The sequence below is a fragment of the Bos taurus genome, chromosome 19, assembly GCF_002263795.3.
Source record: "Bos taurus isolate L1 Dominette 01449 registration number 42190680 breed Hereford chromosome 19, ARS-UCD2.0, whole genome shotgun sequence".
NCBI lineage: Eukaryota > Metazoa > Chordata > Mammalia > Artiodactyla > Bovidae > Bos > Bos taurus.
The window spans coordinates 64372-136460 of NC_037346.1; the positions used below are offsets into that span (position 1 = coordinate 64372).

Below are 72089 nucleotides of genomic sequence, written 5' to 3' on the forward strand. Positions count from 1 at the left end.
GGGTTTCTTATTTCCTCTTCTGTCATTTGTTCCAATTCCAGACTTCTCCAATTCTGTCTTTGGTCCTTGAAGATGAAATTTAGTTCAATTAAGATAAGTCAGAATTGCCACCACATCCACCCTGCTGTGACCACAGAACAAAGATCAGGGCACACTTAGTCCCTGCAGCTGGAAGTGCTTGGGCACACAGATATATCTCTCTGCCTGTACAAAGCAGGAGCATCTTCAATGCTTTTAAACACTTCACAGTTCAGATTGGAAAATTATCCAGAGTTGGCTTCAAGAATCCACAGTTAATGTGGGTGATAAGTAATCAAATTTGAAAGATTTTATTGAAAATGTATTTCAGTATCAAATTCAAAACTTCACTATTATGTTCAACTAACCCGCTTAATTGAACAAACATTTGATAATACTTTTAGTCAATAATGTGATGACCCAGAGGGATGGTACAGGGAGGGAGGTGGGAGGGGGGTTCAGGATGGCGAAAACGTGTACGTCTGTGGTGTATTCATGTTGATGTATGGCAAAACTAATACAATATTGTAAAGTAATTAACCTCCAATCAAAATAAATAATTTTTCTATTGATTTTTAAAATTTATTTATTTTAATTAGAGACTAATTACTTTACAATATTGTATCGGTTTTGCCATACATCAACATGAATCCACCATGGGTGTACACGTGCTCCCAATCCTGAACCCCCCTCCCAGCTCCCTCCTCATACCATCCCTCTGGGTCATCCCAGTTCACCAGCCACAAGCATCCTGTATCATGCATCAAACCTGGACTGGCAACTCATTTCATATATGATATTATACATGTTTCAATGCCATTCTCCCAAATCATCCCCCCTCCCTCTCCCACAGAGTCCAAAAGACTGTTCTATACATCTGTGTCTCTTTTGCTGTCTCACATACAGGTTATCGTTACCATCTTTCTAAATTCTATATATATGTGTTAGTATACTGTATTGGTGTTTTTCTTTCTGGTTTACTTCACTCTGTATAATCGGCTCCAGGTTCAACCACCTCATTAGAATTTATTCAAATGCATTCTTTTTAATGACTGAGTAATACTCCATTGTGTATATGTACCACAGCTTTCTTATCCATTCATCTGCTGATGGACATCTATGTTGCTTCCATGTCCTGGCTATTATAAAGAGTGCTGTGATGACCATTGGGGTATACGTGTCTCTTTCAATTCTGGTTTCCTCAGTGTGTATGCCCAGCAATGGGATTTCTGGGTCATAGGGCATTTCTATTTCCAGTTTTTTAAATTAAAAAAAAAAATAATGTGAAGAGCTGGATAATTAAAGAAATGGGCTTGATTTTGGATTTTTCTAAATCATTTGCATGACTATTTCAATATGGTTCATATCTACTAACGTAATGGCTTATATTTTACATCTTGGCAGTAACATTAATACCCAAGGAGAAGTCTTCACCCAGATAAAGGAAGATATGAGTGGGCATTTAACACTTCACTGAGCTGTTAAAATACTTAGTCCCCAAGCTGCTGGTTCAAGATAAAATTCACCTAGGAATCATGCTCCAGAGAATTGAGAGATCCTTCCAGTGTGTGGTATATTTTCAGAGGCTTCCCCTGGCTAATCACCTTAGGAGAGTCATTCTAGTAACAAATAGTAACTTATTAATAGCAAATATATACATTTATGCAAACAACCATTTATTTTCGACTAATCAGTATATATTTGCAATTCTCAAATGCAGGATGGCACTAGAGTGAAGTTAAAAAGATTGTCTTGTGTATAGCAGACATATGTAATGAGATTATTGCTAATTTCATTTAATTTAGATAACATTTGCATACAATATTCAGATTTAGAACAAATCTATAAATTAGTTTCCATTTAACTTAGATAACATCTGTATACAAAATTCAAACTCAGAACTTTTGTCTAAAGGAATCTTTCTTAAAAAGAAATAGAGAAACAGGTACTTAGGACTTTTAATTTGAAAGTGACTATTATAAAGTAACATAAAAAAGAAAACATAGAAACTCAATCTAGATGTGATTAATATAGCTGTGGCAGGTTCTTATAAGTTTAAATATAATTAATATATGCAGCACAACTGAGGTACTGGGAATATACAAATGTCAAATTAACTCTAAATAAAAGATATAAACATCAACTTTCAAGATGATTACCTCTGGAGCTTATGGTTCAAACTGAGGACAGTGGAGGAATCCTGAAATGGATATAGAGAAGAGGAAGGTGAAAATCACAGGGAAAATAGAGTGCAGACATAATTAAATGTGAAAGAGTCACTCACACTAATTTTAAATCACTAAAGAAAAAGATCTGTGATGTGGCAAATCAGTGTACAGAGAAAGAACTTGAAAATATGTAGCATATAAGATGATATTTTCAAAAGGCATCATTTCTAGGGGTGATAAGGATAAATAGACATAGAAGGTGCTCTTTGGAGACTTGGTGCTAAAGTAATAAAAGGAAGTGTGCTTAATCATTCAGTCACGTCCGACTCTTTGTGACCCATTTGGACTGTAGCCCGCCAGATACCTCTATCCATGAGAATTCTCCAGGCAAGAATACTGGAATGGGTCGCCATCCCCTTCTCCAGGGATCTGCCCAACCCAGGGCAGACCTTACGGAAATAAATAATGACAAAAACTAAAGATACATCACTTTTCCAACAAGCTTGACTCTACGTCAGAGATTGGAGGGCTTCCATTGTTAACTATTTTGCATGTGCTGCCTTGAGTATTTGCATCTCCACACACATATAGCTAAATATCACTCTTTGTGGGTCATAAGGGCATTAGATAAAGAATCATTAAATGTTTCTCTGGACCAGCTTGGGATCTTATTATGTGCTGAGTCTCACCCCAAATTGGTGTTTTTCAACTTACCTAATAAATGGATGAAATCCAGCAACTCTAAATATTACCTACAATACATCTAAGTTTAAAGAACACCTGAGCCTAGGTACATAAAATATATTTAAGCATCTGGTTATTTTCTTACCAGTAAGTAACAAAATATAAAGACCTTATCCATCATTTAGAAAAGCTATTTTATATGATCCAGAATACAGTGAACTAATTATGACTCAGAGCTGGAGACATAGTATATGCATAGGTATAATTCTCTATGATTTTTCCTGTGGAATGCAAAGAGCTACTCATGCTTTTTTTCTTATGTGAATGATGTAAAAGAATTTGCTTGATCACGTCAATGAAGCAGAATTTATATGTTCCAATAAAAGTAAGACACTGGAAATGTAAATGCCATAGTGACTCAAAATCTGTGATAATCTGTGATAATTCCCTATAAGCTATATTTATACTCAAACTAGAAAATTAAATATAAATAGAGTGATAGTATGTGTCACCTGAAGAAGCAAGAATGTTTGTTTTGTAATAAGCATTTCAATACAAACCACCAGCAGAGTTAGAAAGATATAAAATACATGTGTTTAAAAGCATTAGAGAACTAGCAAGGGGTCCATTTACTGTGGGGCCATTACTTTGAAAAGAAGCCAGAGTTAAACCCTGAATTTAAGGTCCTCTTTAGCCCACTAAAGATATGGGCTTATTTTAAAAACCACACAAGAAAGCCTGACAAGGGTGAGTTGAAGTTCATACAAATGCCTTGTTCTTGGGACAGTAAATGGAATTCAAGGTGTGTCAGTAATAGGACTTTGAAAACATCCTTTTTTTTTTTTTTTTTTTTTTAAGTCTTTTGTTCTGTTGCCATAGAACAAAAATAGATCCAGGAGACAGATCCAAAAGCTCCTACTGTGATTTATGTCAAAGTGTGTCCTGCCTGTGATTTCCTCTAGGAATTTTGCAGTGTTTAGTCTTACATTGGAGAAGGCGATGGCACCCCACTCCAGTACTCTTGCCTGGAAAATCCCATGGATGGGGGAGCCTGGTAGGTTGCAGTCCATGAGGTCGCGAAAAGTCAGACACGACTGAGTGACTTCCTTTCACTTTTCGCTTTCATGCACTGGAGAAGGAAATGGCAATCTACTCCAGTGTTCTTGCCTGGAGAATCCCAGGGAAGGGAGAGCCTGGTGGGCTGCCATCTATGGGATCACACAGAGTCGGACACAACTGAAGTGACTTAGCAGTAGCAGCAGCAGTCTTACATCTAGATCTTTAATCCATTTGGGGGCTATTTTCTGTATGGTGTAAGAGAATGTTGTTGAAGAGACTCTCTTTTCTCCATTGTATTGGAGAATGCCTCTTTAGAGACAGCCATGCAAAATTATGGAGGAAATACTTCCACTAGACCACTGAGTTAGGGAATGTGACATTTGTGAGAAGTAACATGAGTTGGAGTATTGTAGTCAGAGAAGCTCTGATTTATAAACAGTTATGTAACAATGAAAGACGACCTAACATTCTCTGCTTGCAGAAAGGAAGAATGCAGGTATCTCCCACTTTACTAAAGTTCACATTAGTCAATCCCTTTTATGAAGACCTACATTAGAACTTATTTTCACTATAAGGAAAGAAATAAGAAGGGATTTTTGTTTTTAAAAATATCTGTTACAATACTAATGTTGGACTTTTGTAAAACTGCAGAGGCATAAATTTGTCATTCAAAATGAAGAAAAAACTTGTAGTGCAGAAATACATGGCAACAAGTCAGAGAAAACTACAACACATTGACACCACCTTCTTGAACGACAAAGTGAATCATTAAGAATGCAGAAAATTTCTCATCTATAGACCTAAACATACCACAGAAAATCCTGTCTCTTTTGCAAGAAACTAAGACTGATCTTTAAAGACATTGGTTGGATATTTGTAGCTGAAATTTTATAAAGGAGACACATTGTAGTGTAATAGTTCCTGACACACTTGAAGGGGAAGCACGTGGGTTGCTGTTCAGTGGCTAAATTGTGTCCAGCTTGGTGACTCCATGGACTGCAGTATGACATGCTTCCCTGTCCTTCACTATCTCCCACAGTTTGCTCAAACTCTTGTTCACTGAGTTAGTGATGCCATCCAACCATCTCATCCTCTGCCATCCTCTTCTCCTCCTGCCCTCAGGCTTTCCCAGCAGCAAGGTGTTTTCCAGGGAGCTTCAGTTTCAGCATCAGACCTTTCAATGAATATTCAGTGTTGATTTCTTTTAGGATTGACAGGCTTGACCTCTTTGTAGTCCAAGGCAATTTGAAGAGTCTTTTCTCCAGCACTACAGTTCAAAAGCATCAATTCTTCAGTGCACAGTTTCATAGAGCCCTTCTTCTAAGCAAACATGAGAGAGTGGGCACTGGTGTACTTTCCACTTTTTATTAGGACATCAATTGTATATGATTAGATCCTTACTTTTGTGATCTCAAGATGTACCAACTGTTCTAATCCCCATTGTTCAATGCTCTCCAGCCTGTGTATCAAGTATATGAGTAAAGAAACTTGTTTAGATGACTTCAGCCTCTGCCAATTTCTAACTAAAACCTCATGAAAGATGCTGAGACTGAAGTAACAGATTGATCTGGTCAAATTCCAGACCCACTGAAAACATCTGAAACAATAAAGTGTTACTGCTTTAAACCACTCAATTTAGGAGTGATGTTTTATATGATAATGATATCTGAAATGCTGCAGTATTTTAAGCACTATAGTACTGGCTCATGGATATTAATTGAACAACACGGACAGCTAAGAGATAGAATAATGTGTATGTATATATGTATGAAGTTAGTGGTGTTGCAAGGTAGTCAGGAAAATAATTCGTATTCAATAAATGTACTGGCAAGATTTATTTATCCTTATGCTAAGAAAGAAAAGTATATATCCATCGCACACCATATCTGAAATGTATATACTATGTGACTTTAAAGACATAAATATGAAAAAAAAAAACTTTAACATATTTAAGGAAAAAAATTCTTTTTTTTGTATTAAGAGCAAGTAAGGACTTGAGAAGTACATGCAAAGATTTTTATCTTGAGTCCAGCTTTCTTATCTGTATCTTCCTCACTCTGTTTGAGCATGGTCAAATTCATGTGTCAGTTCCCTCAAATATGGTCATTTTTGAAGTGGTTAGTTCACTCTATTAGATTCTTTTCGAATTAAAAGGTCTAGTGCAATTCTTATTTCTTTCACTGAGGAATAAATGAAATTATATAACTGGCATTAGTTCAATATGTGTCAATAATTGGAGGTATTAACATCGCTAAGTACACTAAGTAAATGCAGTTACAAATTGATAAAAGGATAAAGGCAGATTGAATACCTTAGTATTAAGTTGTGGGTTGAATTCTAAGAACAGTATAATGAACCTTAAGGAACTTTAAAGAATGATCGTTGTGAGACCTCCCTAGTGGTCCAGTGATTAAGAATTCACCTTCTAATGCAAGGAATGTGGGTTTGATCCCACATGATACAGGGCAACTAAGCCTGAAAGTACTGAGCCTGCACAATGGAGCCTGTGTGCTATGTCTCTTCAGCCGTGTCCATCTTTTTGTGACTCTATGGACTGTAGCCCACCAGGCTCCCCTGTCCATGTATTCTCTAGGCAAGAATACTGGAATATGTTGCCATTTCCTTCTCCAGAGGATCTTTCTGATCTAGGGATCAACCCAAGTTTTATGTCTTCTGCATTGGCAGGCATGAGCCTAGGTGCCCCAATTAAAGAAACTCATGGGGCTGCAACAAGGGAAGCCCACACACTGCAATGAAGAGGCCACACACCACAAATGAAGGCCCAGCTCAGCCAAAAGAAAAATAAAAATAATGATGTTTGTTATACAGAATCTTATCCCCCAAATTATCAAAGAATCAAAGAGCTACAGAGAATTGGGAAGACATCCATTATGAGATTTAAAAATCTGTACCCATATATAGAAAGACCGGAATTAAATGTGATATGAATGACGTAAAATTATGTTTTAATTATCAGATGGCAGTTGATCTAGATGCACAGAATACAGTTGAAACTTTGATATTTTCAGCCCAAAACTTGTATTGAATGAACAAAAATTCACCATATACTACTGCTATAATATACAGTTGACAAAGTTCATTTCTCATGGCTTTATCCCTTCAATGAATATGGTCTGTGAAATTTTCAGTAATTTTATTGTTAGATTAACCTATTTAACAAGCTGAATTTTTATTTTTTATTCTTTTAAAATTTTATTTTATTTTTAAACTTTACATAATTGTATTAGTTTTGCCAAATATCAAAATGAATCCGCCATAGGTATACATGTGTTCCCCAACCTGAACCTTCCTCCCTCCTCCCTCCCCATACCATCCCTCTGGGTAGTCCCAGTGCACTAGCCCCAAGTATCCAGTATCGTGCATCAAACCTGGACTGGCAACTCGCTTCTTACATGATATTTTACATGTTTCAGTGTCATTCTCCCAAATCTTCCCACCTCTCCCTCTCGCACAGAGTCCATAAGACTGTTCTATACATCAGTGTCCTTTTGCTGTCTCGTACACCGGGTTATTGTTACCATCTTTCTAAATTCCATATATATGCGTTAGTATACTGTATTGGTGTTTTTCCTTCTGGCTTACTTCACTCTGTATAATAGGCTCCAGTTTCATCCACCTCATTAGAACTGATTCAAATGTATTCTTTTTAATGGCTGAGTAATACTCCATTGTGTATATGTACCATCGCTTCCTTATCCATTCAACTGCTGATGGACATCTAGGTTGCTTCCATGTCCTGGCTATTATAAACAGTGTTGTGATGAACATTGGGGTACACGTGTCTCTTTCCCTTCTGGTTTCCTCAGTGTGTATGCCCAGCAGTGGGATTGCTGGGTCGTATGGCAGTTCTATTTCCAGTTTTTTAAGGAATCTCCACACTGTTCTCCATAGTGGCTCTACTAGTTTGCATTCCTACCAACAGTGTAAGAGGGTTCCCTTTTCTCCACACCCTCTCCAGCATTTATTATTTGTAGACTTTTGGGTCGCAGCCATTCTGACTGGTGTGAAATGGTACCTCATAGTGGTTTTGATTTGCATTTCTCTGATAATGAGTGATGTTGAGCATCTTTTCATGTGTTTGTTAGCCATCTGTATGTCTTCTTTGGAGAAATGTCTATTTAGTTCTTTGGCCCATTTTTTGATTGGGTCATTTGTTTTTCTGGAGTTGAGCTGGAGGAGTTGCTTGTATATTTTTGAGATTAGTTGTTTGTCCATTGCTTCGTTTGCTATTATTTTCTCCCATTCTGAAGGTTGTCTCTTCACCTTGCTAATAGTTTCCTTTGTTGTGCAGAAGCTTTTAAGGTTAATTAGGTCCCATTTGTTTATTTTTGCTTTTATTTCCAATATTCAGGGAGGTGGGTCATAGAGGATCCTGCTGTGATGTATGTCAGAGAGTGTTTTGCCTATGTTCTACTCTAGGAGTTTTATAGTTTCTGGTCTTACGTTTAGATCTTTAATCCATTTTGAGTTTATTTTTGTGTATGGTTTTAGAAAGTGTTCTAGTTTCATTCTTTTACAAGTGGTTGACCAGATTTCCCAGCACCACTTGTTAAAGAGATTGTCTTTAATCCATTGTATATTCTTGCCTCCTTTGTCAAAGATAAGGTGTCCATATGTGCGTGGATTTATCTCTTGGCTTTCTATTTTGTTCCATTGATCTATATTTCTGTCACCTTTTTTCTCAAGCGCACATGGAACCTTCTCCAGGATAGATCACATCCTGGGCCATAAAGCTAGCCTTGGTAAATTCAAAAAAATAGAAATCATTCCAAGCATTTTTTCTGACCACAATGCAGTAAGATTAGATCTCAATTACAGGAGAAAAACTATTAAAAATTCAAACATATGGAGGCTGAACAACACACTGCTGAATAACCAACAAATCACAGAAGAAATCAAAAAAGAAATCAAAATTTGCATAGAAACGAATGAAAATGAAAACACAACAACCCAAAACCTGTGGGACATGGTAAAAGCAGTCCTAAGGGGAAAGTTCATAGCAATACAGGCACACCTCAAGAAACAAGAAAAAAGTCAAATAAATAACCTAACGCTACACCTAAAGCAACTAGAAAAGGAAGAAATGAAGAACCCCAGGGTTAGTAGAAGGAAAGGAATCTTAAAAATTAGAGCAGAAATAAATGCAAAAGAAACAAAAGAGACCATAGCAAAAATCAACAAAACCAAAAGCTGGTTCTTTGAAAGGATAAATAAAATTGACAAACCATTAGCCAGACTCATCAAGAAACAAAGGGAGAAAAATCAAATCAATAAAATTAGAAATGAAAATGGAAATATCACAACAGACAACACAGAAATACAAAGGATCATAAGAGACTACTATCAACAATTATATGCCAATAAAATGGACAACGTGGAAGAAAAGGACAAATTCTTAGAAAAGTACAACTTTCCAAAACTCAACCAGGAAGAAATAGAAAACCTTAACAGACCCATCACAAGCAGAGAAATTGAAACTGTAATCAAAAATCTTCCAGCAAACAAAAGCCCAGCTCCAGATGGCTTCACAGCTGAATTCTACCAAAAATTTAGAGAAGAGCTAACACCTATCCTGCTCAAACTCTTCCAAATAATTGCAGAGGAAGGTAAACTTCCAAACTCATTCTATGAGGCCACCATCACCCTAATACCAAAACCTGACAAAGATCCCACAAAAAAAAGAAAACTACAGGCCAATATCACTGATGAACATAGATGCAAAAATCCTTAACAAAATTCTAGCAATCAGAATCCAACAACACATTAAAAAGATCATACACCATGACCAAGTGGGCTTTTATCCCAGGGATGCAAGGATTCTTCAATATCCACAAATCAATCAGTGTAATACACCACATTAACAAATTGAAAAATAAAAGCCATATGATTATCTCAATAGATGCAGAGAAAGCCTTTGACAAAATTCAACATCCATTTATGATAAAAAGTCTCCAGAAAGCAGGAATAGAAGGAACATACCTCAACATAATAAAAGCTATATATGACAAACCCACAGAAAACATTATCCTCAATGGTGAAAAATTGAAAGCATTTCAGGGGTGGAGGGAGGTGCCGCCAGAGCCCAGCCCCCCAGGCCAGTGGACAGTGCCCGCGGGCCTCCCAGGATGCTTCGCACAGACTCTGGTGAACTGATGCCACTGGCCCCCAGCCTCGCTCTCCTCCAGCCCTGTCCTGGCCCAGCGGGGGCAGGCCGAGTCGCAGTAAATTATTTCATGGTCTTGAAAAAAAAAAAAAAAAAGTTGTTCCTCTTGTTCCTCTAAAGTCAGGAACAAGACAAGGGTGCCCACTTTCACCATTACTATTCAACATAGTTTTGGAAGTTTTGGCCACAGCAATCAGAGCAGAAAAAGAAATAAAAGGAATCCAAATTGGAAAAGAAGAAGTAAAACTCTCACTATTTGCAGATGACATGATCCTCTACATAGAAAACCCTAAAGACTCCACCAGAAAATTACTAGAAATAATCAATGACTATAGTAAAGTTGCAGGATATAAAATCAACACACAGAAATCCCTTGCATTCCTATACACTAATAATGAGAAAACAGAAAGAGAAATTAAGGAAACAATTTCATTCACCATTGCAACGGAAATAATAAAATACTTAGGAATATATCTACCTAAAGAAACTAAAGACCTATATATATAAAACTATAAAACACTGGTGAAAGAAATCAAAGAGGACACTAATAGATGGAGAAATATACCATGTTCATGGATTGGAAGAATCAGTATAGTGAAAATGAGTATACTACCCAAAGCAATTTATAGATTCAATGCAATCCCTATCAAGCTACCAACAGTATTCTTCACAGAGCTAGAACAAATAATTTCACAATTTGTATGGAAATACAAAAAAACCTCGAATAGCCAAAGCGATCTTGAGAAAGAAGAATGGAACTGGAGGAATCAACCTACCTGACTTCAGGCTCTACTACAAACCCACAGTTATCAAGACAGTATGCTACTGGCACAAGCTGAATTTTTAATTTGAAATTTCACACTCTCTAATAGTGAATACATTCTACTAGGTCATATTTCTTTGTACTAGGATGGTACAGTAACCCACAAATAAGAATGTGAAATAGACACAAAAATTGTTGTCATTAAAGAATCTTAATATAGTATGATTATGTATATAAGAGATTAAACATATGTGATTCTCTTGGTCTTTCAGGACTGTAAAATATTCCATTTACATAAAGTTTTATTTATATAGCTGTTTCAGAATAAACAGGCTAAATAAAACAAAGGAAATAATCTTCTAAATATAACCACTGAAGGTGAAACTATTCCTTTATTATGTAAAAGAATAACCTTCACATCCTATATGATGGATAACCCCCTCTTCCAACTAAAGTCACATTTTTAATCCAGAGCTTCCTCATGGCATTTTTCATTTCTCAGGGTGTAGATTAATGGGTTCATCATGGGAGTTATGAATATTGAAACAAACATTATGGATTTATCAGTGGGAAAGTTGGCATTAGTCCTTGCATACAGAAAGATACAAGGAACAAAGAATAGAACGACAACAGTTATATGAGATGCACAGGTATAGAAGGCTTTGTGATTCCCTTCCAAACCATGAGTCTTCAGGGAGTGTACTATGACCCCATAGGACACTAAGAGGATGAAGAAGACAACAGTGTGAATTGCCCCTTCATTAACTATCATAGAGAGTCCAATGAGGTGGGTATCAGAGCAAGCAAGTTTCAGTAAAGGGTACATGTCACACATGAAGTTGTCAATGATATTGGGGCCACAGAAAGGGAGCTCATAAATAAAGAGCAATTGAACCAGTGAGTGAAGAAAGCCTTTAGTCCAGGCCACCAGCAGCATGAGGACACATACCTTCTGATTCATGATGATCAAATAATGAAGAGGTTTGCAGATGGCTACATATTGGTCATAGGCCATCACCACCAGAAGAATGACTTCAGTACCAGCAGTTAAATGATCTATAAAGACTTGAGTCATACAAGATTGGAAAGAAATAATATTTTTATCATGAGGCAAGTCGGTGATAATTTTGGGAGCAATGGTGGTAGAATAGACAGCATCTATAAATGATAAAGAAGCCAGAAAAAAGTACATGGGGGAATCCAGTGATCAGCTGGCTGTGATGGTCATCATGATAAGCAGATTGCCCATTATCGTCACAATGTAGATGAGTAAGAATGAAACAAATAGAACTTTTTGCATCTCAGGGTTTTGTGTGAGCCCCAGGAGGGCAAACTCAGTCACATTTTTCCTATTTCCATTGTGTTCTGAAGCTGTTGATCAGGTGTCAGAGACTGCAAACCAAAGGGCCAGTAATGAATCTGAGATCACAAGCTTTGTGTCAAATATGTGATGCCTTACTGGACAATTTTCTCCACAGTATCTCACACAGAGTAAATCTTTAGAACATGACACTTTGTAATGTCCTTCCACAGTACTCCATTAATTTTATCAAATTCCTTGCTTCAACTACAGTGATGAAGCTTCAGTGTTCTAGTCGAGGAGTATATATGAGTGGGTGTATCTACGAGTTTATGTACCGAATGAGGAAAAAGATGCTTTCTCTAGAATATCTCCTATCAAAGAAAATATTTTTTTTCATTTTACATATCATTTTTACTCTTTTTTTTCGGCAAAACCAATATAATATTGTAAAGTAATTAACCTCCAATTAAAATAAATAAATTTATATTTAAAAAATAAATAAAAGGAAAAAGAAAAGAAAAAAATTAAATTTATTTATTTTAATTGGACACTAATCACTTTACAATATTGTATTGATTTTGACATGCATCAACATGAATCTGTCACGGGTGTACATATGTTCCCCATCCTGAACCCCCCTCCCCATACCATCCCTCTGGGTCATCCCAGTTCACCAGCCCCAAGCATCCTGTATAATACTTGGACTGGTGATTCATTTCTTATATGATATTACACATGTTTCAATGCCATTCCCCCAAATCATCCCAGCCTCTCCCTCTCCCACAAGGTCCAAAAGACTGTTCTATACATCTGTGTCTCTTTTGCTATCTTGCATACAGGGTTATCATTTCTTTTTTCCTAAGTGCATTTTGACCTTCTGAAATCTACCAGGAAAACACTCTCATCTCTAATAACTTTATTTACATACTTACATGAATTAATACCTAGTCATGGAGCATAAAATTATGTGCTAAGCCACTCAATCGTGTTCAACCCTTGTGACCCCATAGACTGTAGCCTGCCAGGCTCCTTTGTCCATGGAATCCTCCAGGCAAGAATACTAGAGTGGATTGCTATTTCCTTCTCCAGGATAAAATTACAAGTTGGACTTGTAATACTTTTCTGTATATTATATTTCCAAAAATCAAGACATAAATCAACCACAAGAGTTGGAGAACAGGCACATTTTGAATGCTCTTCCAATGCTTATTCATACTTATGGTTAGTCACTCAGTTGTGTTCATCTGTTTTGCGACCCCATGGACTGTAGCCCACCAGACTTCTCTGTCCATAGCTTTCTCCAGGCAAGAATATTGGAATGGGTAGTCAGTCTCTTCTCCAGGGGATCTTCCTGACCCAAGGTTTGGACCGGGGTCTCCTGAATTGCAGGTGGATTCTATGAAGTAAAATCCACCAGAGAAGCCCTTGATGCTTATTAAATTTTACTTAAACTAAATTTCAAAACTCATAAGAGATCAACTGAACAGAGATAAAATATATGAAATCTTACTATTCAAGAAAGTACAAAAAAATAAAATAAAATAAAGTACAATAAAATCATCATTTTGTTTGAATACATACACACTCAAACACATACATAAACACAAACTAAGTAGAGATTTATTGCAAGCTACTTGGAAGGAAAAAAATGAATAATGCATTTTGAAGAGAAAAATGGACATAACAATTTATTATAAGCTATTGGAGGGGGAAAATGAACAGTACAAAAATAAGGGATTGGGTACTATGCAAGCATTTTTACTATTTTTCAAAATTGTTTAGAACTGATTATTGCTAGCCAAGCTCAATGAAGAATGACAAAATAAAGATTTTAGGCTGAATCATTTTATAATGGAAAGAATTTGCTACCAAACATCTAGAAACATCATTTGATTTTGCTTAGCTTGGGCTTCCCTGGCAGGACTAGTGTAAAGAATCTGCCTGCAAGTGTAGGAGACATAAGAGACATCAGTTCCATCCCTTGATCGAGAAGACTCCCTGCAAGAGAAAATGTCAACCCACTCTAATATTCTTGCCTGGAGGATCCCATGGACAGAGAAGCCTGGTGGACTATCATTCATAGCGTGGCAATGAGCCGGACATGACCCACTGTTAGAGCATAAGCTGGAGGCACCTTTGGAAAATCACATCCCAACTCCGATTGCTATTGAAAAGGCACCATTATTTCAAGATATGTGAGTTTCCAAATTCTTGTCATTGAAGCCTTTATTATAAATGGCACACTAACATTTTTGCTGGTTCATTCTCTTTATATTAATGATGAGTTAATATATGTTAGTGTGAAGAAGGCTGAGCGCCGAAGAATTGATGCTTTTGAACTGTGGTGTTGGAGAAGACTCTTGACAGTCCCTTGGACTGCAAGGCGATCTAACCAGTCCATTCTGAAGGAGACCAGCCCTGGAATTTCTTTGGAAGGAATGATGCTAAAGCTGAAACTCCAGTACTTTGGCCACCTCATGCGAAGAGTTGACTCATTGGAAAAGACTCTGATGCTGGGAGGGATTGGGGGCAGGAGGAGGAGGGGACAAGAGAGGATGAGATGGCTGGATGGCATCACTGACCCGATGGACGTGAGTCTGAGTGAACTCCGGGAGTTGGTGATGGACAGGGAGGCCTGGCGTGCTGCGATTCATGGGATCGCAAAGAGTCGGACACGACTGAGCGACTAATCTGATCTGAATATATGTTAGAGGTTATTTATTTATTAAAGTAGCCAATAGTTTAGACTAGTTATTATGTTCAAATGATATGTTATTATTGTTGTTAGTCTATATAAAATACAAAATATTCATTCTCATTTAAGGAAAATAAATTGTCTGTTAGGTCTTTCAGATATGATCCAGGATCAGTTTTTTTTGTGTGTAATTGTTTTAAACGTGCTCCATTTCAGTATTTACTTTATAGACTGACATTTTTGAAGTACAGGAGATTTTTATGTTCATTGTGCCTCTGACAAGACAAATTTTACTCAAACATTAGAGGTAGAATAAAAATATAAAGAAGAGAAAATAAGAGAAGATTGAAAAAAGGCAGATAGAAAATGGCAAAGACCATGAGCTGAAAAGAATATGCTTTGAAATCAGTAAACACCTTAGTTTGAAGTCACTGAATGAGTAAGGAGTAGAGGAATTACAGATTTCCTAACTGTCCATCTGGAGGTGGAATGAGAGGTAACTTCAGCATCAAGATTTATATTATATTTTTGGTCAAAGGAAAATGAGGAAATCAAATTCTGAACTTTAAGATGCAGAAATAAAAGAAACCAGCTGCCTAAAGGAGCTCTGGCTTCAGAGTTTTGGCATTTCATTGTATGTTGTTGTACCTGATTAGTTACCAAAATGTGTCTGATTCTTTGCAACCCCATGGACTATAGCCTGCCAGAACCTTCTGTCCATGGCATTTCCCAGAATGAATATATTGGAGTGAGTTGCCACTTCCTTCTCTAGGTAACCTTCCTAAACCAGGGATTTAATGTAAGTCTCCTGCTTGGCAGGCAGATTCTTTACCATTGTGCCACTTGGGAAGACTTTCACTGTATAGACACATTATTAAATATCTCCACTCACAATGAGGAAGCTACATAAGTATTTGTAATAGAAAATAAATACTCACAGTTCATAGCGGTTGTATGAGCACTAAAGAGGTAACTTCCAGGAGGAGACCCTTTGAGGATTTACACTTGAACTTTTGAGCACTTTCAACATTTATGTGTTTATAGCTGATTTTTCATTGTCATCTGTTGGATTTGTTGGGTCAGTAAACATGTCTTACTAATAACTGTATCCCCAGATTCTCACTGTACCTTATCCATTTTAAGTGAGCAATGAATATTTGACTATTAAAATGTTCTTATGAGCATTAGTATTCTAAACTTCATAAAGTATTAATTTGACTCAGAATGATATAAAATTGTAGATTTATCAATATTTTACTTGAGTAAAAATAAATTGCTTCAAACATTTGTGAGATTCTTTAAATCTCTTAAATATAATCAGAGAACATACATCTTTAAAGAATGCTCAAAAATGCACATTCATGATACCTCTACCAAAAGGATAAATAAAACAAATTAAGTTGAGCTATGCTATGCCAAATTCAACAGCATACAATGAAAAAAAAAAAAAAAACATATGGTATGCAAGGCATAAAATTTTGGGAAACACTTTCAATTAGAAGATCTTAGAAATTGCAAGCCCTGAAAATTTGAGTTTCAGTCCAGACCCCTTTGCAACATATGATCACAATCTATACTTTAATATGTTTCTATTTAACTGTCTATATACTAAACCCTGTTTCCAATGCAAGTAATAGTTTTAATTTAGTGATTGACCAGTGACCATAAAAATGATGCAGCAAAAAAATTGAAGGTCTTAATAAACATTTAACCAGTTCATCAGATTTTGTTTAAAAAGATAAATTTTAAAGCAACATCTTTGACAAAGGAGGCAAGAATATACAATGGAGAAAAGACAATCTCTTAAACAAGTGGTGCTGGGAAAACTGGTCGGCAACTTGTAAAAGAATGAAACTAGAACACTTTCTAACACCATACAGAAAAATAAACTCAAAATGGATTAAAGATATAAATGTAAGGACAGAAACTATAAAACTCCTAGAGAAGAACATAGGCAAAACACTCTCTGACATACATCACAGCAGGATCCTCTATAACTCGCCTCCCAGAATGCTGGCAATAAAAGCAAAACTAAACAAATGGGACCTAATTAAAATTAAAACCTTCTTCACAACAAAAGAAACTATAAGCAAGGTGAAAAGACAGCCTTCAGAATGGGAGAACATAATAGCAAATGAAGCAACTGACAAACAACTAATATCAACTACATACAAGCAACTCCTGCAGCTCAATTCCAGAAAAACAAACAACCCAATCAAAAATTGGGCCAAATAACTAAATAGACATTTCTCCAAAGAAGACATACAGATGGCTAATAAACATATGAAAAGATGCTCAACATCACTCATTATCAGAGAAATTCAAATCAAAACCACGATGAGATACCATTTTATGCCAGGCAGAATGGCTGCTGTGCAAAAGTCTACAAGCAATAAATGCTGGAGAGGGTGTGGAGAAAAGGGAACCCTCTTACACTGTTGGTGGGAATGCAAACTAGTATAGCCACTATGGAGAACAGTGTGGAGATTCCTTAAAAAACTGGAAATAGAACTGCCTTATGACCCAGCAATCCCACTGCTGGGCATACACACTGAGGACACCAGAATTGAAAGAGACATGTGTACCCTAATGTTCATTGCAGCAGTGTTCACAATAGCCAGGACATGGAAGCAACCTAGATGTCCATCAGCAGATGAATGGATAAGAAAGCTGTGGTACATTTACACAATGGAGTATTACTCAGCCATTAAAAAGAATACATTTGAATCAGTTCTAATGAGGTGGATGAAACTGGAACCTATTATACAGAGTGAAGAAAGCCAGAAAGAAAAACACCAATACAGTATACTAATGCATATATATGGAATTTAGAAAGATGGTAAAAATAACCCTGTATACGAGACAGCAAAAGAGACACTGATGTATAGAACAGTCTTTTGGACTCTGTGGGAGAGGGAGAGGGTGGGATGATTTGGGAGAATGGCATTGAAACATGTATAACATCATATAAAAACCAAATCGCCAGTCCAGGTTCAATGCAGGACACAGGATGTTTGGGCCTGGTGCACTGGGATGACCCAGAGGGATGATACGAGGAGGGAGGTGTGAGGGGGATTCAGGATGGGGAACACATGTACACCCGTGGCAGATTCATGTTGATGTATGGCAAAACCAATACAATATTGTAAAGTAAAAAATATAGTAATAATAATAATAATAATAAATAAAGCAACATCAAATTTTCCAAATCAATGTCTTTATAATAAAGGGAAATATACTGCCTGTAAACCCTAAATATGGTTGAGCATGCTTTGAAGACAAATACAGAAAAGCAATGACCAGGTATCATACATTTCCTACCTCATACATAGTCTTATTAAGTTTTACTTGCTTTTATGTTTTATAATTTTGCAGGTGTGGCTCTGGATGGCAGTATTGTGCTTTATGAGAACTTGGGATTTAAATTAATGTTACTGGATGTTTGGGGATGGTGCACTGGGATGACTCGACTCAGAGGGATGGTACGGGGAGGGAGGGAGGGAGAAGGGTTCAGGATGGGGAACACGTGTATACCTGTGGCGGATTCATGTTGATATATGGCAAAACCAATACAATATTGTAAAGTTAAAAAATAAAATAAACAAAACAATAAAAAATCTAATAAAAAAATAAAAGCAGTTCAAAAAAAAAAAAAAATTATGGTTTGGAATTCTAACCCTGCAATCTGTACTTACTAACTGCATGACCTGGATCAAGTATTCAATACCATCTGTATAATGAGACATAATATCACTTACCACATAGCATGGTTTTAGGGATTCAACAGGATAATACAAATAATCTCTGTGAAAATGGTCTGACTAGTAATCATTAAATAAATTAAAAATATGATTTACTATTATTTGTTTCCCCATGTAACTTTAGCATCATGACTCTACAATTAGTTTTACTTCAGTTTCCCCTCAAACCCACCCTTTTATCTAATTATCCAAAAAATCATTCCCTTTGGATAGGTAGATTGAATGGGTCATTAACTTTTGCAATTCTGGAAACTGCCCTATTTTAACCACTCATATGACGTTGTGGACATTCCCCTGTCTGTCTTTTTCCAAGTCTCATTTTCTTCTTTGAAATATATCATTAAAACTAAATTTAATCTGAGGAATCATCTTTCCATAATTAAGAGGACAACTGAGTGCATAAATTGATGTGATCTATTGCATTCATATTAAAGTTAAGATCCTAAAAATGAGAAAATATTCTTATAGTTATTGCAAAGAAAGGTATAGATATTGACATTTTCTTAAAATTCTGTAAATTGTGTGTATAAAAATATTAATGAATTCTATTTTCCCAGATACTGAAATTCACTGTCTAATAAGTTATAAGTACAGGTAAGTGAGTCTAACAAATAAATCATTGTCTCTGAACTCATTTTCACATTATAAGTTTGTTTGCCTCTGTAAGAAGAGGTTATTAGTTAATTCTAAAAATGTTAATGGGGGTTTCTTCAAAAAAAGAATCGGAAGAAAATACTGTAGTCCATATTGGTACAGGACATTCATAGGAATATTATTCACAATTGCCCAGAGGTGGAAACAACCCAAATTCCCAACAACTAATGAATGGGCTTCCCTGGTAGTTCAGCAGTAAAGAATTCACCTGCCAATGCTGGAAATGCAAATTTGATCTCTGAGTTGGGAAGATCCCCTAGAAAAGGAAATGGCAACACACTCCAGTATTCTTGCCTGGGACATTCCATGGACAGAAGAGCCTTGTGGGCTACAGTCCACGGGGTCACAAAGGATTTGGACATGACTTAGTGACTAAGAAGCAACAATGAATGAATGGACAAATTGTGCTATATATAAAAAATGGGATATTAGTCAGCCTTCAAAAAGAAGGACATTCTAATATATGCTATATCAGGGATTCATCTTGAAAACATATACTAAGTGCAATAAGCCAGACAGAAAAGGCAAATATTTATGATCTGCCTTTTTGAGGTTCCTAGAATAGTCATATTCTCAGAGACAGAAAGTTTATCAGTCCTTACCAGGATTTGTGGAAGAGAAGAGTTCCATTGTTATTATTTAAATGGGTGCAGAGTTTTAGTTCAAATGATGATAAAGTTCTGGAGATAGAGAGTGAAAATGGATGAACAATAATGTGTTAGGTATATTTTACCACAATAAAAAAGTTATCAATAAATAAAATACACAGAACCAGGATATTTAAAGAGATCATTCACAAGGTAACAGTATATAAAGCTATATTAATATTTGTATTATCTTAAATATATTGAAATGCAAAATTATTGCTAAATTCTCTATATAAAGCAATCTTAAAAAAGTTACAGAAAGACCATTTTCATATCGCATTATACTGTCATGTTCTCTTTTCCTATATGTTTTCTCTATTTCAGCACACATTTGAATACTTCTAAAACAAAATATTGGATAAATGTATCTCTTCTCTTTTTAATTCAATAATATTTTACAAAAGGGAGTAAAAAAAAAGTGTGTATTATATTATTCCAGGAGCTTCTAGCATAAAACGTTTGAGGTTATGTGTTAAATCCTGCTTCTTAAGAAAGATACATAATTCATTTCAAATAACTCTATTCTGCTCTATTCTCATAGCATAGATGAATTTTTGTGAATGTGTTACCTGGGTTTTATATTTCCTCTTCTGTTATATTTTCAAATCCAGGCTTCTCCAATTCTGTCTTTGGTCCTTATAGATGAAATTTAGTTCAATTAAGATAAATCAAGATTGTCACCCTATCAACCCTGCTATAACCACAGAGCAAAGATCAGGACACACTTAGTCCTTGCAGCTGGAAGTGCTTTGTCACATGGATACACCTCACTACATATACAAGGCATGATAGTTTGCAGTGCTTTTATTTTTTTTTTCCCTTTTTTAAAAAATTTTATTTTATTTTTAAACTTTACAATATTGTATTAGTTTTGCCAAATATCGAAATGAATCCACCACAGGTATACCCGCATTCCCCATCCTGAACCCTCCTCCCTCCTCCCTCCCCTACCCTCCCTCTGGGTCGTTCCAGTGCGCCAGCCCCAAGCATCCAGTACCGTGCACCGAACCTGGACTGGCGACTCGTTTCATACATGATATTATACATGTTTTAATGCTATTCTCCCAAATCTCCCCACCCTCTCCCTCTCCCTCTCCCACAGAATCCATAAGACTGATCTATACATCAGTGTCTCTTTTGCTGTCATGTACACAGGGTTATTGTTACCATCTTTCTAAATTCCATATATATGCGTTAGTATACTGTATTGGTGTTTTTCTTTCTGGCTTACTTCACTCTGTATATTAGGTTCCAGTTTCATCCATCTCATTAGAACTGCAGTGCTTTTAAACCCTTAGTTCAGATTGTATAATTATCCTGAGTTGACTTAAATAATATATATTTGATGTGGTTGATGTCATCAAACTGAAAAGATTTTATTGAAAATATATTTCAGTACCAAATTTAAAACTTCACTATTATGTTCAACTAGCCAGATTAATTTAGCAAACTTTTGATAATAACTTTAGCCAATAATGTGAAGAGCTGGATAATTAAATAAATGGGTTTTATTTTGTATTTTTACAAAGCCTTTATATGACTATATTGATATGATTCATATCTGCTAAGGTAATGACTTATATTTTACATCTTGGCAGTAACATCAATACCCATGGAAAAGTCTTCACTCAGGGAAATGTAGACATGAATGAGCATTTAATGAACAATGAACAACAAATCACTTTACTGAGCCATTAAAGCAATTAATCCCCCTGCTGCTGGTTCAAGATAAAATTCACCTAGGAATCATGCTCCAGAGAACTGAGAGATCCTTCCAGTGCATGGTATATTTTCAGAGGCTTCTCCTGGCCAATGGCCTTTGGAGAACCAACTGGAAAAACATCATCCTAAAATAGCAAAGAGTAGGTGATTCATTAAGACCAAAGACCTAAGTTTCTGTAAAAAACTATTCTTTATTTTCTATTAATCAGTGTATATTTGAAATTCTCAAATCCAAGATGACACTGGAGTGAAGTTAAAAAGCTTAAGCCTTTGTGTAAGGCAGATATATGTAATGTTATTGTAGTTCAGTTGTTCAGTCGTGTTCAACTCTTTGTGGCCCCATGAACTACAACACACCTTACTTCCCTGTTCTTCACCATCTCCCAGAGCTTGCTCAAACTTTTGTCCATTAAGCTGGTGATGTCTTCCAACCATCTTCTCCTCTGTTGTTCCCTTCTCCTCATGTCCTCAATCTTTTCTAGCATCAGGGGCTTTTCCGAAGAGTCAGCTCTTCACATGAGGTGGCCAAAATATTGGATCTTTGGCTTCATCATCAGCCCCTTCAATTAATAATCAGGATTGATTTCCTTTAAAATTGACTGATTTGCTCTTCTTGCCATCCAAGGGACTCTCTAGAGTCGTCTCCAGCACCACAGTTCAAAAGCATCATCTCTTTAATTCTCAGCCAACTCTCACATCAGAACATGACTACTGGAAAAACTATAGCTTTGACTAGCTGGAACTATTGTCACCATGCTTATTTAAATTATATGCAGAGTACATCATGAGAAATGCCTTAATCAAGATTGGCAGGAGAAATATCAATAACCTCAGATATGCAGATGACAACACCCTGATAGCTGAAAGCAAATAAGAACTTAAGAGCCTCTTAATGAAAGTGAAATAGGAGAGTGAAACAGTTGGTTTAAAATTCAACATTCATAAAACTAAGATCATGGCATCCAGTCCCATAACTCCATGACAAATAGATGGGGAAACAATGGAAACAGGGACGGGCTTTATTTTATTGGGCTCCAAAATCACTGCAGATGGTGACTGCAGCCATGAATTTAAAAGGTGTTTGCTCCTTGGAAGCAAAGCTATGACCAATATAGACAGCATATTAAAAAGCAGAGGCATTACTTTGCTGACAAAGGTCTGTCTAGTCAAAGCCATGGTCTTTAAGGGGTCATATTTGGATCTGTGAGCTGGATAATTAAAGAATGCTGAGCATCGAAGAATTGATGATTTTGAACTGTGATGGTGGATAAGACTCTTGAGAGTCCCTTGGACTGCAAAGAGATCAAACCAGTCAATCCTAAAGGAAATCAAAGTTCCAATATTTTGGCCACCTGATACCAAGAACTGACTCATCTGAAAAGGCCCTGATGCTGAGAAAGATTGAAGGCAGGAGGAGAAGGTGATGACAGGGGATGAGATGGTTGGATGACATTATGTACTCAATGGACATGAGTTTGAATAAGCTCCAGGAATTGGTGTTGGACAGGGAAGCCTAGCATGCTGGAGTCCATGGGATCACAGAGAGTCAGACATGACTGAGCACTGAACTGACTGGAGACAGACCTTTGTCAGCAAAATGATGTCGCTGCTTTTTAATACACAGTCTACGTTTGTCATGCCATGTGCTATGTCTTCCAGGATTGCTGTGGCAAGTATACCTGTCCCCAAGGCAGGCCACTGCACACATGTGCCTCTGCAAAAGACATTGAAACACTCAAAGGCAGGTCTGGCTCTGAATGGTTCTGAAAAAAACATAGTCCACTGGAGAAGGGAATGGCAAACCACTTCAACATTCTTGCATTGAGAACCCCATGAACAGTATGAAAAGGCAAAAAGATGTGACACTGGAAGTTGAACTCCCCAGTCCGTAGATGCCCAATATGCTACTGGAGAAGAGAAATAGCTCCAGAAAGACTAAATAGCTCCAGAGAAATACCTTAAGAAACAATAAAGAGGCTGATTCAAAGTGTAAACAATGACCAGTTGTGGATGTGTCTTGTGGTGAAAGTAAATTCTAATGCTGTAAAGAACAATATTACATAGGAATCTGGAATGTTAGGTCCATGAATCAAGGTAAACTGGGAGTGGTCAAACACGAGATGGCAAGAGTGAACACTGACATTTTAGGAATCAGTGATCTAAAATGGACCAGAGTAGTTGAATTTAATTCAGGTGACTATTATAGCTAATATTGTGGGCAAGAATCCTTAAGAAGAAATGGAGTAGTCTTCAGAGTCAACAAAAGAGTCTGATATGTAGCAGTTGGTTACAATCTCAAAAATAACAGAATGATCTCTGTTCACTTCTAAGGCAGATCATTAAATACCACAGTAATCCGAGTCTATGAACCAACCACTAATGCCAAAAAAGCTGAAGTTGAATGGCTCTATGAAGACCTACAAGATCCTCTAGAACTAACCCCCATAAAAGATGTCCTTTTCATCATAGGGGACTGGAATGCAAAGATACATGGAGTAACAGGTAGGGTTAGCCTTGGAGTACAAAGTGAAGCAGAGCAAAGGCTAACTGAGATTTTCCAAGAGAATGCACTGGTCATAGCAAACACCCTCAGCCAATAACACAAGAGTCCATACTACATATGAATGGTCAATACTGAAATCAGTTTGATTATATTATTTGCAGTCAAAGGTGGAGAAGCTCTATACAGTCAGCAAAAAAAGACCAGAAGCTGACTGTGGTTCATGTCATGAACTCCTTACTGCAAAAATCAGACTCAAATTGAAGAAAGTAGGGAAAACCACTAGTCCATTCAGGTATGACCTAAATCAAAACCTTATGATTATACAGTGGAAGTGGCAAATAGATTCAAGGGATTAGATCTGATAGACAGAGTGCCTGAAGAACTATGGACAGAGGTTCATAACATTGTACAGGAGGCTGTGCTCAAAACTATCCTCGAGAAAAAGAAATGCAAAAAGGCAAAATGGTTGTCTGAGGAGGCCTTATAAATAGCTAAGAAAAACAGAGAAGTAAAAGGCAAAAAGGCAAAGATATACCCATCTGAATGCAGAATTCCAAAGCATAGCAAGGAGAGATAAGAAAGCCTCCCAAAGTGTTTAATGCAAAGAAATAGAGGAAAACAATAGAATGGGAAAACTAGGGATCTCTTCAAGAAAATTAGAGACACCAAGGAAACATTTCATGCAAGATGAGCACAATAAAGGACAGAAATGATATGGATAGAAGCAGAAGATATTAAGAAGTAGAAATAATACACAGAAGAATTATACAAAAAAGATTTGATATAAATTATGCAAAAAGATAATTATACAAAAAAGTAAGTTGCAGAACTAGAACTCTGTTTCTGTTGTTTCACTTCCAAGTTCTTAGCTGATTGATTTAAGAGTTCATCAAAACCAGAGAAATGCAAATCAAAACCACAATGAGGTACCATTTCACACCAGGCAGAATGGCTGCTATCCAAAAGTCTACAAGCAATAAATGCTGGATAGAGTGTGGATAAAAGGGAACCCTCTTACACTGTTAGTGGGAATGCAAATTAGTGCAGCCACTATGGAGAACAGTGTGGAAATTCCTTAAAAAACTGGAAATAAAACTGCCTTATGACCCAGCAATGCCCACTGCTGGGCATACACACCGATGACACCAGAATTGAAAAAGACACGTGTACCCCAGTGTTCATCACAGCAGGACACAATAACACACATAGGCTATGTTCACAATAGCCAGGACATGGAAGCAACTTAGATGTAAATCAGCAGATGAATGGATAGGAAAACAGTGGTACATATACACAATGGAGTATTACTCAGCCATTAAAAAGAATACATTTGAATCAGTTCTAATGAGGTGGATGAAATGACCCTCTTATACAGAATGAAGTAAGCCAGAAAGAAAAACACCAATACAGTAAACTAATGCATATATATGGAATTTAGAAAGATGGAAACGACAACCCTGTATGAGAGAGAGCAAAAGAGACACTGATGTATAGAACAGTCTTTTGGACTCTGTGGGAGAGGGAGAGGCTGGGATGATTTGGGAGAATGGCATTGAAACATGTATAATATCATATACGAAATGAATCGCCAGTCCAGGTTCAATGCATTATACAGGATGCTTGGGGCTGGTGCACTGGGATGACCCAGAGGGATGGTACGGGGAGGGAGGTGGGAGGGGGGTTCAGGATAGGGAACACGTGTATCCCTGTGGAGGATTCATGTTGATGTATGGCAAAATCAATACAAAATTGTAATTAGCCTCCAATTAAAATAAATTTATATTAAAAATGAATAAAAGCAATAAAAAAATGTGACTGAGAAAAAAAAAAAAAACACAGAAATCTCCAGAAAGTATTGGACATCTTTCACTATAAGCAGAATAACTATCCTGGATTTCATATTATGTTATAAATGAGTTTTCTATGAATTCAAGTACATGGAAACTAGAATTTGATCTACAAGGAAATAAGAAAAAATAAATAAATTAATAAAGTCTTAGGCATTGAGAATTGAATGTTCCATGAGAGACTCATTCTTTTTATTTTGCATATCAAGAAACAGATTCAGGTAAGGAAAGAAACATTTCTAAAATTGCACATCCTGATGCTGGCAGAATAAACAATTGAGTTTTCTCAAAATGCAACCTGCTTATTTTTCCCTGTATGTAATAGCTGATGTTCTCACTTCTTACACAGTCTTTCAAATAATAGACACTGTTTGTCGAATTGATCTATGTAATTGCTTTAATTACATAGATACTTCAAAGCTATAACAAACCTACACAGCATATTAAGAAGCAGAGACATCTCTTTGCTAACAAATGTCCTTATAGTCAATGGTATGACCCTCCCAGTGTTCTTACAGATATGAGATTTGGACCATAAAGAAGGCTGAAAACTGAAGAACTGATTCTCTCAAATTGTAGTGTTGGAGAAGACTCTTGAAAGTCCCTTGGACTGCAAGGGCCTAAAATAAATCAGTCCTGAATATTCATTGGAAGGACTGATGCTGAAAATGAAACTCCAATACTTTGGCCACTTGCTGGGAAGAGCTGACTAACTGGAAAAGACCCCAATGCTGGGAAAGATTGAGGGCAGGAGAATGGGGTGACAGAGGATGAGATGGTCATATGGCATCACTGACTCAATGGATGTATGCTTAAGCAAACTCCAGAAAATACTGAAGCACAGGGAAAACTGGTGTGCTATAGTCCATGGGTTTGCAAAGAGTATAACAATACTTAACAACTGAAAAACCACAAATTACTTCATTGAGCCTCGTTGTTCTCTAAAGGACCCGCCTAGGAAAGTGAGGATGATGGATGATCACAGTGAAAAATCTGTCCTATAGGATTTCCCCATATAATAATAATAATAATAATAATAAACAGTAACAGAGTAAAGATTAATGATACAGAATGTTTTTCAGCTCCCACAGTTGTTTCAGGGAAAATTCAGTTCTGACTCCCCGTTGAAACTGATTCTTTGACTTGCTTTTTGGTGCTTTTGTTGCTATAATCATACATAACAGCCTACCTCAGAGAATTCTGCTCTATGTCTTACTGTTAAAGAGCATTTGTTCAGAACCCTGTCCATCTATAGATGGCAGGAAGGAAGATATTTGCACATTGCCCTGTCTAAGGCTTACAATTCTAGGAGATATTTTCAAGATTAATGGCCTTTTTTCTTTATTTCCTCACCATCGTATGCCTCCCCCCCCCCGCCCCCTCTGTTCTATCAAAAAACCTGGCATCCAGACCCCAATAAGATGGTTATTTTGAGTATTAATCTACCATTTTCTCAATCAGTTGGCTTTCTGTCGGTTTGATATCACATAAATATGGTGCTGCATTTTGTTCGCTATTTTGGAAAAGATTAGTATCAAACACTTCTACTCAGTCCTTTATAGTATCCCAACTTTATTCAAGCATTGGTGACCCAATATGGACATAACGCCTTCAGTAAAATGCACAAAACAGTAAATAGAAAGTCAATTTAATAGAGTTAGGAGGTCATAAGAAGTAACACATATGCCCTGAAACATAACAAAGCCTGACAGGAAGAAGAAAGATGCCTCTTCTTTTCTGGCAAAGGCTCAGGAAATTAAAAGCCATGGGCTCTTTATTTATTAGAGGCCCTCCACCCAACTCCCTCCTCCCCTCTTTAAAAATATTCTCCTTCATTTGCCTTGAGAGAAGTTGCACATGGTTCATTGTGGCTGCAGGTTCCAAATTACAATTCTTCCTGATTCCATATACACTCATTTGCACCCCCCCACCCCCCAGAAAAAATCTGGCATTCAATTGGTTTCAGGTCAACAACTATCCACATACTTTGGCCACCTGATGTGAAGAACTGACTCCTTGGAAAATACACTGATGTTAGGAAAGATTGAAGGCAGAAAGAGAAAGGGGCGACAGAGGATGAGATGGTTGGATGACATCACTGACTTCATGGACATGAGTTTGAACAAGCTCCAGGCATTGTTGATGGACATCGAAGCCTGGCATGCCGCGGTCCATGGATTTGCAAAGAGTTGGACAAGACTGAGGACTGAACTGACTGAGCTTCTCTAATATTCTTGTTCTTTTGGGACTTTCCGAGCCAAAACATTGAGGAAAATGGTAAATACCCCATTCAGCACCCATTAATGTTTATAAATTAATATTATAATTTTGGCATAGTCCAGTCTTGCTGTATGTATTATGTTTTGCTTAAATCTATTTTAAACAAATGAGTTAAAAGCTAATGCCTCAAATAGTCAGCCACTAATTATGCTTGCTTCAAGATTTTAAAAGTTTCATTTGAATTCTACTTTGTATTTATTTTATTATAAAAATGTGTTTAAAAAAAAACAAAAGAAAGAAAGAAACATGCTCAGAAAACTTGGGTTCCTCTGTAGCCCGCCAGGATCCTCTGTCCATAGGATTTCCCAAGCAAGAATAATGGTGTGGGTTGCCATGCCCTCCACCAGGAGATCTTTGGACCCTTGGATGGAACCTACATCTCCTGCATTGCAGGCAGATTCTTCACCATTGGCAAAGAACTCACCTGCCAATGCAGGAGATGTAACAGACTCGCAATTGATCCCTGGGTTGGGAAGATCCCCTGGAGGAGGGCATGGCAACTCACTCTAGTATTCTTGCCTGGAAAATCCCATGGACAGAGGAGCCTGGAGGGCTATGATCCAGTACATTTAGTTCAGTTACTGGGTCATGTCAAACTCTTTGTGACCCCATGGACTACAGCATGCCAGGCTTTCCTGTCTATCACCAACTCCCAGAGCTTGCTCAAACTCATGTCCATCAAGTAGGTGATGCCATCCCACCATCTCATCCTCTGCCTTCCCCTTCTCCTCTTGCCTTCAATCTTTCCCCAGCATCAGGGTCTTTTCCAATGAGTCAGTTCACAATCAGGTAACCAAAGTATTGGAGCTTCAGGTTCAGCACCAATCCTTCCAATGAAAATTCAGGGCTAATTTTCTTTATAATTGACTGATTTGATCTCCTTTCAATCTAAGAGGCTCTAAAGGGTATTCACCAACACCACAGTTCAAAAGCATCAGTGCTTTGATGCTCAGCTTTCATTATGGTCCAGCTCTCACATTCATACATGACTACTGGAAAAAACATAGCTTTGACTAGATGGACCATTGTCAGCGAAGTAATGTCTCTGCTTTTTAATATGCTGTCTAGGTTTGTCATAGTTTTTCTTCTAAGGAGAAAGTGTCTTAATTTCATGGCTGCAGTCACCATCTGCAGTGATTTTGGAGCACGAGAAAATAGTCTGTCACTGTTTCCATTGTTTCCCCATCTGTTATGAAGTGATTGGACTAGATGCCATGATTTCACTTTTTTGAATGTTGAGTTTTAAGCCAACTTTTTCACTCTCCTCATTCACTTTCATTAAGAGACTATTCAGATCCTCTTCACTTTCTGCCATAAAGGTAGTGTCATCTGTATATCTGAGGTTACTGATATTTGTCCCAGTAATCTTGATTCAAGCTTATACTTCATTCAGCCTGGCATTTCTCATGATGAATTCTGCATATAAGTTAAATAAGCAGGGTGATCGTATATAGTCTTGAGGTACTCTTTTCCTAATTTGGAATTGGTCTGTTGTTTCCTATCCAGTTCTAACTGTTGCTTCTTGACCTGTATATAGATTTCTTAGGGTGCACATCAGGTGGTCTGGTATTCCCATCTCTTTAAGAATTTTCTACAAGTTGTGTCATCCACATAGTCAAAGGCTTTGGTATAGTCAATAAAGCAGAAGTAGATGTTTTTCATGACCATACAGCTATGGTCTATAGGGTTGCAAAGAGTCAGACATGACTGTAGCCACTTAGCATGCAACAATCATCAGTCAGCTTTCTGATCAAGGGAGTACAGTGGCTTTCTTTCACCCAAGAGTGAGCTTTAGCTTAGAACCTACTTTAAGAAAATTTCAGAAAGATTTGAATTTTTCTATTCCCCCAGAGCACAGTTAACGTGGTCAGTGGTCTCAGGTTCCTCAGAGTAAGATTAGGTTGATGATCTATACCACCTTTTTTGTGATTATAGAACAGAGTTCTTATTCAAAAATACCGGATGTCCCCTTGATTCAAAAATCTCTGGATTTGAAAGTTATCCACATCTGGTGATTGGATGAGGTATCATGATTTTTTCCCCCAGTATTGAATATTAGTTAGCCTGATTTGTCATAACACAATACTATAGAGTGTGTAGCTTAAACAACAGACATTACTTTTTTCACTGTTTCAGATGCTAGAGATCTCAGATCAATGTGAGTGCAAGATTCATTTCTGGCGAGGCTTCTCTTCCTGGCTTGCAGATGACCACCTTCTCACTCTGTCCTCACAGATCCTTTTCTCTAAGCAAACATACGTTTTCTTATTTACCAAGCTTTGGTGTTTGTTCATTTCTCATTAAAATACCAGCTGTACTGGCATAGGGCCTTATTCTTAAGATATCAAGAAGTACCGGCTATTCCAATCTTCATTATCCAGGGCTTTCCAGTCTATATGCCAGGAATATGAATGAAAACACGTTTAAAGTGTGTCAGCTTCAGTTAATTTCTATCTGAAACCTCATGAGTGATGGTGAACCTGAAGCACCCAACTTATCTGATCAAACTTGACTCACTATGATCATCTTCAGTGATAAAGTGAATATTAGTGTTTTAAACCACTAAATTTTGGGATGATTTTTTATATAGTAATGGTATCTGAAACACTGTAATAACTATAGTATTGGCTCATGGATAGATACATTATCTGGAAAAAATAGAAAGCTAAGAAATAGAATAATATATAGATGTATTTTATATATGAAAACAATGGTATTCCATAGTATTTGGAAACTAATTATTACACAATAAGTGAGCTGAGAAAATATATGTCTCCTTTTAGTAAGAAGGGGAAGTGTTCTTCTATCTCCCACCATACTTGAAAAAGTATATACATACATGGTTTATAGAAATGAATTATAAAGTAAAATTTTCAAATATTTAAAAATACATCATCATTACACTCACATCAGGGAATGATTTTGACATGTCCCATGAAAAGATATTACCCTGAGTCTAGGATAATAGCATATATGGTGAATCCTTCATTCTTATCATGCTCATTCTAGTATCCAGGTGTGTGTGTGCATGCAAAGTCACTTCAATTGTGTCCAACTCTACAACACTATGGATGGTAGCCTTCCAGGCTCCTCTGTTAATGGGATTCTCCAATCATGAATATTCAAATGCTTTGCATGCCCTTCTTTAAGGAAGCTTCCCAACCCAGGGACTGAACCTGCATCTCTTATGTTTTCTCCATTGCCAGGTATGTTCTTTACCACTGAGCCAACTGGCAAGCCCAGTATCCAGGTATCAGCTCCTTCAAATCTAATAATTTTTATAGTTTCTGGTCTTACGTTTAGATCTTTAAACCATTTTGAGTTTATTTTGGTGTATAGTGTCAGAAAGTGTTCTAGTTTCATTCTTTTACAAGTGGTTGATCAGTTTTCCCAGAACCACTTGTTAAAGAGATTGTCTTTAATCCATTGTATATTCCTGCCTTCTTTGTCAAAGATAAGGCATCCATATGTGTGTGGATTTATCTCTGGGCTTTCTATTTTGTTCCATTGGTCTATATTTCTATCTTTGTGCCAGTACCATACTCTCTTGATGACTGTGGCTTTGTAGTAGAGCCTGAAGTCAGGCAGGTTGATTCCTCCAGTTCCATTTTTCTTTCTCAAGATTGCTTTGGCTATTCAAGGTATTTTGCATTTCCATACAAACTGTGAAATTTTTTGTTCTAGCTCTGTGAAGAATACCATTGGTAGCTTGATAGGGATTGCATTGAATCTATAAATTGCTTTGGATACTATACTCATTTTCACTATATTGATTCTTCCAATCCATGAACATGGTATATTTCTCCATCTATTAGTGTCCTCTTTGATTTCTTTCACCAGTGTTTTATAGTTTTATATATATAGGTCTTTAGTTTCTTTCGGTAGATATATTCCTAAGTATTTTATTCTTTTCGTTGCAATGGTGAATGAAATTGTTTCCTTAATTTCTCTTTCTATTTTCTCATTATTAGTATATAGGAATGCAAAGGATTTCTGTGTGTTGATTTTATATCCTGCAACTTTACTATATTCATTGATTAGTTCTAGTAATTTTCTGGTGGAATCTTTAGGGTTTTCTATATAGAGGATCATGTCATCTGCAAATAGTGAGAGTTTTACTTCTTCTTTTCCAATTTGGATTCCTTTTATTTCCTTTTCTGCTCTGATTGCTGTGGCCGAAACTTCCAAAACTATGTTGAATAGTAATGGTGAAATTGGGCACCCTTGTCTTATTCCTGACTTCAGAGGAAATGCTTTCAAGTTTTCACCAGTGAGAATAATGTTTGCTGTGGGTTTGTCATATATAGCTTTTATTATGTTGAGGTATGTTCCTTCTATTCCTTCTTTCTGGAGACTTTTTATTATAAATGGATGTTGAATTTTGTCAAAGGCTTTCTCTGCATCTATTGAGATAATCATATGGTTTTTATTTTTCAATTTGTTAATGTGGTGTATTACATCGATTTATCGGTAGATATTGAAGAATCCTTGCATCCCTGGAATAAATCCCACTTGGCCATGGTTTATGATCTTTTTAATGTGTTGTTGGATTCTGATTGCTAGAATTTTGTTAAGGATTTTTGCATCTATGTTCGTCAGTGATATTGGCCTGTAGTTTTCTTTTTTGGTGGCATCTTTGTCAGGTTTTGGTATTAGGGTGATGGTGACCTCATAGAATGAGTTAGCAAGTTTACCTTCCTCTGCAATTTTCTGGAAGAGTTTGAGTAGGATAGGTGTTAGCTCTTCTCCAAATTTTTGGTAGAATTCAGCTTTAAAGTCGTCCAGACCTGGGCTTTTGTTTGCTGGAAGATTTCTGATTACAGTTTCATTTTCCGTGCTTGTGATGTGTATGATCTAAATGTAAGACCAGAAACTATAAAACTCCTAAAGGAGAACATAGGCAAAACACTCTCCAACATACATCACAGCAGGATCCTTGTGACCCAGCTCCCAGAATATTGGAAATAAAAGCACAAATAAACAAATGGGACCAAATTAAACTTAAAAGCTTCTGCACAACAAAGGAAACTATAAGCAAGGTGAAAAGACAGCTTTCAGAATGGGAGAAAATAATAGCAAATGAAGCAACTGACAAACAACTAATCTCAAAAATATACAAGCAACTCCTACAGCTCAACTCCAGAAAAATAAATGACCCAATCAAAAAATGGGCCAAAGAACTAAATAGACATTTCTCCAAAGAAGACATACAGATGGCTAACAAACACATGAAAAAATGCTCAACATCACTCATTATCAGAGAAATTCAAATCAAAAGCACTATGAGGTACCATTTCACACCAGTCAGAATGGCTGTGATCCAAAAGTCTACAAATAATAAATGCTGGAGAGGGTGTGGAGAAAAGGGAACCCTCACACTGTTAGTGGGAATGCAAACTAGTACAGCCACTATGGAGAACAGTGTGGAGATTCCTTAAAAAACTGGAAATAGAACTGCCTTATGATCCAGCAATCCCACTGCTGGGCATACACACCGAGGAAACCAGAATTGAAAGAGATATTTGTATCCCAATGTTCATCACAGCACTGTTCACAACAGCCAGGACATGGAAGCAACCTAGATGCCCATCAGCAGATGAATGGATAAGAAAGCTGTGGTACATATACACAGTGGAGTATTACTCAGCCATTAAAAAGGATGCATTTGAGTCAGTTGTAATGAGGTGGATGAAACTGGAGTCTATTATACAGAGTAAAGTAAGCCAGAAAGAAAAACACCAATATAGTATACTAACACATATATATGAAATTTAGAAAGATGGTAACAATAACCCTGTATGCGAGAGAGCAAAAGAGACACTGATATATAGAACAGTCTTTTGGTCTCTGTGTGAGAGGGAGACGGTGGGATGATTTGGGAGAATGGCATTGAAACATGAATAATATCATATATGAAACGAGTCACCAGTCCAGGTTTGATGCACGATACTGGATGCTTGGGGCTGGGTACTGGGACGACCCAGAGGGATGGTATTGGGAGGGAGGAGGGAGGAGGGTTCGGGATGGGGAACACATGTATACCTGTGGCTGATTCATTTTGATATATAGCAAAACCAATACAATATTGTAAAGTAAAAAAATAAAATTAAATTAAATTTAAAAAAATCTAATAATTTTTAAAGGATATAATTCATTATATTACTTTTTTTTCCAATTAAAACATTTAGAGTATGTTTTATATCCTTCACTGAAAAAGAAATTAAACTTTATGACTGGCATTACTTCAATATGTGTCAGATACATTGGTGTAGTATTATTGCTAAGTACACTAACTGAATCCAATTAAAAATTGAGACAAGGAAGATATTGTACTTTAAGCCTTAGCTTCTATGTGGTGAATTTGAATTCTCACAAGAAACATATGGTGCCAGAGCCTTAAAAAATTATGTTTGTAAAAAAGTATTTGATTCCCAAAACTTCCATAGAGTAATTGTAAACAGAGAAAAAACTGATTTATCACTTATGTCAAGAACATATAGCTTACAGAGAATCAACAAGGCATTCATAATGTAAAATAAATTAATCTGTATTCAAAATGTTAAACAGTTACTGCATTAAATAAGTTCTGTATCTATCCATGCAGTTTAATCTAGTGAAGGCAGACTCTGGGTCTATATGTGATGCATGCATGCATGCTTAGTTGTTTCAGTCATGTCCAACTCTTTGCAACCCCATAGACTGTAACCTGCCAGGCTCCTCTTGACCATGAGATTCTCCAGGCAAGAATACTTAAGTGGATGGCTGTGTTCACCTGCAGGAGATCTTCCTGACCCAGGGACTGAATCCATGTCTCTTTCACTGCAGGCAAATTCCTTACTGCTAAGCCACCAGGGAAGCCTCTATGTGTGATATGAGTGACTAACAGTACTTTTCAACTATTGGAGAAGACAAAATGAACTGGATACACAGAAGGGGTTTAAAATTTAATTTTTCAGGCAAAAATGTGATCAGAATATGTAAATTAACCACATATTACCATTACAGTAGTGTAATGGTATTGTAAAGAAACATTTACAAAATGTAAAGTTAACAATTGGACATGGAACAACAAACTGGTTCCAAATACGAAAAGGAGTATGTCAAGGTTGTATATTGTCACTCTGCTTATTTAACTTATATGCAGAGTACATCATGAGAGATGCTGGGCTGGAAGAAGCACAAACTGGAATCAAGATTGCCAGGAAAAATATCAATAACCTCAGATATGCAGATGACACCACCCTTATGGCAGAAAGTGAAGAGGAACTAAAAAGCCTCTTGATGAAAGTAAAAGAGGAGAGTGAAAAAGTTGGCTTAAAGCTCAACATTCAGAAAACAAAGATCATGGCATCTGGTCCCATCACTTCATGGGAAATAGACGGGGAAACAGTGGAAACAGTGTCAGACTTTCTTTTTTTGGGTTCCAAAATCACTGCAGATGGTGAATGAAGCCATGAAATTAAAAGATGCTTACTCCTTGGAAGGAGGGTTATGACCAACCTAGATAGCATGTTGGAAAGTAGAGACATTACTTTGCCAACAAAGGTCTGTCTAATCAAGGCTATGGTTTTTCCAGTGGTCATGTATGGATGCAAGAGTTGGACTGTGAAGAAAGCTGAGCACCGAAGAATTGATGCTTTTGAACTGTGGTGTTGGAGAAGACTCTTGAGAGTCCCTTGGACTGCAGGGAGATCCAACCAGTACATTCTAAAGGAGATCAGCCCTGGGTGTTCTTTGGAAGGAATGATGCTAAAGCTGAAAGTCCAGTACTTTGGCCACCTCATGTGAAGAGTTGACTCATTGGAAAAGTCTCTCATTCTGGGAGGGATTGGGGGCAGGAGGAAAAAGTGATGACAGAGAACGAGACGGCTGGATGGCATCACCAACTCGATGGACGTGAGTTTGCATGAACTCCAGGAGATGGTGATGGACAGGGAGGCCTGACGTGCTGCAATTCATGGGGTTGCAAAGAGTTGGACATGACTGAGGGACTGAACTGAATTGAATTGAAAGTTAACAAAGCTTGTTTTTCACAGATCTATCCTCTGCTATGAACATCCACTGTGTTATTTATTTTATTTTTTTTTTAATTTACCAGAATACATTTATTCATAAAATAACATTTGTATGGCTTATGAAATTCATCTTATGAAATTCTTTGATATCATTTCACATATTTCAACAAACTGAGGAGAAAGTTTTTTTTTTTTTTTTCATGTTACTTTTGGGACTTTCTTGTGGTCCATTGGCTAAGACTCTATGCTCCAATCCCTGGTCCACACATGGCAACCAAGAGTTTTCAGGCACAACTGAAAGTCTTGCCTGCCAAAATGAGGATCAAAGACCCCACATGTAGCAACTAAGCTCAGTGCAGTCAAAGAAATAAATAAGCAATCTTTTCAGAAGGATTTCACTCTCTGGGACTAAAAGGAAAAATCTTCTATTAGGTCACATTTCTCTGTACCAAGAAGAAGTAATCATATCCCACAAACAAGAACTTAAATCCCTAAATTATTATCTCTTAAAACCTTAATACAGCATTATTACATATCTTGGTATTAAGGACTATAAAATATTCCACTTGCATAAAGATTAGTTTATACAGCTGTCCCAGAATAAATAGGCTAAGTAACCCATAGGGAAAAAAAATAATAATGTAATCCTTAATAGTTTAAGTATTTCTTGATTCTGTGAAAGAATGAATGAATATCATGACTTCTATGATAGAAACAGTCCCCTTCCAACTAAGGGCATATTATTACCCCCAAAGTCTCCTCATAACATTTCTCATTTCTGAATTTCTCAGGGTGTAGATTAAGGAATTCAACATGGGGGTTATGAAAGTGAAAACCATTGCTATGGATTTATCCATGGCAAATTTGACATTAGGCCTTGCATACCGGAAGATACAGAGAACAAATAAATAAATAAAATGACCACCATCATATGGGATGTAAAAGTATAGAAGACTGTCATTCCCTTCCAAACCATGAGTCTTCAAGGAAGATAATATGACTCCATAGGACACTGAGAGAATGAAGAAGACAACAGTGTAAATTTCCCCACCATTAGCTATCATAGTTCAATGAGGTTGCTATCAGTGCAAGCAACTTCAATAAAGGGAACATGTCACACAAGAAGTTATCAATGACATTGGGGCCACAGAAAGGGAGCTGGTAAATAAAGAGAAATTGAACCAATGAGTGCAGAAAACCAACAGTCCTGGCCACCAGAAGTATGAGAACACACACCCTAAGAATCAGGATGATCAAATAACGAAGAGGTTTACAGATAGCTACATATCGGTCATAGACCACTATCAGCAGAAGAGTGACTTCTACACCAGCAAATAAATGATCTCCAAAGACTTGAGACGTATAAGACTGGAAGGAAACAGTCTTTTTCTCATGAAAGAAGTCGGTGATTGTGTTGGGAACAATGTCAGTAGAACAAAAAGTTTTTATAAATGATAAAGAAGCCAGAGAAAAGTACATGGGGGAACCTAGTGACCTGCTGTCTATGATGGTGACCATGATAAGCAGATTGCCCACTGTTGTCACAATTTAGATGAGCAAGAATGGAGCAGATACTGTGTGTGTGTGTGTGTGTGTGTGTGTGTGTGTGCGCGCGCGCACACACATTTAATTGCTTAGTCATGCCCAACTCTCAGTGCCACATGGGGAACTATATTCCCCTAGGCACCATTGTCCACGGAATTTTCCATGCAAGAATATGGGAGTGGGTTGCCACTTCCTTCTCTAGGGGATCTTCCTGACCAAGGGATGAAACCTGTATCTCTTTTGTCTCCTGCACTGGCCGGCAGATTCTTTACCACTGAGCCACCTGAGAAAGTCTGGGACAGATAGAACTCTTTGCATCTCAGTGTTTTGTATAATCCCCAGGAGGATAAATTCAGTTCAATTCAGTCTCTCAGTTGTGTTTGACTCTTTATGACCCCATAGACTGCAGCATGCCAGGATTCCCTGTCCATCACCAACTCCTGGAGCTTGCTCAAACTCATGTCCTTTGAGTTTGTGATGCCATCCAGCCATCTCATCCTTTGTTGTCCCCTTCTCCTTCTGTCTTCAATCTTTCCCAGCATCTATTTACTAATAGCAGAAAAAAAAAAAAAACATCAAAATGACTTAAGTAATAAAGAAATATACTAGATCAATATAAGCATAATATGAGCATAAAGACTTGTTAAGTAGAAAGATGTACTTGGTTTGTGGATGAAATTCACAAGCACTTTCTAAATAAAAACTTTTTGAAAATACCAAATAAGTTTAGTTTTTGCTAGACTATCTTACTGAAATTTAATTTCAAAACATAAATATGCAAGAATAGACAAAGTTCTAATAATGAAGGGTTACTAGGCTCATCATGAATCAAAGTATATTTTAATTTAAATACAGTTGTATTGTATGTTAAATAGCATATGAATAAAGAGATCAGTAATCTGAGGGAGGTAGTAGAGGGCTGAAGTGGAATCAAACGCCTGTTATATTTTAGAAAACATAGTTGCAATATCAAAATTATGAGTTAAAAAAATCTATAAATGTTGCCATCTTTAAAAATAAAATGCAATCCCTAATGGAATCTTTGCATTAAAGTAATGTGTAGATGGTTCAAAAATGTAAACCTTAAATGAAAACAACAAAAACACCTAAAAAATTTAAATGTTGTAAAATGTGGAAGAATATCTTGGTACATTGAAATAGGAAAATTCTAAGTTAGCTATGGAGCAACTTTCACCTCCATACTACTGTAAAATCCATAGCTTTGACTATATGGACCTTTGTCAGCAAAGTGCTATTGCTGCTTTTTAATATGTTGTAGGGTTTGCAAAGCTATGATTTTTCCAGTAGTCATGTATGGATGTAAGAGTTGGACCATAAAGAAGACTGAGTGCTGAAGAATTGATGTTTTTGAACTGTGATGTTTGAGAAGACCCTTGAGAGTCCTTTGGACTGGAAGGAGATCCTACCAGTTCATCCTAAAGGAAATCAGTCCTGAATATTCATTGAAAGGACTGATGCTGGACCCAAAGCTCCAATACTTTGGCCACTTGATGAGAAGAACCTACTCATTAGAAAAGACCCTGCTGCTGGAAAAGATTGAAGGCAGAAGGAGAAGGGTATGACAGAGGATGAGATGGTTGGATGGCATCACTGACTCAATGGGCATGAGTTTGAGCAAGCTCCAGGAGATGGTGATGGACAGGGAAGCCTGGTGTGCTGCAGTCCATGGGGTTGGAAAGAGTGAGTCAGACAAGACTGAGCAACTGAAAAACAGGTTTGCAAAAGGAGCAAGCCTCCTTTAATTTCATGGCTGCAGTCAGTGAAGAATTGATGCTTTTGAATTGTGGTGCTCGAGAAGACTCTTGAAGGTCCCTTGGACTCCAAGGAGATCATATTACTCACTTCTAAAGGAAACCAATCCTGAATATTCCTTGGAAGTACTGATGCTGAAGGTGAAGCTACAATACTTTGGCCACATAATGTGAAGAAGAACTCATTGGAAAAGACCTTAACGCTGAAAAAGATTAAAGTTAAAAGGAGAAGGTAGTGGCAGAGGATGAGATGGTTAGACAGCATCAACAACTCAATGGACATTAATTTGAGAAAACTCTAGGAGATAGTGGAGGACAGAGGAATCCGGCACTACTGCAGTCCATGGAATCTTAAAGAGTTGGACATGACTCAGCACCTGAGCAACAACAACAAGAAACAAGATATAAAATGCAAAGGAAATATTGATAGATTTATCTAAATGTAAAAACATTTCTAAATGATCCCAGATATTCTATTAAGTATAAAAACACCAAAATAAACCACAAGCTGAAAAAATAATAATTCCACATACGTGCTAAATAAGATAATTATGTTAGCATATAATTAAGTCATAAAATTAGTATGATAAGTATCAGCAATAAAATAAAAGACATAAAATTCATTAATAAGTAATTTATGAGAAAGGAATACAAACCACCTTAAACATGTGAATAGATATCAGAATTCAGTTCTGTTTATGTTCTTATAATTAAAGTATACAAATGAAACACTATTTATTTAATTAGATTGTCACAGACCACAAATGTTTATCAAGTACTGGTTGTTTGGAAACATGTTCAAATAGGTATTTTCCAGTAAGAGGGAAGTCATGAGTTTGGTACAAGCTCATGGATGGCATTTTGGCAAAAAATTTGAATGTCAACATTATAAATACATATAAAAATCAACTCAACAATTTCACGTCCAGGAATTCATACTTATAAAATGTCAAAAGCATTTCATTGTAGAATAGTTTACAAAGACTGGGGAATACATTAACAGATGCATCAACTTTTGTGTATCTTCATAAAGTTGTAAGGGGTTTTAAAGAAATGGAAAGATTTAAGTCTTATATCATTAAGAATAGCAGAGTGGTAAGATACAAAAATTTATTCGATTGAAAGATAACACATGTATGAAAATATGTTTGTTCTTGCAAAGGTTATTATTTAAAGAATTTCAGAAGCAGAATATAGTGACTGCATCTGGAAGGACTGAGAGACATTGATTTAGAATGCAAAGGTTTGTTTTACAATATTCCATTTTGTATAATTTCTATTTTTAATATTATTTGACAACACGTTTGTTTTTATTCAATAATATGCATTATGCTAAAATTTCATATGTAAGGCAAATGAAACAGAATAAATAGGATAGTTTATAAGGCAATGGCACCCAACTCCAGTACTCTTGCCTGGAAAATCCCATGGATGGAGGAGCCTGGTAGGCTGCAGTCCATGGGGTCGCTAAGAGTCAGATACAACAGAGCGACTTCACTTTCACTTTTCACTTTCATGCATTGGAGAAGGAAATGGCAACCCACTCCAGTGTTCTTGCCTGGAGAATCCCAGGGACGGGGGAGCCTGGTGGGCTGCCGTCTATGGGGTCGCACAGAGTCGGACACGACTGAAGTGACTTAGCAGTAACAGCATATCACATTAAATATTTTAACTAGTATAATAAATAGAATGAAGATAAAGGAAGCAAACCTAATTGAAAAGAAAAATGAAGAAAGAAAAAAGTAATTTAAAAAATGAAGAAATTAACTAAACATTTCTGTAACTCTTTAAAAGTTTCATTGACTAAAAGAGTACATATTGTTTACTGACTCTTTATGATAAATGAATTTCTTCTTTATAAGTGAAGTGACAACCCAGACATTATCCAGTTTATATTCTAGAAAGGAAATTGATTAAAAGCACAAACACATAGTTTATTTTTAATTATAATTAACATTAATCCTACAAAGAAGAGTTTACATCAGGTTTATGACAACTTTTATATTTCAAAGAAATTGGCCCTAGTGATAATTTACTGTCCTCATGACAATAAATGTACTAAATTACTAATTGATCTGCCTTTTATTTTTCCCAGAATATCTTCATAGGATTAAACATCTCAGAATTTTGTAGACTATAGAATAATGGGTTAAGTATGGAAGTTATGACTGTATAAAACATACTCAATAGTTTATCAAAGGGGAAGGCCTTAGAAGGTGTTGCATGTATGAAAATACAGGGGGCAAAGAAGAAGACAACTACAGTGATGTGGGAAATGAAGGTCTGGAGAGCTTTCTGCTTGCCTTCTTGACGAAGTTTTCTTAGAGAGTGCAAGATGACTACATAGGAGATGAGTAAGAGCAGAAACACAGTAGTGCAGATTAGTCCTCCATCGACCACAACTAAGATGCCAATGACATAGATGTCAGCACAGATGAGTTTCAACAAGGGGTACATGTCACATATAAAGTGATCAATGACATTAGGGCCACAGAATGGGAGCTCACAGATAGCACTATGCTGAATTACTGAGTGCAAAAACTTCTAACGCAGAACACCAACAGCAGAATAACACACACTCTCTGCCTCATGATAACCAAACAATGCAAGGGCTTATAGATGGCCACATAGTGGTCACAGGCCATCACACCAGAAGGAAGAACCCTATTCCACCAAGAATGATATGTTCTATAAGCAGTTTTCTCATGCAATCTTCAAAAGATGGTATTTTCCCCAAAGAATAAAGCTGAAATCAATCTGGGGGTTATAGAAGATGAATAAGCAACATCCATACTTGATAAGCAAGCAAGAAAGAAAGTGCATTGGCAATTTCAGGGTCTCATTGACAATTATAGTCATGATAATAAGCGAGTTGCCCTCTACCATGTACACATTCTACACCAAGATGTAGAAGAGTAAGAACATAACAGAAAGAACTTTCTGCTCTTTTGGAATATGTGTGAGGCTGAAGAGGATGAAATAAGTTATGCTGTTCCTTGGCTCCCTCTAGCCTGGACAGGAGTTGACTTTACGTATTATAAGCAGTTGATCTGAAAAGCAAGGAGGAAATCTTTTAAGTGCATTATAAATGAATCTTTTTATTCATTCATTCAATTAAAACAAGGCATATGGAGTATCTATGTCCAATGTGTCATAGGCTTCCCTTTAGTTTGGACACTAAAGAATCTTCCTGCAATGCTGGAGACCCAGTTTCTATCCCTGTGTTGGGAAGATTCTCTGGAGAAGGGCATGGCAACCCACTCCAGTATTCTTCCCTGGAGAATTCCCATGGACAGAGTATCTTGGCAGGATGCAGTCCATGGGATTGTAGAGTTTCACATGACTGTGCAACTAACACACCCTTATCCTTAGTGGTATGGCACATAACAAGGGATCACACAATGGATTAAGGGCCATTGAAAGAATATTTATACAATAGAGTGAGTCATAGTGTAGGATTATATCAATCAATCTGGAAAAAGAGAAGGCTTCCTGGAGGAAGCAATGCAATGGCTGAATTTCAAGGAAAAGTAAAACAATAAGAAAAGATAGGTAGTATATTCCAGGGAAAGTTCCACCACTTGTAAAGTCACAAAGCTGTGCTAGAGTCACACTTAATCTAATTTATATTTTCATTGAGAGTAGATCAAACTTTAAATAAAAGTTCAATGACTGGGATTGTCTCAAAACTCACTGAGACAACTTTCTTATGGTTGGATGTTCCTCTTTTCCCCAACCAGTAAATAATTGAAACAATCTAATTTTTTCATCTCCAGCCCCTATTCTAACTTTATTTTGAAACTTGTGCATGTAACATCTCTAAATTTGGACATCTCTAGCTGGGTATCAATTCGGTATATTTGAAATTTAAAAATTCTCCTCAATAAAAAAGAAGCTCCTCGGCTCATTAAATGGTACCACCTTCAGTGTCATTACTCAGGAAAAACAAAAATCTCAAAATGTTTTTTCCCTCCTTTATTGATCTCATATCACATATTCATACCTTTAACAAACCCTGTTATCTCTAGTTTCAAAATGTATCACAAATTGATCATTCACTAACCCAATTTCCTTCCTGACTCCTTCCAATAGCTTCTGGCAACTATGTCCTCTTTTACTCTGACTCCCAACAATTTGTTCTCTGAAGGAAGCCCAAGTGATTCTCTTTTAACTTGTGCCCTGATCATATCACCCAACTGCTGAAAACTTCCCAGGTTTCCAATCATGCACTCACAATTTAATATATCACATTTAATATTACAGTAGCAATAACAGTAATTCTCACTTTTTATTTGAAATAACTGAGGCTAGGGGAATCTTGATTAATCTCCCCAAGGTCACACATTTTCTAAATGAAAAACAAACCAACAAACAAACCTAGCATTGGAATTTAAGTTTGATTTATTTAAAAATGATCTAAGTTCTTACACAATATGTCACACAACTGTGAGGACTGAATATAACTATTTAGTCTCACCTTGTACAGGCATGTTCAAAATCTGAGGGAATAACTTTTTAACTCCCTCATGATAACCTGGAATTCTTTTCATCCAGTTTGACAAGAGGTGAAAGACTGCTTAAGGATATATTTTCTTTAATTCAGCTCTCTGTTCGTCTCCTCCATGGACTCAACTAATTATTTGCCCTGTAGACTATTTAAAGTAATTTCACAGAGCTCAAACACTCACACACATAAGAAAAACTTACTATGTTAGGATAATATAAAAAGGTCTGAAAAACCCATGTTTCCATAGGAAGATAGCAGTGAGTCATTTCCCAGGGAAATTGATCTCAAGTAAGTTATTTTCCTACATATTCCAATATATATATATATTAAAAAATCAATTGTTTAGTCCTTCTCATACTGTTATGTTGGTGTGGTCAGAGTAGCTGAAAGTTGAATCGAGCTTTTGAGATTCCACATTCTTGTTCTGTTTTTCCTCCTTCCTTTCTTTTGTTTAATGAATTGTGTTAAGTAAGACTAACAAAGAATCTCCTGAAAATTTTATATCAACTCTTAAAAACATATCACTTTTCCTAATAGGGTCGAAAATCACTGGATGCTTTATCTCCTTTAACCTCATTTATCATTGACTTAGAATTGAAATGGGTCCCAGACTGATTCTTGCTTAATTAAATTCACTGGGATTTTCCACTACATTTTAAGAGTACACGTGTATGTAAGGATACCACTAAACCGTATCACAGAATTAGGGTCAAAAAATGTCACAGGGAGGGAAAAAACAGTTTTGTGCCCACTTTTAGACTATTTTATACAAAATATCAACCCAATCATTCTGTTTCAAGGAAGATTAATTTAGCAAACCTTTCTTGATAAATTGATAAACTTGCCCTAGTAAGTTTATAATTCTTTTTTTTTTTTCACTCAATTTTCCTGTGGTCATTTATGGATGTGAGAGTTGGATTGTGAAGAAGGCTGAGTGCCGAAGAATTGATGCTTTTGAACTGTGATGTTGGAGAAGACTCTTGAGAGTCCCTTGAACTGCAAGGAGATCCAACCAGTCCATTCTGAAGGAGATCAGCCCTGGGATTTCTTTAGAAGGAATGATGCTAAAGCTGAAAGTCCAGTACTTTGGCCACCTGATACTAAGAGTTGACTCATTGGAAAAGACTCTGATGCTGGGAGGGATTGGGGGCAGGAGGAGAAAGGGACGACAGAGGATGAGATGGCTGGATGGCATCACTGACTCGGTGGACGTGAGTCTGAGTGAACTCCGGGAGTTGGTGATGGACTGGGAGGCCTGGCATGCTGCGATTCATGGGGTCACAAAGAGTCGGACACGACTGAGCGACTGAACTGAAGTGAACTGATGTATCAGAAATTTTGCTAATACTATATATCATTTTAAATTAAATGAGAATTTAATCCTCACAATTAGCTATAATAAGATAATTTTATGGCTGATATAGTAAAGCAAAATTATTAATTTGCTTAATACTATAAATGATAAAGCCTAGATTTGATCCAAGAAGTTTTACAGCTGATAGATTTTTCTTATGTCTGAATTTCTCATGGAGCTAAGTGATTTATTCAGTAAAATCCTGGATAACAGCAAGGTGGTAGAAATGTATTTAGGATGAGCCTCTGAGTCATCATTTTTAAGAAACATTAATTCCCTGTGTTCCTCAGAAGTCCTCTGCCTGGAACACAGGCATCATCAACAGACTGTGTCTCTAATGAAGGACTTTAAAAGGGTTATTTCTGATGGTAAGTCTTCCCAAGCTACTTGTTTTGCTTTAAAGATGAGTGGAGACCCAATTACCTACAGTAACACTTTCTCTGGGTGAAAGTTACTATGACTTTGTAGATATATAAATTGCTTTTGGAATGCTTCCAGAGGGAGTGGACTTGATTCCTAAACAACCTTTCTTGGTTTCACCACCCCCTCCCTGAGCAAATCATCAGCATCACCCTCAGCACCAACACAAACACCATCCGTGTGGACAGAGCTATTCACTAATACATATATATATGTTGTATTTTTATTTGTATGTGTGATCCAAATTATTGATTTCATTAAACAATTAGAATTATTAACTCACCAAAACAGAAAGAAAAAACACTATTAAAAGTCTTTCTCAAAAGTAAGTAGCAGAAAAATAAAGTTAAAGAAAATTATTATAAGTGGAAAGTAGAAATACACATAATACACATAAAGGCACACACATAGAAAACTTTATGGACAAAGGAAAACATAAAATTTGTCTAAAACTCTCCTCTACATACTAGATGCTCCTGTTCCTCCTTTTTCTAAGAAATGTTTCTGAAATGCACTCTTTCATTCACTCATCTCATGATCTGGATTTTAAGTCAAGATAAAAATTGTTGATTACTTAAGACTCTTCCTCCTGAGGCTTTAATGTGTTTATACAGAAAAAACAGGTGAACTACTGACACTTTTTAAATATACTTGTCACCTTATATAAGTGATTCGATTATTTCAATGATTTCAAATTTGTAGTTCCAGTTAATAAAAGCACCTTTAATACTTAAATAAGTTGTTAAAACTGCCTCCTCAAAAACTTAGTCTCATGTTACCTCATGTTAGTGACCTCCAAAAGACAATCACCTGTGGTCCCAGGAAGTAGAATGCACAGACTGTACAAGTAGACATTCTGGGATCATGTCAGGACAGCCAAAACCATTGTCCCCGTCTAGGATGCTGCTAAAGCAAACTTTTCTCTAGGAATCATAACACGTTAGTTTCATCACAGCAAATTCAGGCATTCTGCTAAGTCACTTCAGTCACATCCTACTCTGTGCGACCCCATAGATGGCAGCCCACCAGGCTCCGCCATCCCTGGGATTCTCCAGGCAAGAACACTGGAGTGGGTTGCCATTTCCTTCTCCAATGCGTGAAAGTGAAAAGTGAAAGTGAAGTTGCTCAGTCGTGTCCGACCCTTAGCATAGACTGCAGCCTACCAGGCTCCTCTGTCCATGGGATTTTCCAGGTAAGAGTACTGGAGTGGGGTGCCATTGCCTTCTCCGAAAGTTTCATCACAGCAAATTCACGCATGGAGGCAAGTAAATCAGGACTACATTTGATGCAAGACATCTGATCAACTAATAAGGAATCATTTTGATAGGACCAGTAGTTCTAATGATTTTGAGAAATATTTAAAACAGGTGATCTAAGTGGCCAATGACTTATATAGGTAAACACTCTTGTGGATGGTTGCTGCTGCTGCTAAGTCATTTCAGTCGTGTCCAACTCTGTGCAACCCCATAGATGGCAGCCCACCAGCCTTCCCTGTCCCTGGGATTCTCCAGGCAAGAATACTGGAGTGGGTTGCCATTTCCTTCTCCAATGCATGAAAGTGAAAAGTGAAAGTGAAGTCGCTCAGTCATGTCCGACTCTGTGGGACCCCATGGGCTGCAGCCTACCAGGCTCCTCTGTCCATGGGATTTTCCAGGCAAGAGTACTGGAGTGGGGTGCCATTGCCTTCTCCACTTGTGGATGGTAGAGGAATTCAAATTTCATCTAAATAGGAAAGGTTGCGAAAAAGACATCCAGCTAAGCTGTTTACAAAATCATGGAAATAAGCCTGTCACTTAGGTATATTTGAGTTTAATTTGTAAACACTCCAGTTCACATCTTAGAAGATATATCATCATTGAGATGTTCTCCTTTGGGTAATAGAACTGGGCTAAAAGAGATCAAAGTGCTATTTTCAAATGACACAGAATTTCAAAATGTGTAGACTTTCATCATTTCAACTGCATCCCTTTGAGGTTGTTTCTACTGACTGAGGTACTAATCACCATACCAGTGAGTTCCCATCCACCCCTGCAATGACCCCCTTTTTCCAGAGGCAGAGCTTCCCTGGACCTAGGCCAAGCTGATACTCTCTATGTACAAAGTTAGATCATATTATAATAGTAACCATTCATTTATTCAACAGGTAAACTCTCTTCTTGAATATAAGAAAGTCCACACAATGATTCATTTGCCTGATATTATAGATGAATAAAAGTTAATAAAACTTGTTCTTGGCCACCTAATTGGTACCAGGACTGAATTTTTATATCATGTAGTCTGGTGCTTTCTATTCTTTCAATATTATTATTAATGCTGCATCACATCTAACTAAAGGACAGTTTCCTTTATAAAGGATTTAAAAATGTACCTCAGGTTTGAAAAATAATAACCAAATTATTTCTCAATGCATGCATGATGCTAAGTCATTTCAGTCCTAACCAATTTTTCAAGGCCACGGGGACTGCAGCAGCCCAGCTCATTTGTCCATGGGATTCTCCAGGCAAGAATACTGGTGTGGGTCTCCATGCCCTCCTCTAAGGGATCTTCCTGACCCACGGATCAAATCCACGTCGCCTATGTCTCTTTCATTTGCAGGCGTGTTATTTACCACTAGTGCCACCGGGTAAACTCTTATCAGTGCACAATGATTAGTATTAGCATGTGACATACTTTCAATTTAGAAATATTTAGGGTTATAGCCTTCATTATTTTTCTAACATCATTTGTAGTAAATATCAATTTACAACACATTTCACAACAGATTACAACTTGTCCCTTAATGTAGTTAGCCACTTAATGAAGTCTCCCGAGAAGGAGGAGCATCTGAATTTTACTGAGTATGATTCTTGAAGGTGATGGGTCATGTTCCGTGTTTGGATGATCTTTACTATATTTCTAAAGTTACTCCATGATCTTACCTAATGGCTTAGAGACAAGTTAGTGGTTTTTTTTTCTTTCACTATTAATCCCAGATGTGCTTTCTTAGATAGTTTGCTCCTTAATTTTCTCTGCCTTGAAAAGAGTAATACCACAAATATACCAGCTATTAAGTTGATTTGTGTATATCTGTGCATTATAGCCAAAAAATACTAAGAAATATTCAACTCCCAAGGAATAAGTTTTGCTTTGTTGGGAGAGATATTTCCTCTATTTCAAATGCATGTTTTTAAATAACCTACTTCTTTTTCAAAAGGAAGATGTATAATGCAGTTATTTAAACTTGGATCAAACTGAAAATCTGTCTTTACTTCAAATAACTACACAAATATATATTTAATTCTTGTCTCTGGCATCACCCTCTTATAAATATATATATTTTAAATCTTACCCATTACTAACAAACTTAAACTTTTAGTTTAGGTGTTTACTTGCTTTTTACCTATCTAATCCACACTGGAACTTTAGTTCCATACAAAAGAACTTTTTGTGTGTGTATTTAATGTTGTATACCAGCTCCCATAAGTCTCTGGCCCATTGTAGGCACCAAACCATATATATATATATATATATATATATATATATATATATATATATATATATATATATATTTATATATATATTTATATATAATAAGTAAAGTAAGTTACAATTACCTGCACTGAATAGAGTAGAACATAGAGCCACTTTTTCCACTAATAATTGTGTACACTACAGAATAGCAATGGGAGAGCTCTATGGAGATGCACCTATTTAGTTCTTCAAGGTGCTACCTTCTACTCAAACAGAATATCAATTTCCTTGCTGATTGAGCTGCTTATTTTTCCTTAAATACATCTTTCACCCAAGTGTCACTTCCTTTGAAACTCAAACACTTGAATTTCATTTCCTGAGCCTATTTCATCCCATTTATCATGATGCACAGGAAGGGAATATATCTGCAGAAAAAATCATCAGGTGGATTTTCATTAACACCAGAAGAGTGTACAGAGTATAAATAATCTAGGAAATGAAGGTAAGCAGGGAGATGAAGGAAAAAAAAAATACCTCCCACTGAGAATAATGTCTCAATGACACTCTTCACAATGTGGCCAATGATCAGATAAGTGCTTAGCTATTTTTCACTTCATGATATCAAGGAGAATTGATAAGTGAGAAGAGTAGAGGAAGTAAAGACTAAAAGACCTGATAATGTTGTCTAACTTCACTGAATCACATTTTCCTCCTGCATAAAATGGAGTGAAGACCTCTCTAATAATACTTGCTGCTACATGATGTAAAGAACCTATCAAAGTGTATGCATCATACACGCCTCCAACAGTTGTACACTCATTCCACTCACTTAATGCCTAATATTTTTATGGAATTAAAAGTTCAGATTAAACCAAAATATCCTTACATAACAGATCCAAACATTGCTTATGCCATTATTTTTAGTGAAAAACATATTTACTACTTTTTTTTTTTTTTTTTTTAAGTATCAGAAATAAGCAGACGACAGTTGATTCTTAGGGGAGATTCATGGTGATGGAGCAACGGATCATCTAAACAAGCATTAAACTTACAAACCATCAAGACTATCCACTGACAATGCCAGAATGCTTTGCATTTCCTCTTCAGTTCTTATACTTTGATAGATTGCTGTTTGCAAATAATAATTTATACATCATTAACCTCCTCGCCCTTCCATTGAGTCCCAGGTATAGCCTCTAAGACGTAATCATTGGCCTGAGTTTCCCTCTCCAAATCCTCTGTTTGATCTTAGCATAGAAACCACACTTATTTAGTGCTATTCCCATCCTTACCCCCAGAACACTATCCTCTCTTCTGTAAAAATCATTAGACAAAATGAACCACATAGCATTTAGTCGAGATTCTGTTGAAATGTTTAATTCTCATCAGAATTACAAATTGGATAATTTTATTTTATTTTTAATATGCTGCTGCTAAGTCGCTTCAGGCATGTCTGACTCTGTGCGACCCCATAGATGGCAGCCCACCAGGCTCCCCCGTCCCTGGGATTCTCCAGGCAAGAACACTGGAGTGGGTTGCCATTTCCTTCTCCAATGCATGAAAGTGAAAGGTGAAAGTGAAGTCGCTCAGTCGTGTTCAACTCCTAGCGACCGCATGGACTGCAGCCCACCAGGCCCCTCTGTCCATGGGATTTTCCAGGCCAAGAGTACTCGAGTGGGGTGCCATTGTCTTCTCCATATTTTTTTTAATATAATTTTTTTTATTTTAATTGAAGATTTATTACTTTACAATATTGTATTGGTTTTTAGATTAAATACTGATGATATGTTTTAGACCTAGACTTTGTTGGAAAATGTTTGGTTTCTTATGAACTGGAGACATTTAGTGCGGGTGGCTGTGACCAGCCCATTTAGCACGGGCGGCTGCGACCTGTATCTTTAGTGCGGGCGAGAGGAGCCACCCCACATCAGAGGTCAGGGGCAGAAGCGGGAGGACCCCATGCCTGAGAGGAGGCAACCAAGAGGAATTACCCCATGTCCGAGATCAGGAGCAGAGGCCGAGCAGGCTGTGACAGCGCAGAAACAGCCTAGAGGAGCTACCCCATGTCCGAGGCCAGTAGTGGCGACCAGGAGGACCTACCCTATACCCAAGGCCAGGAGCTGCGGCCGGGAGGAGCAACCCCACTTCCAAGGAGTGGTGGCTGTGCTGGTGCTGGAGGGCCTAGCTATTCCATGTTCAAGGTCAGAAGGGGAGGTGGTGAGGAGATACCCCTCATCCAAGGTAAGGAGCAATGGCTGCAATTTGCTGGAGCAGCCATGAAGAGATACCCCATGTCCAAGGTAAGAGAAACCCAAGTAAGACCGTAAGTGTTGCAAGAGAACATAAGAGGGCAGACACACTGAAACCATAGTCACAGAAAACTAGTCAATCTAATCGCACTAGGACCACAGCCTTGTCTAACTCAAGGAAACTAAGCCATGCCCGTGGGGCCACCCAAGACAGGCGGGTCATGGTGGAGAGGTCTGACAGAATGTGATCCACTGGAGAAGGGAATGGCAAACCACTTCAATATTCTTGCATTGAGAACCCCATGAACAGTATGAAAAGTCAAAATGATAGGATACTGAAAGAGGAACTCCCCAGGTCAGTAGGGGCCCAATATCCTACTGGAGATCAGTGGAGAAATAACTCCAGAAAGAATGAAGGGATGGAGACAAAGCAAAAACAATACCCAGTTGTGGATGTGACTGGTGACAGAAGCAAGGTCCGATGCTGTAAAGAGCAATATTGCATAGGAACCTTGAATGTAAGGTCCATGAACCAAGGCAAATTGGAAGTGGTCAAACTGGAGATGGCAAGAGTGAACATTGACATTCTAGGAATCAGCAAATTAAAATGGACTGGAATGGGTGAATTTAACTCAGATTACCATTACATCTACTACTGTGAGCAGGAATCTCTCAGAAGAAATGGAATAACCATCATGGTCAACAAAAGAGTTCAAAATGCAGTACTTGGGTGCAATCTCATAAATGATAGAATGACCTCTGTTCATTTCCAAGGCAAACCATTCAATATCACAGTAATCCAAGTCTATGCCCCAACCAGTAACACTGAAGAAGCTGAAGTTGAACGGTTCTATGAAGACCTACAACACCTTTTAGAACTAACACTCAAAAAAAAGATGTCCTTTTCATTACAGGGGACTGGAATGCAAAAGTAGGAAGTCAAGAAACACCTGGAGTAACAGGCAAATTTGGCCTTGGAATACGGGATGAAGCAGGGCAAAGACTAATAGAGTTTTGCCGAGAAAATGCACTGGTCATATCAAACATCCTCTTCTAACAACACAAGAGAAAACTCTACAAATGGACATCATCAGATGCTCAACATGGAAATCAGATTGATTATATTCTTTGCAGTTAAAGATGGAGAAGCTCTATACAGTCAACAAAAACAAGACCAGGAGCTGACTGTGGCTTAGATCATGAACTCCTTATTACCAAATTCAGACTGAAATTGAAGAAAGTAGGGGAAACCACTAGACCATTCAGGTATGACCTAAATCAAATCCCTTATGATTATACAGTGGAAGTGAGAAATAGATTTAAGGGCCTAGATCTGATAGATAGAGTGCCTGATGAACTATGGAATGAAGTTCGTGACATTGTACAGGAGACAGGGATCAAGACCATCCCCATGGAAAAGAAATGCAAAAAAAGCAAAATTGCTCTCTGGGGAGGCCTTACAAATAGCTGTGATAAAGGAGAAGCAAAAAGCAAAGGAGAAAAGGAAAGATATAAGCATCTGATTGCAGAGTTCCAAAGAATAGCAAGAAGAGATAAGAAAGCATTCCTCAACATTCAATGCAAAGAAATAGAGGAAAACAACAGAATGGGAAAGACTAGAGATCTCTTAAAAAAAATTAGAGATACCAGGGGAACATTTCATGCAAAGATGGGCTCGATAAAGGACACAAATGGTATAGACCTAACAGAAGCAGAAGATATTAAGAAAAGGTGGCAAGAATGCACAGAAGAACTGTACAAAAAAGATCTTCACGACCCAGAAAATCACGATGGTGTGATCACTGACCTAGAGCCAGACATCCTGGAATGTGAAGTCAAGTGGGCCTTAGAAAGCATCACTATGAAGAAAGCTAGTGGAGGTGATGGAATTCCAGTTGAGCTATTTCAAATCCTGAAAATGATGCTGTGAAAGTGCTGCACTAAATACGCCAGCACAATTGGAAAACTCAGCAGTGGCCACAGGACTAGAAAATGTCAGTTTTCATTTCAATACCAAAGAAAGGCAATGTCAAAGAATGCTCAAACTACCGCACAATTGCACTCATCTCACATGCTAGTAAAGTAATGTTCAAAATTCTCCAAGCCAGGCTTCAGCAATATGTGAACCGTGAACTTCCAGATGTTCAAGCTGGTTTTAGAAAAGGCAGAGGAACCAGAGATCAAATTGCCCACATCCTCTGGATCATGGAAAAAGCAAGAGAGTTCCAGAAAAACATTTATTTTTGCTTTATTGACTATGCCAAAGTCTGACTGTGTGGATCACAATAAACTGTGGAAAATTCTGAAAGACATGGGAATACCAGACCACCTGACCTGTCTTTTGAGAAATTTGTATGCAGGTCAGGAAGCAACAGTTAGAACTGGACATGGAACAGCAAACTGGTTCCAAATAGGAAAAGGAGTATGTCAAGGCTGTATATTGTCACTGCACTTATTTAACTTATATGCAGAGCACATCATGAGAAACTCTGGCCTAGAAGAAGCACAAGCTTGAATCAAGTTTGCCAGGAGAAATATCAGTAACCTCAGATATGCAGATGACACCACCCTTATGGCAGAAAGTGAAGAGGAACTAAAAAGCCTCTGGATGAAAGTGAAAGTGGAGAGTGAAAAAGTTGGCTTAAAACTCAACATTCAGGAAATGAATATCATGGCATCTGGTCCCATCACTTCATGAGAAATAGATGGGGAAACAGTGGAAACAGTGTCAGACTTTCTTTTTTTGGGCTCCAAAATCACTGCAGATGGTGACTGCAGCCATGAAGTTAAAAGACTCTTACTCCTTGGAAGGAAAGTTATGACCAACTAGATAGCATATTGAAAAGCAGAGATATTACTTTGGCAACAAAGGTCCATCAAGTCAAGGCTATGGTTTTTCCAGTGGTCATGTACGGATATTAGAGTTGGACTGTGAAGAAAGCTGAGCACCAAAGAATTGATGCTTTTGAACTGTGGTGTTGGAGAAGACTCTTGAGAGTCCCTTGGACTGCAAGGAGATCCAACCAGTTCATTCTGAAGGAGATCAGCCCTGGGATTTCTTTGGAAGGAATGATGCTAAAGCTGAAATTCCAGTACTTTGGCCACCTCATGCGAAGAGTTGACTCATTGGAAAAGACTCTGATGCTGGCAGGGATTGGGGGCAGGAGGAGAAGGGGACGACAGAGGATGAGATTGTTGGATGGCATCACTGACTCGGTGAACGTGAGTCTGTGTGAACTCCGGGAGTTGGTGATGGACAGGAAGGCCTGGTGTGCTGCGATTCATGGGGTCGCAAAGAGTTGGACACGACTGAGCAACTGAACTGAATTGTACTGGAGACAGCACAACTTAGTAAACGTAGTCACACCAGTATGATGCTCTGGTATTACAGTATGTGTAAATTATGGGGAAAAAATGGTTTCAGTTGATCATTGGATTTGAGAAAGTGATATTTCTGAGAAGTAACAGAAGTAACATTTGCTACAAGTGCTGTAGTCAGAGAACTTAAATTTATGAGTTATATAATGTAGGATGACTTTTTTTCCTTCAGATGCATAGAGGAGCATTGCAGACTTGCTATAGTTCATCTTAGCTATTTTATTTTTATGATGGACAATTTTAATACTGGGAAAGTCTGAAATGAATTTTTAGTTTTATAAATGGGAAAATTTATATTAATATATATCACATCATTGCTGATATTATAAATTACTAATAATATTAATATGATATATTATTGAATGTTTATTAATGGGAAAATCTGAAAGAAATTTTTAGTTTTATAAAAGAGACATACTTTGCAATACTATCAACTTGTGGTGCTGTATCTCTGAGACCTTTGCTATGAGGCTGCAGCAATACCAATATGATTTTCTTGAAGGACAAAGTGGATAATTTTGAATTATATAAATAAGAAACTACAGGTAAGTTTCTTATCTATATACCTAAACATAGTATGGACTACTAAGTTTCATTTGAATGAAAGCAAAACTAAGTTTTAAAGTTCTGGTCAGAAGTTCATAGCTGAAAGTTTTGAAAGGAAGCTGTATTCTAGCTTTCCTGACACACACTGTGGGATAAAAATGTGTGATTTTATTTCAGTAAATTAATAAATATTCATGGTTTCAATTTGTTTCTTTGTAAAATGGGGATAATGATAATGGAACCCCCAGTTTACATGGACAAATCAACTGAAGCAAATATCCCTTATAGATAATAGGGGGGTCATTTAATGTAAATATATGTATTAGACCCACACATAGCTACATATAGTTCCCTTCATAGCTTTGAATCTAATTAAATGACTTTCTGTTGAAACTTGATTTAAAAAAAAAAAATGCTTGCCATTCTTATTTCAAATATTTCCTCAGTCTTCATATGGAGGAAAACATTTCCTTCATATTCAAGGAAAAATGAGCTATAAGGATATTTAAACAAAAAAGAAAAAGCAAATTAAGAGTAATTTCAAAATTTCTGGCCTAAATTATGTGGGAAAAAAAATGAAGTAGATTGTGAGTTATTCATTCTCCTTTTGTGGGGCACTTTTCTATTTGTTTTTAGTAAATTCTTATTTCAGAAAAAGAAAATCTGTAGTGATTCTTGCACTTCCCATATGTCTCTTATCCATATATCTATCTGAAAATTTCTATACCAGACTACTTTCTCACAGGCTAAGCATAAATTAAAGAAGTTATGAAATCAGATCCTATGGAAAGCAACTTTCATCCAAGAAATACATATGAAGAATTTAGTAAAGGAGCGGTAAGACTCTGGAGAAAAATTATGCAACCATGATCCACTAGGGGATTAGAGTTCTTTCCCTTGCTTATTTAGAATCTATAAATGTCAACATACAAGCCTTGGCAAAGTGCATTAAGAGTTATCAAAAAGACTAAAAAATAACTAGCCATTATCAAATACCCAACAAATGTTAGCTTCTAGTCATTTTTTCAGTGGATGAAATACCTTTTTCTGGGGAGAAATCAGCTTGGAAAATATTTTTAATGGAAATGATCTAAAATTTTTCCTAAATTACTTTCACAATTTACAATAGGTAAAATCTTCCCTATGTATATAATTAATTACTTTCTCAGCCTCAAGGACAGCCTAAGCTACTCTCCTCTTCAACAAACTCCACGTGGCATTTTTCACCTCTGTGTTTCTCACTGTGTAAATGATAGGATTTAACATGGGAGTGATTATTATAAAGAACACACTCACCAACTTGTCCCCAGGGTAAGTGGCCACAGGACGCATGTAACTAAATATACAAGGGACAAAATACAGCACCACTACTGTAAAGTGGGAGCCACACGTGGAGAGGGCTCTGCGCCGTCCTTCAGAACCATGGGATTTCAGGGAGCTCAGAATGACTATGTAGGAGATGAGTAGCGTGAAAAAAATGAGCAAGCACATGGCCCCACTGTTGGCTGCCACCACCATTCCAAGTGTGTGTGTGTGACTGCAGGCAATTTCCAAGAGTGAGAAGAAATCACACATGAAGTGGTCCATGACGTTGTGACCACAGAAGGTCAAGTCTACTGTAAAAAGAATCTGTACAGTAGCATGCAGGATCCCCCCAATCAAGGCCACCACAACCAGGAGCTGGCAGAGCCCCTGTTGCATGATGGCTGTGTAGTGCAGAGGCTTGCAGATGGCCACATAGCGGTCATAGGCCATGACGATGAGGACTATAATCTCTGATCCTCCCAGGAAGTGTACCAAAAAGAGTTGAGCCAGGCATCCATGCCAAGAGATGGTTCTCCTCTGGTACAGCAGGTCAATGGCCATTTTGGGGGTTGTGGTAGATGTGTAAAAGGCATCTATGAAGGCCAAATAAGTGAGAAAAAAGTACATTGGAGCAGAAAGTGTGGGGCTGAGGGAGATGGTGATGGCAATGAGCAGATTGGCCACCATGGTAAACAGGAAAATAAGCAGAAAGACAATAAATAGTACTTTCTGCAAATGTGGATTTTGTGTGAGTCCCAAGAGAACAAATTCAGTCACACTGTTTTGAAGCATAAGAAGATCCATTCAGCATGTAACAACTTCTTAGGGCCTGAATTACCTAAAAAGTAATAAAAAACAGTACTTGTTAATATTGAAAGGCTTCTGTTCTGAATTTCTGAGAACAAAAACAGTGCAGTCATTGTAAACATGGAGCATGTCTTTGGCATTCTTGCTCAGTATTTCCTTCAAGACTTTCTTACTTCTTCAATGATGGTTTTTATCTCTTCAGACTCCTAGTATCTATCACCTGTAAAATATTGCTAAGGACATTTGATACATGATTTACTGAAAAGCACTGCACTATGTATGTGAGGCAAGCTGGAATCAAGATTGCCGGGATAAACATCAGTGACCTCAGATATACAGATGACAGCACCCTTATGGCAGAAAGTGAAGAGGAACTAAAAAGCCTCTTGATGAAAGTAAAAGAGGAGAGTGAAAAAGTTGGCTTAAAGCTCAACATTCAGAAAACAAAGATCATGGCATCTGGTCCCATCACTTCATGGGAAATAGATGGGGAAACAGTGGAAACAGTATCAGACTTTGTTTTTTTGGGGGCTCCAAAATCACTGCAGATGGTGATTGCAGCCATGAAATTAAAAGATACTTACTCCTTGGAAGGAAAGTTATGACCAATCTTGATAGCATATTAAAAAGCAGAGATATTAATTTTCCAACAAAGGTCCATCTAGTCAAGGCTATGGTTTTTCCTGTGGTCATGTATGGATGTGAGACTTGGACTGTGAAGAAAGCTGAGTGCTGAAGAATTGATGCTTTTGAACTGTGGTGTTGGAGAAGACTCTTGAGAGTCCCTTGGACTGCAAGGAGATTCAACCAGTCCATTCTAAAGGAGATCAGTCCTGGGTGTTATTTGGAAGGACTGATGATAAAGCTAAAACTCCAATACTTTGGCCACCTCATGCAAAGAATTGACTCATTGGAAATGTCTCTGATGCTGGGAGGGGTTGGGGGCAGGAGGAGAAGGTGATGACAGAGGATGAGATGGCTGGATAGTATTACCAACTCGATGGACATGAGTTTGGGTGAACTCCGGGAGTTGGTGATGGACAGCGAGGCCTGGCGTGCTGTGATTCATGGGATGGCAAAGAGTCGGAGATGACTGAGCGACTGAACTGAACTGAACTGATGTATGTGAGATCTGGATTTTCACTTTGATTCCTTCTCCATTGGACTTTGCTGCATCATCTCAGTATCTCAAACTTTCAAGCCCTCCTCTGTGTCTATGAGGTTATAAGTTATAATTCTCAGATGTATCTTGTAGGCTCAGAGGTCCTGTGCAAATATAATTCTTTCCTCCATAATAATTTATATTTGAACACTCAGTTTTAACTGTGAAAACAAATACATGGTCAACAATTTTCTATCACAGTGAAGTGTGAGTCGCTCAGTTGTGTCCAACTCTTTGTGACTCCATGGACTATACAGTCCATGAAATTCTCTAGGCCAGAATACTGGAGTGGATAGCCCTTCCCTTCTCCAGGTTATCTTTCCAACCCAGGGATTGAAGCCAGGTCTCCTGCACTACAAGCAGATTCTTTACCAGCTGAGCTACCAGGAAAGCCTCTATCTATCATAAGCAAGTAATTTATGGAAATGTATATAAGTCCTTGGTGACACATCCACCCTGGTACCTATCAGAATACATAAGCTATTCAGGTGTGTTTTTTCTTTCTGGGAACTATAGTGTCTGGCATGATGTCTGCAGTGCCTGAAACCTATTAAGTGATAAGACATGCTTGGTAAATAGTCATTCTCCATGGATAAGAATAACTCTGCTTTTCCAGATTATGGGCTTTCCTGCTGGCTCAGTCAGTAAAGAATCCATCTGCAATGCAAGAGATGGGGGTTTGATCTCTGGGTCGGGAAGATCCCCTGGAGAAGGAAATGGCTACCCACTCCTGTATTCTTGCCTGGGAAATCCCATGAACAGAGGAGCCTGGCAGGCTAGAGTCCATGGGATCACAAGAGTTGGATACAACTTAGTGACTAAACCACCACCACACAGACCAGAAAAATACATGGATTCAAGTGCTGTTGTCCTCTAGCTATGTTTATTATTATTCTTTATGAGAAACATAAATTAATTATTGAAAGGTAGTTGCAGTCTAGGTTTATAATTTCTGGCACACATTATGTGGTAGGTATAAAAATAATTATTGCCTCTTGGAAAGAGCATGTTAGTATATCAAGATAATTATATTATTTTAAGTGATTTTTTTCTCCTTCGAAATTATATTCCACATATAATTTAACATAGTCACCTTCAAAAAATTGATAGTTTCAGTAGACTTGGATTAAAAAAAAAGAACTTGCATAGGTATTCAGTGGAAGAGAATTTGTTAAGAAAAGGAAATCCCTATTTTCAACATTCTAAAAGAAAAAAATATCGAGAACAGAGAGAAATAACATTAATAGATAAGTTATAGAGATAGGTAATACACTATACATACAAACATATTAAGACCAACTAATAGAAACACATATGAAGTATATTACTATATTATATGTATATGTATATGTGTATACTGCATGTTCACTCATTCAACAAATATTTCTTTGATGCCCACTAAGTATGCTGAAGTATCCCTAGTAAATGCCCTTAAATGCCTGAAATGCTCTTACCAAACAGTAGCAGTTCATCCATGACAGGAAGGACCTTCCCACCCCTTCCTGTTTCTGCTACATGTGTTCTCATGGCCCCTTCTCCCATCTTCCCACAGCATCCATTCTGCAAAAAATATGTCTTTTCCTTTCAATGATACATGGATACTTTTTAAATTATCCAAAATGAAAATTCTATACTTATGGAAACAAAGTGAAAATACAGTGGAGCAAATACAGCTCCACTGTATATCCTTATTCTGAGATGGCACCCCCCTGCATACACCCTTACATAGAAAGAGACTAGTATGCATAAAGCAAGAATTAGACATATTATAAATACAAGTATTTTAGACATAACTATGAAGAAATAGGTTTTTATTTTTTTTCTCTCCATAATACCTTTTTCTGGGAGGAAATCAGATGAAAAATAATTTTAATGGATAAAGATCATGATTTACAAATATGTTAAACATATTTTGGAAAATTGTGGAAAATTCAAAAACTACAATGATCACTTAACATCAGAGAAATGGATAAGTAATAGATAGTGCATCTTTTTTTATTTAAGTGTAATTTTTTTTTCTCTCTAATTTTATTTTATTTTTTAAACTTTACATAATTGTATAAATGTTTTATTTTTTTAAAATTTTATTTTATTTTTAAACTTTACAAAATTGGTCAGGTTCTTAAAGGAAATTCTTATGTTGTATTGCTAACTGGGAAACATTTTGATGTTATTCTTAACACTAATTATTTTTAATCCTAATTTAAATATGCATTAATAGGAAAAAAGCAAAATATCTTCATTTCTATATCGGTAGTATTGTAGTTGAGTCTACCTTTCTTGATATTTTGCATGCTAAAGAAGGGTGCCAAATTTCAGATAAGTGTGGATAAGGCATGATTCTATGATTTATAAAACCCATTTAAACCTGAGTTTATGATTTTATGTTTTCCTGAAAATAAAAATCTTACCTATGAACTTGTCTAATATACACGTCCATGGCCAGAGCCCAAGGCAGCTGTTAGTTCATAAACAAAGAAGCTATATGATTAAAACTGTCTGTAAGTGTCTTCATTAATTTATAAATATTACCTTTCTGTAAGGTCTGTCTGTTGACTCTTAAAAGTACAATCACATGTTCTATTTGTAGGTAAATTTTATGAACTTTCTTAACTCTGGCTAATTGGACCCCAAGGGTATTTAATCATCCTTAGCATACCATGTCAACAATTCAATTATTTCATATAAATTAAATGGGCTTTGGAGGATAACTTTTTGTACTCATCTTTAATTTTGAACTTCTCCTTAGGTCTACATGAAAACAAAACACTATGACAAGAGAACAGAATAAGTTAATCATTCATGAATTTATGCATTTGATAACAAATGAGATTAATATGGAGCCTGAATATCACCATTATATAAATTAGTCAAAGTGGATAACTATCTGATGTAAATTTTTTTCATGATAATACTTATTACTTTCCATCTGTCTACCATTCATGCAAATCATAATTTTCACTACTGTTTTCAGATGCACCTTAAATGATAATACAAACTTTATAATAATACTTGCCACAAAGAATTGGGCATGACTTAACAACTGAACAACAGCAACAATAATATTGGCACTTCAAAACAAATAAAGCTTACAATACTTTTTCAAAATGGCTGCATCTTGAATTTATTCTGGGATTAGATTAATGTGGTAATTATGAAAATAATTCTATCGAATTATATTCAGAGATGGTAGAACACTATATTTTAGTCTTTTAAATTTACCTCATAATAAGCCTACTAAGTAGAGAAAAAAATAAGCATAATAAGTCTACTAAATAGAAAAGAAAATAGCCACAATTAATAGCAAGGAAATACATGAGACAGAATCAAAACACCATTTGCAAATTCAGAATAAGAAGCCAGGGCACTAAACTCAGGGACAAGATTTCTTTAAATTACTGTTTTTCAACATAAGTGTCATGAGAAGCTCAGGTTGCCACCTCATATAAGGCCTATTACAATTACTACTAAAATAGACTGATATTTGAAATTATATTGAAAATGTATTTAATTCAATTTAATTGAGAAATTTTCTTATATAGAAACATACACTGTTCAAATATGGTTGTATTAATAGAAGAAAAAATAGGTTGTACCTAACTTTTAATTGGCTCCAGAATATGTGTCACTGTGAGCAGCACATGTCATGAAGGAAAAGAAAACTGAAATGACATGATTAAACCTAGTTTGACTAAACACTCCAATATTATAAAAGGCAGTAATAATATGAGTGATGGTAGATTCCAAAGACAGTCTGAATGAGGATTTGAAGCTATCTAACAAACTATAGAAATATGGATTTTTCTGATTTTCACTCTGGAATGAAAGGCAGAATCATGTCAGAGAAACATCATGTACTGACAAGGGCATCAATTCCAAGCTCATAAAGATTGAAATCCATTCACTATGCTCATTGAGTGGCTGTTCAACTTTTACTTAAATAGCTATGGTACAGTGTAAATAGATTGCTTTACAACTCTTATACCTGTCTAGTCCAGCTGTCTAAGGCCTAGAGTTGCACCAAAATGGAAATAGAGTTAGGTCTAAATCAGTGAAGACTGTCCATGGCAATATATATATGTATATACACACACACTCATACATATATATATATATATATATATATATATATATGTATATATATATATATATTTTTAAAGGAAGTCCTGAAGCTATACCAGGAAAGTGTGGTTTCAGATTACAAATCCAAGGACAGAATGGTTGAAAACCACTGAGAAAGAGCCACACAGATTCTCAAACTTAAAGGCTAAAATGGAATGAAAGCAGAAGAAATTATATATGAATCTTCTCATAGTTGATTGGAAAATAGTTGAGGAATGGTTTGACTTTTGATAGTTTCAGGGACTAATTTCACAAAAAGTGTGTACCTGCCAAATTATTCTTATGGGCAGTGTTGTGCATTTCCATGAGTAGAGAAGCATAATATCAAAGGCAGAAGGCACTTCAAAGTAGGGCTCATATTATGTTAATCCAATCCCAAGGTACTTTAATCGCAGAGAGCATCTCCTAAATTGTTTATCAGAAATGGAACAGTTTGGGGAAGTGGATTGTAGTCACATAATTCTTCCAATTTTACTTCTAAATGAAGCAGAAGCAACTATGTTTATGGCAATAATCATACTTGCTTGGGCAGAATCACAGAAATTGGAAACAGTTTCCATTTACTTAAGTAAACTACTTGTAGAAATAGGGATGACTGGTTTAAAGTTATAGAAAATGATGACATAATGTGAAATAAAACTCATATCTCCTCATCCTAAAGATAGTGTTCTTACTCTACATCATAATTTTATAGCAATAACATTTCCTAAAGATTGCTGCACTACAGCATTGATTGATTTTATTTTTATTTTTAATAAAACATATGGACCCTTGAAGTTGCAGGCAGGATGTTTATGTCAAAAGAGAAAATGATAAACACATATATGACACATACACACGTTTTTTATTTTGAATCAGACTTCACTTATGAAATATTCATATTTTAAAACAAAGTCTTATAATTCATTTGAGTTGTTTAGATGAGAAATATTTTCTTTGGTCAACAGTGGACTACTGATTCCTGTTTTGTTTTTGTATATCCCATTTAAATGATTTCTTAAAGCAGTTTTCAACAAAGATTCCATATTCAAGGGGCTAAGTATTAAGCCAACATTCTAATAGTAAATGTTTTCACAGGTCTAGTTTACTATGTGCCTTTGAAAAATACCTGCACTTAGTTGCTACTAATAGTTAATAATTCAATAATCAAAAATATTTTTATTTTCTATATTTATCTAATTTCTATATATTTTCTAATTTCTTATATTGTAAACCATAATCACATACCAGTCCCAAGGAACTCTGTATAATGTAAAGTTCATAGGATGTGGATTAAGAGTATTTGGGTTTAAAGCTGACTTACCTGTTGTATGGTCTAGTTATTTAGCATTTCTTCGCAAAGGGTCAGACACGACGGAGCCACTGAACTGAACTGAACTGAATCTTCCATTGTTTCTGTAAAATAAGAACAGTAAATTTTAATTTTTTAATGTCCTTCTGACCATTTTAGAGCGCCAAAGAATTGATGCTTTTGAACTGTGGTGTTGGAGAAGATTCTTGGGATCCATTGGACTGCAAGGAGATCCAACCAGTCCATTCTAAAGGAGATCAGTCCTGGGTGTTCTTTGGAAGGAATGATGTTAAAGCTGAAACTCCTGTACTTTGGCCACCTCATGAGAAGAGTTGACTCACTGGAAAAGACTGATGCTAGGAGGGATTGGCGGCAGGAGGAGAAGGGGACTACAGAGGATGAAATGGCTGGATGGCATCACCAACTCGATGGACATGAGTTTGAGTGAACTCCAGGAGTTGGTGATGGACAGGGAGGCCTGGCTTGCTGCAATTCATGGGGTTGCAAAGAGTCGGACATGACTGAGCAACAGAACTGGACTGAACTGAACTGACCATTTTAGAACACTCAAAATATTCACATCAATTTAAATGGAGGACAATTGTTTTTTAGAAGAACGGACAACTTGTTCACAGCAGAATAATAAACAGGGAGGCCTGGCCTGCTGTGATTCATGAGGTCGCAAAGAGTCGGACACCACTGAACCACTGAACTGACTGATATTTCAAGATGTTTAGACTTGTTTCCAGTACTGGGGTGTAAGACAGGTTACAAGGAAGTATTGTACAATACAGGGACTATAGCCAATATTTTGTAAGAACTGTAGTTGGAGTGTCACCTTTAAAACGTGTATAAAAAATTATTTTAAAAAATTAAAATGACAAAGTATTTTTGAATATAAAAAAAAATAAACTCAATACAATTTTAAATGTTGGGTATATCATGTGTGTGTAAAGAGAATATTGGCAGGTGTCTTCTCTCTACTTTATGTTCCACACCAACCTAGAACCAGCAAGCCACATAGCTTTCTGAGGGCCAATGCCTAATATACACAGGCATATTATATAACTCTGTAATCAGAAAGGAAAACATTTTGATTACTACAAAACAAGTAAGATTTTTCTGAAATGCTGTCTTTTATTCCAATATCATTTGAAATGGTTGAAAGACTATCACAATTGGACTTAGAATAATAAAGATGTAAATACTAGCTCTGTCTTTAACAATGGGCAGATTATTTAACTTTTTTGAATCTCAATGTTCTTCATCTGAAATATAAGAATAACCATAATAATAGCATCTATCTCACAAATATGCTGTTAGTGCTTGGTGAGGTATACCAGTGTTTCACAGTAATAAAATATGAAAATGTAAAGATTGTGATAGGAATAAAATCCTCTTCCACTGCTCAGAGAATTCAAGTACTTGATAGTACAGGATTGTGTCTGAAGTCACACCCACAGTGGCCACCTAATTTTACCATGGATGGATGAACCATAGCTTTTCATTTGATCATAAAGGCTCTTTTAAATTTGTTGTGCTGGAATTTTTCATAAAATGCCTCAGTCTGAACTTTTAAAAGGCCTCTTTCTCAGGGCCAGGAAAGCCACATCAAGTGCCTGTCACAGATTTCATGTTACAAATTTAGGCAAATTCCTCCCTTTTTCAGCCCCTAAAATATCACCAGTCAGTCCATGGCCTTCCAGATTTACCTGATAAAGCTGATAGGAACCTTAGAACTTCCATTTCTGGAATGGATGACTTGAGAGAGAAAATAATAAATTTTATAATTTTATTTACAAAAGTGTAATTTACCAAGTTATTACAAATCATTATTAGCTTATGGAGAAAAGTTTCCTTACATCTAAAAAAAAAGATTAAAAGTCAGTAATATGTCAGACAAAACAAAACAAAAAAAATTATTTATCAGTTTATTCAATTCTATGTGATTCATATAGGTAATAACTAGAACACCTCTATTAATATTTGTTCATGCTGTATAATCTGCAGAGCTTATTATTCATTTTACAATGCTTCCTTTGTAATTTAATATACCAAATAATCCTATTTGGTTTAATGTTAATATTTCTCTCCAACCTAGCTCAGGGATCCTCTGAAGCATTCCAAATTTAAGGTGTCAAGAGAGTTTTCAATAGAATTTGATAGAAAGCTTGTTAAAAATATCAAGACGTTTTAAAACACTTGTTCAGATAGGATCAGGTGAATGTTTATTCACTTAATCAAAGTGATAAAAGATTTCAAAAGCAAATACAATTCACTTAAAGGCAAGAACGTTCACATTAGCTTTATCAAAAGCCACATCAAAGTAAACTTATTCTCTTTATAGAGAGTAACCAAATTGAATCCTACACCTGCTTATTTTAATAATAAAATTCCTTTACCCAATTAAATTTAATGTAATCTCAACCCTCCCATACACAAAACTCCTTTTTTCAGGGTTCACTTTCTAAAAACCTTCCATAAGTTTTTGAATCCATAATAGTTTGTTCCTTAATATTACTTCAAGAAAACCATTTTTGAGGGAAAAAAACTACCTTTTTTTTGGGGGGGGAGGGTTATAAGGCATATATGAGACTTCCCTGGTAGCTCAGCTGGTAAAGAATCCACCTGTAATAAAGGAGATCTGGATTCAATTCCTGGGTTGGGAAGATTCCCTAAGAAGGGCTAGCCTACTCACTCCAGTATTCTTGGCTTTCCCTGGTGGTTCAGACAGCAAAGAATTCTCCTGCAGTGTGGGAGACCTGGGTTCAATCTCTGGGTTGGGAAGATCCCCTGAAGGAGGGCATGGCAATCCATACTAGTATTTTTGCCTGGAGAATCCCCATGGACAGTGGAGCCAGGCGGACTGCAGTTAATGGGGTTGCAAAGAATCGGACACAACTGAGTGACTAAGCAAGGTACAGCACAATGCATATATGTATAGTATATATACTATATATATATATATATACGAATATATACTATCTATATATAATATTTCCTTTATGTATTCATCTATCAGTGGATATTTTGGTTGATATTATGTTGATCATGGAAGTGTGGGTATCTCTTCAGATTCCTGGTGTCATATTTTTGAATATTTACATGAATATTTACATGAGCATTGAATTGCTGAACTTTATGGTAGTTTTACTTTTAATATCTTGAGAACCTCCATAATGTTTTCCATAGTCACTGAACAAATTTATAGTCCCAACAGTGGTATAGTAGGCTTCCATTTTCACTACATCTTTATCAAAGTTTTTTGTTGATGAATATTTGATATAGCCATCCTTACATGTATGAGGTGAGAATTCATTTGGAGAGTTCATTTTGATTGCATTTCCCTATTGACTATCAGTATGAGCAATTTCCAATTTCCTTTTGGCAATTTCTACATCTTCTTTCAAAAAATATTCAGTTTCTTTGTCCATGTTTAGATTTGGTTATTTGAAGGAGGGTTTCTTGCTATTTAATTGTATAAGCTCCTTATATATTTTATTTATTAACTTATTATGAGAGTCATGTTCTGTGTGTGTATATCCACTTCAGTCATGTCTGACTTGTGGATTGAAAATTGCTAGGCTCCTCTGTTCATGGGATTGTCTAGGCAAGAATACTGGAGTGGGTTTCCATGCCCACCTCCAGAGGATTTTTCCAACCCAGGGATCGAGCCTGAGCCTTCTGCATCTCCTGCACTACAGGCAGATTCTTTACTGCTGAGCAACTGGAGAAACCCATGAGATACATAATTTGCCCATGTTTTCTCCCATTCCATAGGTTACCTTTTCGCTTTGTTGATCATTTCCTTTGATGAATAAAAGCAGTCTGAATGTAGAATTTGAAATCCTGAACTTCAAAATGATGTCATGATGGGAAGAGAGTTAATTGACCAAATAGGTTTTTTTTTTTTTTTTTTTTTAAGTAAGGTTAAATTTTTTAAAAGTATTGAAAGAGTATGGAGTTTTCCAAGAGTGTGTGATAGAATATATAAAAAACTAAAATAATATTAAAATAACATTTTATAATAAACACTCATAACATAACATAAATACTTGAAGCAAATGTCAAAGGAGAGTAAATATTTGTAGCAAATATATACATATATATATAGTGTAAAAAACATTTATTAAAATCCATTAGTAGTAATTCTTTTTTTTTCTAATTTTATTTTATTTTTAAACTTTACATAATTGTATTAGTTTTGCCAAATATCAAAATGAATCCGCCACAGGTATACATGTGTTCCCCATCCCGAACCCTCCTCCTTCCTCCCTCCCCATACCATCCCTCTGGGCCGTGCCAGTGCACCAGCCCCAAGCATCCAGCATCGTGCATTGAACCTGGACTGGCAACTCGTTTCCTACATGATATTTTACATGTTTCATTGCCATTCTCCCAAATCTTCCCACCCTCTCCCTCTCCCACAGAGTCCAAAAGACTGTTCTATACATCAGTGTCTCTTTTGCTGTCTTGTACACCGGGTTATTGTTACCATCTTTCTAAATTCTATATATATGCGTTAGTATACTGTATTTATGTTTTTCCTTCTGGCTTACTTCACTCTGTATAATAGGCTCCAGTTTCATCCACCTCATTAGAACTGATTCAAATGTACTCTTTTTAATGGCTGAGTAATACTCCATTGTGTATATGTACCATTGCTTCCTTATCCATTCATCTGCTGATGGACATCTAGGTTGCTTCCATGTCCTGGCTATTATAAATAGTGCTGCGATGAACATTGGGGTACACGTGTCTCTTTCCCTTCTGGTTTCCTCAGTGTGTATGCCCAGCAGTGGGATTGCTGGATCATAAGGCAGTTCTATTTCCAGTTTTTTAAGGAATCTCCACACTGTTCTCCATAGTGGCTGTACTAGTTTGCATTCCCACCAACAGTGTAAGAGGGTTCCCTTTTCTCCACACCCTCTCCAGCATTTATTATTTGTAGACTTTTGGGTCGCAGCCATTCTGACTGGTGTGAAATGGTACCTAATAGTGGTTTTGATTTGCATTTCTCTGATAATGAGTGATGTTGAGCATCTTTTCATGTGTTTGTTAGCCATCTGTATGTCTTCTTTGGAGAAATGTCTATTTAGTTCTTTGGCCCATTTTTTGATTGGGTCGTTTATTTTTCTGGAGTTGAGCTGTAGGAGTTGCTTGTATATTTTTGAGATTAGTTGTCTGTCGGTTGCTTCATTTGCTATTATTTTCTCCCATTCTGAAGGCTGCCTTTTCACCTTGCTAACAGTTTCCTTTGATGTGCAGAAGCTTTTAAGGTTAATTAGGTCCAATTTGTTTATTTTTGCTTTTATTTCCAATATTCTGGGAGGTGGGTCATAGAGGATCCTGCTGTGATGTATGTCGGAGAGTGTTTTGCCTATGTTCTCCTCTAGGAGTTTTATAGTTTCTGGTCTTACGTTTAGATCTTTAATCCATTTTGAGTTTATTTTTGTGTATGGTGTTAGAAAGTGTTCTAGTTTCATTCTTTTACAAGTGGTTGACCAGATTTCCCAGCACCACTTGTTAAAGAGATTGTCTTTAATCCATTGTATATTCTTGCCTCCTTTGTCAAAGATAAGGTGTCCATATGTGCGTGGATTTATCTCTGGGCTTTCTATTTTATTCCATTGATCAATATTTCTGTCTTTGTGCCAGTACCATACTGTCTTGATAACTGTGGCTTTGTAGTAGAGCCTGAAGTCAGGTAGGTTGATTCCTCCAGTTCCATTCTTCTTTCTCAAGATCGCTTTGGCTATTCGAGGTTTTTTGCATTTCCATACAAATTGTGAAATTATTTGTTCTAGCTCTGTGAAGAATACTGTTGGTAGCTTGATAGGGATTGCGTTGAATCTATAAATTGCTTTGGGTAGTATACTCATTTTCACTATATTGATTCTTCCAATCCATGAACATGGTATATTTCTCCATCTATTAGTGTCCTCTTTGATTTCTTTCACCAGTGTTTTATAGTTTTCTATATATAGGTCTTTAGTTTCTTTAGGTAGATATATTCCTAAGTATTTTATTCTTTCCGTTGCAATGATGAATGGAATTGTTTCCTTAATTTCTCTTTCTGCTTTCTCATTATTAGTGTACAGGAATGCAAGGGATTTCTGTGTGTTGATTTTATATGCTGCAACTTTACTATAGTCATTGATTATTTCTAGTAATTTTCTGGTGGAATCTTTAGGGTTTTCTACGTAGAGGATCATGTCATCTGCAAATAGTGAGAGTTTTACTTCTTCTTTTCCAATTTGGATTCCTTTTATTTCTTTTTCTGCTCTGATTGCTGTGGCCAAAACTTCCAAAACTATGTTGAATAGTAATGGTGAGAGTGGGCACCCTTGTCTTGTTCCTGACTTTAGAGGAAATGCTTTCAATTTTTCACCATTGAGGATAATGTTTGCTGTGGGTTTGTCATATATAGCTTTTATTATGTTGAGGTATGTTCCTTCTATTCCTGCTTTCTGGAGACTTTTTATCATAAATGGATGTTGAATTTTGTCAAAGGCTTTCTCTGCATCTATTGAGATAATCATATGGTTTTTATTTTTCAATTTGTTAATGTGGTGTATTACATTGATTGATTTGCGGATATTGAAGAATCCTTGCATCCCTGGGATAAAGCCCAGTTGATCATGGTGTATGATCTTTTTAATGTGTTGTTGGATTCTGATTGCTAGAATTTTGTTAAGGATTTTTGCATCTATGTTCATCAGTGATATTGGCCTGTAGTTTAGAAAATAACCTACAGCCCAGATTATTGTACCCAGCAAGGATCTCATTCAAGTATGAAGGAGAAATCAAAAGCTTTTCAGACAAGCAAAAGCTGAGAGAATTCTGCACCACCAAACCAGCTCTCCAACAAATACTAAAGATATTCTCTAGACAGAAAACACAAAAACGGTGTATAAACTCAAACCCAAAACAATAAAGTAAATGGCAACGGGATCATACTTATCAGTAATTACCTTAAACGTAAATGGGTTTAATGCCCCAACCAAAAGACAAAGACTGGCTGAATGGATACAAAAACAAGACCCCTACATATGTTGTCTACAAGAGACCCACCTCAAAACAGGGGACACATACAGACTGAAAGTGAAGGGCAGGAAAAAGATTTTTCATGCAAATAGGGACCAAAAGAAAGCAGGAGTAGCAATACTCATATCAGATAAAATAGACTTTAAAACAAAGGCTGTGAAAAGAGACAAAAAAGGTCATTACATAATGATCAAAGGATCAATCCAAGAAGAAGATATAACAATTATAAATATATATGCACCCAACACGGGAGCACCACAGTACATAAGACAAATGCTAACAAGTATGAAAGGAGAAATTAACAATAACACAATAATAGTGGGAGACTTTAATACCCCACTTACACCTATGGATAGATCAACTAAACAGAAAATTAACAAGGAAACACAAACTTTAAACGATACAATAGACCAGTTAGACCTAATTGATATCTATAGGACATTTCATCCCAAAACAATGAATTTCACCTTTTTCTCAAGCGCACATGGAACCTTCTCCAGGATAGATCACATCCTGGGCCATAAAGCTAGCTTTGGTAAATTCAAAAAAATAGAAATCATTCCAAGCATTTTTTCTGACCACAATGCAGTAAGATTAGATCTCAATTACAGGAGAAAAACTATTAAAAATTCCAACATATGGAGGCTGAACAACACACTGCTGAATAACCAACAAATCACAGAAGAAATCAAAAAAGAAATCAAAATTTGCATAGAAACGAATGAAAATGAAAACACAACAACCCAAAACCTGTGGGACACGGTAAAAGCAGTCCTAAGGGGAAAGTTCATAGCAATACAGGCACACCTCAAGAAACAAGAAAAAAGTCAA

General features: G+C 36.7%; 1 protein-coding gene and 3 pseudogenes across 1 annotated transcript; all 4 read right to left on the bottom strand.

Moving 5' to 3' along the window:
- Window positions 11358-12230, bottom strand: OR4A15FP (olfactory receptor family 4 subfamily A member 15F, pseudogene; annotated as a pseudogene).
- On the bottom strand, window positions 37047-37869 carry OR4A117P (olfactory receptor family 4 subfamily A member 117, pseudogene; annotated as a pseudogene).
- On the bottom strand, window positions 41703-42617 carry OR4A89P (olfactory receptor family 4 subfamily A member 89, pseudogene; annotated as a pseudogene).
- OR4C1F (olfactory receptor family 4 subfamily C member 1F) lies at window positions 56707-57633 on the bottom strand. The gene has a single exon (NM_001390128.1). It carries the CDS (start codon window positions 57631-57633, stop codon window positions 56707-56709), a length of 927 nt encoding a protein of 308 aa, NP_001377057.1.
- Window positions 57634-72089: the final 14456 nt, after the last annotated feature.

Coding starts and splice junctions, on each gene's coding strand:
- OR4C1F (NM_001390128.1), bottom strand. CDS start 57,633: ATGGATCTTCTTATGCTTCAAAACAGTGTGACTGAATTTGTTCTCTTG.